We start from the raw sequence: 72,089 nt of genomic DNA on the forward strand, positions 1-72,089 counted from the left end.
TACAAAAATCGGCTGATTCTCAAGTCCCTTAGAGGAAATTGGGCGGTATTTGTGGTGACTTCCTGTCCCCTACTTCAGCCATCTCGAGGTAAGTTATAGCAGCTAACACAATGCACACCCTGTACTAACAGCCGCTCTGCCCCACTGTTTGGGGAGCAAGGGCAAGAAGAATGGCGCACATGCTGCACACAGATGCATTTTAAGAAGTATTTCTGACTCACAGCTGAATTCCTGCTTGCAGACCTGTAATCACAGAAGGCAGAGTGTATCATCTTTTCAGAGTGTCGCTGGTTTTCAGGTTATCGTGAATATGGCTTCCAGGTTGCCATCACACTTACCTGGTTCAGATGTCTGAATCCAACTTCTCAGTTTTCTTCATCTCCCTCTCTCTCATCTCCAAACCCCATCTTCTCTGCTGTATTCTAGGGAGGCTCCTCCGTATCTCAGTTCAGCGTCATCTTCATGTTGAATAACCTCTGGCAAGATTCTTCCATCATAAAATGCTAGCCAAAATATTTACTCTCCTGAATCTGGGCAGAAAGAAAAATGTAGAGAATTCATGTTTGAAGCATGCTGTGAACTTTGAATTGTTACACGAATGGGAAATAATTTTGCTGAAGGTTCTTCAGATAATGTCTCTACATTTTTCTTGCCTGCCTTACTACTCGCAGCCCTCTCTGGCACATAGACAATCAATAAAAGTTGGTTGCTGATGGTTGTCTGGTAAATGAGAGCCTGAATCTGGGAACCAATTCTCCAGGGAAATAGGAGAGGACTTGAAAGAGCACACACATTTTTTTTCTCATTAGGAAAGTAATTTGAGCTCAAATGATAAAAATTTAGAAAATGCATGAGAAGGAAATTTAAATAATACTTCATATTTACAACCTGTTAGCACTTGGTTGTGCTAAATGGAACACTTGACTTGAATTCAGTCCTTCTCGGCCCCTCCCTCCCTTTCCCTCTCTCTGACATACACATACACACACAGTCCTAATATTTGAAAGCTCAACGCTGTTCCTTTAAGTGCTGACTACAGTTTAGATCTAAAGATATTTTTTTTCTCAGTAGGCAAAGGGAGAGACGATGAGCTCTCTGTCAAATTTATTAGCTGATTAATTAACAGAAATCTTAGAAATGTCATGGAGGGTCTGGGAAGCCTCCTTCTCGCTTGGTTTTATCTTTAAGTTAATAAAAGTAAGAACAGCTAATATTTATTCAGTCCTTTTTATATGCCAGACATTGGTCCCAGCCCTTTATACGTATTAATTTATTTTGTCCACATGTCCCCGTGACTGGTGGACACTGCAGACATTTTGATTTCTGCATGGTGAGCAGATAACAGTCTCATATCTACAATTCTACAGCCCAAACAGTTCTGGAAATGAGAACGTTTTGGCCAAGTTCAGTGAAATCTTGCTCCCATGTGACATGAAGCTCTTTGTGATCTTTATTCGAGTACTTATGGATGGCTAACTTTCATTCCTCCCCTATAATTACCATGGCTAACTATTGGATGTTATCTCAGAATCTTCTAAGGTGTTCTGTAGTAGGCAGCACACACATCCACCTTACATATAATTTAAGAAATTTTCCATCAGCTAGATCTCTATGATTTCAAGGCCAGCCCGGCTTACAGATCAAATTCTAGGCCAACCAGGGTTACAGCGTGAGCCCTATGCCCCAACAAAGAAACTTTGTACCGTAAAATACATTCTAATCCAAAGTTTTCAGGCCTTTGATTTTGTGTATTTATTGTTACATCTGCATGAATAAACTAGTTCCTAGATTACCATTTATTTTTGTTTTTATGTGCACAGATGCTTTGAATGCATGTATGTCTGTATATTATATGTGTGTGCTTGGTGCTCCTAGAGGCCAGGAGAGACCTTCATATTCCCTGAGACTATAGGTATAGATGGTTGTGAGCCACCATGTGTGTGCTGGGAATCAAACCTGGGTCTTCCAGAAAGGCAGATACTTCTCTTAACTGCCAAACATTTTCTTCATCCTCTCTCTCTCTCTCTCTCTCTCTCTCTCTCTCTCTCTCTCTCTCTCTCTTTCTCTCTCTCTCCATATATATATATATATATATATGTGTGTGTGTGTGTGTGTGTTCTGAGAATATATATATATATATATATATATATATATATATATATATATTCTGAGATATGGTCCCACTATGTCACCTTGACTGGTCTGGAGTTTGCTCTACAGAGCTGACTGGCCTCAGACTCACAGAGATCTGCCTGCCTCTGCCTCTAGAGTGCTGGAAGTAAAGGTGAGGGCTGCCATGCCTGGCCCCTTTATCAGTCTTCCATTCAAGTCTCATCCAAAAAATGTGTGTATCCAATGTGGGATGTCCTCCTGTATATGTGTTGCTTTTGCTGTTAATGAATAAAGCTGCTTTGGCCTATAGCAGGGTAGAATATAGAAGACTGAAAGAGATATATATAGAGAGAGTAGGCAGAATCAAGGAGACGCCATGTAGCTGCCAATGGAGACAGATTCCCTGGAACTTTACCGGTAAACCATGAGCCTTGTAGTAAAATACAAAATAATAGGAATGAGTTAATTTTAGATGTAAGAGTTAGCTAGAAATATGTATAAGCTAATTGGCCAAGCAGTGTTGTAATTAATATAGTTTCTGTGTGACTATTTTGGTTTTTGGTGGCCAGGAAATGAATGCACAGCCTCCGTCTATATGTATCCCTCTCTCCATACTAGCATTGAAAGTTCTGCATAGATTTTACAGTGAAGATGAATGAGATTTGTGGTGTCGTATGACTTGCTCCAGGTCCTGCCCTAGAATGCTACCGATTTATAATTCCGTGAAAGCTGCTGCTGCTAATCTCACTTTTTCCTGGGTGTTCTCTTGGCTGACCTGAGATGACCTGGAGAGTCAACACAACTTAAAGGCAAGCACAGAGTTACATTTTCACCTCTGCCAGCATAGCTTCTCAGGCTGGTTGTGCAAAAATGATTCTTTCTCCTTCTAATTCCTCAGAGACCAAAACTAGGTAAACTCAGAGAAGGAGATCTTAGAGATCGTAAACTGATCTACATACTACATCTTCCTAGCCAAGTTACTGGGCTCAACCGAAACTTCTATCAGCCACGGAGAGATTAAGGCATGGATTCTGCAGCTACCAAGCCATCTTGTTGGAAAAGAAAAATGGTAAGAATGAAAGGGGTACCAAAACATGAGACCAGAGATCAGAGGCCAAGCTCTCACTTTTCAGCCTTAGAGAAGTCAGTATGGTTCTGAAATGTGTGTAGATGTCCTACATTGTCACATATATATCACATAAACCCAGAAGTTGCAAACGATGAAGCCTAGAAACACAGAGGCAATACCACCACATTAGACATGTAATTGAATAGGGCTCCAGACTTACCTCACTCTTGGATAGCTTAATTTTGTAAATACAGAGAAACAGTGCAGTTGACAGACGATCGTTCCAGTGCTAAGCCCAGAAGGTAAAAGAAGAAATAGTCTTGCCCCTCTGCAGCTGCATCGCTATCACTGGTCCCCTGCCCCATATACAGAGTAAGGTAGAGATAAGACTTTTTATTAGTCTTTTCCCTCTCAGTCAACAATCCTGGATGCTTCAAATCAGCAATAGCACACAGTCACACCAGAACAGCCTACTCCCAGTTAAAGACGCGGTCACACTTTAACTTCTCTTCCTAAAGTTGGATTCTGATTTTGTTATGCTAAGGAAACCTGGTTGAAAGAAGTCAGCATCATAGAGTTAAAACAGTGAGGAAGATGCACGGAGTTGCTGAGACTTGAACCCTGGGCCTTGGGCACAGAGGACAGTACCCTACGGCTGAGTGATGACCCATGATGAGACTACTCTGGTCCTGTTGACCTTCAGATCCCTAGTGGCAGAAAGAGCTTGGGACTCTCCCACCCATCCTGGAAGGATATCCTACAGTGCTTACACTGTCTCCTTGGCTTGCTGCCCTCAGACATGGCAGAGATGAGGAGCACTGAAAAAGTTTTGGATAGCACCATCCAACTCTTAGCAAAACATCTCCTACTCTTCTCAGTATTAGGTTCCATAGCTGCATAGTCTGCTTCCCACTTTTGACTGTGCCTTCTCAGAGCAGGAATGTATCCAGTGCCTTAAAAATTAGATCTGAATGGGCAGAAAGTAAGGCAGGTAAGTGAATCACAACAGAGAGAGTGGGAGCGGGCAGGGGGAGAGAAAAAAGTCTCTTCTTTTAAGAAACCCCTTTGAGTCAGCAGGGGCAATTTGGCCTCAGGCCAGGTACAGCTGTGCACCTTGTGAGGCTTCTCCATTCCTTCATGGTGAGGCTTGGACAGTGACTCGTGTGTCCCCACAGTCTTTAGTGCTATTCTGTGGACTATCAGAAGCTCTAATGGCTATCAACTCCTTGTCCTGCCCAAGGACAGTCATGAGGACCAGAGGTCAGCTTCATGAAACGAAGGGAGAATGAAGAGGAAGTTTTCTTTACTTCTCTTATGGATTCTACAACCACAACCTATTTCTCTCCCAACAATACACACACTGAACTCCAGCCCGATGCTTACCTGTAACTCTCTTTGATTCAGGCTGACTGCACCTTGCAGGCCAGAGCTGCTTCTTTGTCTCACTTCCCAGCACTAAGGTTGGCATCCCGCTCCTGACTTAGAGTAGCTGCTGAATGTCTAAGCAACTTAATCATTCAAGGGACACAATTGGGAACTAAAGGTGCATTGTCAGATTTACATATTGTGGAGGCCATGTTTACCAAGTGCTGATGGAGTTCTTTGTACATTTTTATGTATCAGGGATGCTCTCTCCCCAAACTAAATATGAGATAGCTACTTGTTTTGGGCAATGTGGACCACAGGAATATATAGAACTCCTCTTGCCCTCCAGAAGTCAGAGCTTCTCATTTTTGGCTGCACATGTAATCTCCTGAGACTTTCAAATGTCACCTCTGGCACTCACTTCAAATTAATTGAATCTAAATCTGAGCCTGAGGGTTAAGGACAGGCATTTTTTTTTTAAAGCATCCAGGTGAGACTTTTGTGCAATGTTGACTGAGCGGCACCATCTAAGTGACAGTTAAACAATAAAGTTCTTTGAGACCCTGCCCCATCACACTCAGTCCCGTGGGTCTCGATTTATTCTTCTGAAATGTCTGAGTCATTATAGACACCTCTGCAGTTTGATGATGACTCCATGAAATGATCCATACAAAGACTAAGCCTGGGCACGCCAATGCTTGCTGGTAGTCATAGAAGCCTCACTATTTTATTTCTATTTGACTTCACTGCCTTCGAATGCTTGGGTATTGAAAGTAAGCGATTTACTTGGTTAAACTATACATATTTCACCTAGAACGTGACAAGGCTTGTAAAAGATCATGCAAAAATGAGTCATGCCCAGAACCTCTGTAAAGGAAACCATATGGTCCATGTCACCTGCTCTGTGTTTAGCTCTTTATATGCTCTTCCATACAGGACTCTCGTTCAACCCACAGAAGGATCATCATTACTAAAGTTTAGAGACAAAGAAGCCGATCTATTGGGAGCTCACCAAGGCCAGCTGGACTGCTACTGAAAAAAACATGGGATAAAACCGGACTCTCTGAATGTGGTGGACAATGAGAGCTGACGAGAGGCCAAGGAGAATGGCACGGGAACTTTCATCTGACGATGGATCGAGAGAGAGACAGAGACCCAATTTGGAGCAACCGTCTGAGCTCTTAAGGTCCAAATGAGGAGCAGAAGGAGGGAGAACATGAGCAAGGAAATCAGGACCACGAGGCGTGCACCCACCCACTGTGACAATGGAACTGATCTATTGGGAGCTCTCCAAGGCCAGCTGGACTGGGACTGAATAAGCATGGGTTGAAACTGGACTCTCTGAACAAGGCGGACAATGAAGGCTGATGAGAAGCCAAGGACAATGGCACTAGGTTTCGATCCTAATACATGAACTGGCTTTGTGGGAGCGTAGCCTGTTTGGATGCTCACCTTCCTGGACCTAGATAGAAGTGGGAGGACCTTGGTCTTCCTGTAGAGCAGGGAATTTGGACTGCTCTTCAGTATCGAGAGGGAGGAGGAGTGGACTGGGGGGAAGAGAAGAGGAGTGGGGATAGGGGGAGGGGAGCGGGGGGAAGGGGCAATATGTGGGAGGAGGGGGAGGGAAATGGGAAACGGGGAGCAGTTGGAAATTTTAATTAAAAAAGAATAAAAAAAAATGAAAAAAAAAAAGAGACAAAGAAGCTGGGATTCAGAGTGGTCATCTCCAGCCTTTCCGCTCTCATGTGTGACAAGCTGAATTTGAACTCAGGTGCCCCTGTTTCTGTGTTTGTTCTCCTACTATTCTATCATCAGGGACTACTAGCTGCTTGTGCTAGATGTGACCTCTTCCACCCCCATGAATTGTTCTAGTTTGCTTGCTTTCTGTTGCTGTGATTAACAGCCCTTGGGGAAGAAAGGGTTTATTTCATCTTGTAGGTCAAGGCAGGAATTCAAGACTGGAGCTTGAAGCAGAGATCAGGAACCCAAAGCAGGATCTTGAAGCATGGATTCCAGATGAACACTGCTCCCAGGCTCACTCTGAATTATGTTTCGCATACATCCCAAGCCTACCTGTCTAGGGATGGTATATCATTCACCATAGATCGAGCCCGTCTACATCAATTAATAATGAAGAAAATGCCTGTAGACAGGCCTGCAGGCCAATCTGATGGAAGAAGTCCCTCAATTGAAATTCTCTTTCCCTAGGTATGTGCCAAGTTGACAACCAAAATTAGCCATGATGTGAACTTTCCAGGGAAGCAGAAGGAATGAATTGTGTCAAGTGCTGAACAATCTGCAAAGACTTTTTGAAGGAAGTGAAAGCCCATTTGGGTCTTAGAGTAGAAAAAGAATTTCTCATCAAAGAGAGGTTAAGGGGTAAGAACATTCTTGGCAGGAGAAGCCAACACAGACAAAATCAAAAGGGCAGTGACGCAGTGAGATGAATCGTGATGTCTGTGCCTTCTCCACTCAGCTTCTTCAGCTTCACTCTTCAGCTCCTGCGTTCACCTTTTTACAGAGCCATCTTTCCTCTGAAGGAGCGCTCCTGTTGGGACTGGAATATCATATTAGTAACATTCTCCCCTCCAAAATCTTTTAAATCAACAACTAAAATTTCTCATTGATACTGGCTGCTGGTCTATTGGTGTCTGTGTGAGTTCTACATGTCAATCAAATGTCAAACTTGCAACAGGGAGCACCAACATGGACAAGGGCTCTCTTTCCCTTCATTTTAAACAATGCAGGTGTGTGTGTGTGTGTGTGTGTACATGCAAACAGACACGAGAAAGAGCCTGAAGAATTAAGATGGGTCCAGCTCAAATACTACCTAGGAGGCTCAGTTCATTTTTCTTTGCTAACCAGACTCCAAGTCCCATCTGCTCCATGCAAGGCCAATGCCAATTTCTCTGTCATCATCCATGTTTGTGGCTGAGCTGTCTTCAGTGGCAGAAAATGAATACTCTCTGTAGATCTCAGCTCTGGGGTGGTCACTTCCAGTCTGCTTGCAAAGTGTGATTGTGCTACCTTACAGCCAAGTAGAATATATATATATATATATATATATATATATATATATATATATAGCTGTGTTAGTATCATTTGCATGGGAAAACCATAGGAGGGCAAAGAAGAACTGCCTTTGGAGGAAACCTGTTCCAGTACCCAAGGTTTGTTTGCTCCTGGTGAGAGCAGCAGCCAAAGAAATAATATGAACTATGTTTTTCCCCTGGTGTTCCGCTCGGCTTATGGTCTTATCTTTCAGGTCTCCAGTTCCATAGGAGCAACAACAACAAAAAATGTGTGTGCTACCCGTGCTGCCCCAGAGGTCAGATCAAACTTCTGATTGGAGTCTAAGGTTAATAATGGGTTCATTACTTGGTAACCTATGCAGGCAGACTTGCAATCAAATTATGAGATATTCTACAAAACCCAGGCCAAGAAGTAGTACTATAATCTCATGTAGCCCGTCACTTGGATTCCAAGAAGGAGAAACCCCAAGCTCCAGACTGATATCTGAAAAGGCTTCAGGGATAGTGGGGAATGGTACTGAGTGCATAGACTCAATGTCAAATTTTGTGTTTTGAAGGAAAAGGATGCTCTTATAATGTGGGCTCCTAGGCTTGTTGTTGGAGGAGAGCGGATGGAAATGTGGCTTCTCCTCTCTGGGTGCAAGCCTCCAGCTTCATTTTGAAGGGCCCAGATGGGATACATAGGCGCCTATCTCTTCCTAGGCAATGGGCAGGTACAAAACATGGTTCAAAACACCATTAATGTTGATACGTTTTATAAGCTTCTACAGTAACCACTCTTTCCGATGCTCAGTAGGTTCCATGATTAGCAGCTATTGCCCTCTCCTTTGCTGTCTGAACTATCTTGGGCAAAGAGGTAGTCCATCTAATAGCCAGCTTGACCAACATCATGGTCACCTACACTAGCACACTAGCTGTCTCCAACATTCCTCGGACAACTATGTAAAAGATTGCAGCTGATTGCCTTGCCTGAGGTTGCACCTTCAGGAGCCAGGACTGTTTGACATTATCTCAGATGTTTTACAATCAGAAGACTTGATGAACCATTTTCTCTTTGGCTGGGGGCAGGGAGCAGCTCCTCTGGTGGAAGGTCTTCTGTGACTGGTGGCAACACTTCCATTGTTCTAAGACATAAGCCTTAATGAATAAGACTCTTCCAAAATGAATAGCTGTCATTGACTAAACAAATAATACTGATTCTTGGGCTACATGAGCAGGTCCCTCGGGAGGCACTCTACTGTGCTGCCTCACCTGATGTGACAACATAAGGTCCAATAATGACCTTCTCTTGAGTAGTCAGTCATTCCTGGTACGTGGATGCGGGAAACTGATCTCCTGTGTGTTTCGTGTTTAGGCACTGTGCAAATATAGCACCCATCATTATTTGGTAACCAGTACTGTTTCTGTGACCTAATTCCATGTCCCTAAACAATCCAGGGCCTCCAACTTCTGACTGCAAGAGTGTCTTCAACTGCTGGATAGCCGAATAAGTCATGTAGCCTCTGGAAATCCCTTCAGCTGTGCCTCAGTTTATGAGACTGAACACTAAGCTTTCTAATAGCCCCTTTGGAGAATGGTACCCAGGTCCCAAGCAATGCAACATGGCAAACACTGCTTGACAGATGGAAGTGGCAGCTTGAAGTTCCCCATCAGTAGCACCCATAGGTCTGGAAACACTATTATTTTAGACTTTTGTTTAGTCTTCTCAGAGACCCCATTTACCTGCAAGATCCTGTTCCATAAAGTCCCTGCCGCAATGCTCACCATGAAGGCAGATGTCTGTGTTTCTGGTTTTGGTTGATACCAGTCCCTGAATGGCCTTTTAGGTGTAGTGGCTTAGAAATGCTTTCTTAACAAAAACAAGTACTCCATGCTATTTGACCAGGGGCCACTGGCCAATAAATGTGTACAATGTCATAGTGGCTGGGAAAAAGGGAAAAAGGGAAGCAAAAGTAGTTATGACAAGAAGTCAGGCCCTGGTCAGCTAAGTTCCAGAGGACTGTCAAATCTCAGGAGCAAGAATCCTAGGCCCGAGGCCAAGCACTGTAATATAGTCCCTGTTAAGGGCTAAGAGTCCTAATATATGATGCCTTCATGGGGACGATGACGTGTTTAAAGGCCCAAGGTCCTGATATCCAAGTCCCTACCTACCATCTCCCAGAGCTGACAGACATAGGGAAATGAAGACTAGCGGAGACCAGTGTGAAAGAACTTCTTATTCATCCCCAACTTCTATGCAGGTGGAAGGAAAGAGTCATCATCGAGCTTGGAGGATGAACCATAGAAGCCCAACTTTGTAATACAGGGTTAAGAAGCCTAGATCAGAAAGCAAAAAGTTGTGGACATTGTCACAGAAGAGATGAAAGTGGACTTTCTAGCTTGTTTACAATGATTTGGTAGGGGGGAGGTAGATGATTTTCCCAATATAAAAGTAGATCCTAAATTCTCTCTGTAGTCTAATAGCCATCCCAAGACCTAGGATCCAAAATCCCGGCACCGAGTGTATCAGATTCCTCAATTCTGTAGCGATGTGCTCTTGACTAGTCATTTGTCTTCCTCAAACTGTTCCCTCATCTGTGAAATGGAACAAATAGTGAAAGGCACAATGTGCAGGGAACAAATACATTATATATAAGCTAATAATCATTTCCCAATTCTCTAAATCCAAACTATCTGTTACAGTCTTACCCCATCTACTACCTGATGCTCTTATTTTAATCTTGGCCACAGTGAGACTTTGAGAGTCTTAAAAGCACGTTGATACAAATTCAACAGAACTTGCAGTAAGGACAGAATGAGAGAAGGACGGAGGGAAAAGGATGGAGAAGCCGAGAACAATTTCTAGGTTTCGTCCTTGAGCAAGATTGTGATTAATGCCATTGATTGAGCTGGGGAATGAACTTGAGAACAGAATTAGTAATTCTGCTTCAGGAATCTTGAGATTTCTGTAAGAAATCCATGAGAAGGGCTAGTGAGATGGTCCAGCAGGTAAAGATGCTAGCTAGCCACCAAGCCTGATGACCGGAGTTTCATCCCCAAGACCCACATAGTGGACAGAAAGAATTGATTCCTACAAGATGTTTTCTGACCTCCAAATGCATGTTATAACACAACATCCCCACACACTAATTAAATATAATAAGCAATCAAAAATAAAAAAAGTCACCAGGCAGTGGTGACAAATACCTTTCATCCCAGCACTCAAGAGGCAGAGGCAGGTGAATCTCTTGAGTTCTAGGCCATCCTGATCTATAGAGTGAGTTCCAGGACGGCCAAGGCTACACAGAGAAATCTCATCTTGAAAAAAATCCCAGAATAATTAATCATTTAGTTAATACATTAATAAATAAAAATAAAAAGTCTAAGAGAAGACAGGGATCATTTTTAAGGATGTATAAAGCCTGTAAGAGAAGTATCATGGCTGCCCCTAATTGTCACCCTTTGGGCAATAGTAATCCCACATCTCCAAAGGTTTAGGACTAAGCTTGCTGGATATCTGTTGAGCCAATGTCTCTGTTGAGCCCAAACATTTACAAGGGAAGTCATGTAAAAAAGGCATAACTAGAGTGTGTGCTGGAAAAGGCACACAGAAACTTGGCTACTGGTCCAGTCACACTCCCCTATCCCCACCTCAAAAAAAAAAAAAAAAAAAAAAAAAAAAAAGCCATAGGGCATGTGCCGTAAAAGAAAAAAGGGCTCAGTTAGCTCTGGGGCCAACTCTGATGTGTCCCCAAGGAAAACTGAGCCTCTTTTCTTAGACAAGTCCTTTGGCCTTCTAGCTTCTTCCCCCCTGGATATTCTGGTTGGCAAAATATGACATGAAATAAAATAATAGAGGAGATTTTTTTATTTCTGCCATAGTCTAGATATTAATATCTATTAAAATTAATGAAAAATTAATATATATTAAAAATTCTAAGGAAGTAGTCAAATATCAGATTTAAAAAAACAAAACAGTAGTTTCCCTTTCTATGAAAAGGTACTAATTAGTAGCACATATTAAAGAAAAATACTCAATTCATCATGAGCCAAAACACATTCCTAAAATAATCTACATGGGAAATGGGTTGGAAGAAAATAAAGAAAAGCTGCAAAACTCTAATGAGAAATATGAGTTAAGATGTGAATACATGAAGAGGCAGATTGTGTTCCTATTTGAGAATTACCCTAGGTATTTTAAGGCTGCCAGTTCTTCCAAATTAGCAGATAGGACTAAGAGAATGTCAATCAAAATTATAATGGAGTATATTCTCAGAACTTGGTGAAGTCATTCAGAAGCTTATCTTGAAGACTGTGCATGTGAGAATAATCAGTCAGTGGGTAAAGAAGGGTGAGAGGTAGAAGTAGAATCTTTAGTCCCATCTACCTCAGATTGGTCAGGAGGAGATAAAATCCTCTCTACTCCAAGGACACAGCCCTCTCTTAAGGTCCTCACCGGTACCCACCTACTCTTACAGAAGCCCAGGGCTACTTCTGGAGCTTCTATCTTATTGTGTCCCCATGCTCTCCATTATATTGGACACCTTCATTCCAGCAATTAACTCCTATTAATGTTTTTTTTAACAATTGTTTTTACTAACTGGTTGATTATTTTACTAGAACATTTACCATTTATTTCATATTTGTCTTCCTACTGTTTAGAACAGTATTTAACACAGTAAAATTACGTCACTATTTTTTGTGAGCAAATAAATATGTATTATGGAGAGCCTAGTATCCTTTTATTCAGGATTTCAATCATTCGATATTTATTATGCACCAACTAGTGTTTTGATAGATGCCAGATAAATCAAACCCCACCCCACTGACAAGGGTTGTTAAGTATAACACAGATTTTTTTACCTAGTTCTTCTGAGTATAACACATTCTTTCCTCTAAACACCTTAATTCCTGAATGACCACTTCAAACAACCTGATACCTCTGGAGGCAAGATGCTCACTACTCATATCTTGGACAATATTCATGTCTTGGATGTGATGTAACTTAAGAGAGACACTCAAAATTTTCTTTTTTCTTCTTCCTTTCTTCCTTCTTTTCTTCTCTCTCTCTCTCTCTTCTTTTTTTTTTTTGAGAGGGCCACACATGTTTGCATTTTTGAAATGATTAAAAATATTCTAAGATTTCTTTGTGACTAGAAATCTGGGGTTACATCCCTATCAACTTCAGGCTTCTGTTTTGATATAAGGATGAAGAAGCTGTTGGCATTTATTGCAGCTCATTCAAAGGCAGTCAATTTTAAAGTCATAATGGATAGTTATTGATTGATGTTCATTTTCAAAATCATTCTGAAATCCTAGCCCTTCGCCGTCTACCTGCAAACTCAGAATGCTGTTGAATGAACCTCAATTAACTGAAAAAGTAGCTTTGCTGTCTCTGCTTTGTGTTCTCCTCACTGCTGAACTGGTAATTCACAGACGTCTGGAATTGTAATTCTTTAGACAACACACTCCTTGAACAAAATAACAAATGCAACTAATTGTTCATATTTATGTATCAGACGCTGTATTGAGTTCTGAGATTTCAAATTAAAGAAGACTAGAATAGCTCTGTCTCCACAGTCTTCATTGCAACAGCCAAAGTGGCTGCCTGAACTCGTGGAATCACAGGCCTTACTTGTTAATCTCTTTGGTTTTTTATTTTTTCATCAACATGGCCAATACATGAATGGATTATTTTCTGCCTCCATGACCCGACTTCCTGGCAGACCCCTCATCTATATCCTCCCAACCACACTAATCTCCTAGCCCTTTGCTTCAGCTCTATATGTAACTATGCACTTTATCTGTGGGTGTCTTCTCCACATTCCTATACAACTTGTTTTCTTCTATCTTACTTTAAATTTCTCCTTGGTTTTTTCCTAACAAACATTTTAAATACAACCCCAACAGTCAGATTCTAACCTTTATTCTTATTTAACTTTATCCAGTGCTGGTAATGGGATAAAATTATGCTCCATATGTTTTGTCTTTCTCAACTCCCCTGTAGTGGAAATTTGATGAGTTTATTTGACTTGTCCATAACTATATCTTCAATGCTAAGTAAGTTAGGTGCTCAATAAATATTTTGAAATACATGGATGAATGAACAAATGAATTCTTGATCCTTGTTTCTGGGGAGCTTCTGATATGGAAAGATACACAGGTAATTATCTCATTTGAAATTAATAACTGTGTTAGGTGGACATCACTATTCTCAAGAAATTAAGAAATAGATTCAGGATGCATCAGCAATAAAATTGTTAAACCCATAATTCTTTCCATAATTTAAATTCTTAATTCTTCCACTCATGGTAAATGTAGCCATTTCTTCTGAATAAAAGATTAATCTTTCAAATAGCATAGTGCAGAATTTACTTTTCCTCATATAAATTTTCCATCTATTTGATTGGCACATAAATTTTAGCAGTTGCTCATACATACACATTTTATATCATATAGCAGATGCAACCTTGTACACACAAAACATAAAAAATCATCATGTCTTAGGGAAACATATCGAGAGTCATCCTATAACTTGAGATGGTAAAAGTTTACAAGCACCCTGAAGATTCTTAGTAGGAGGGATTGGTATGGTCAACCCTGACATGATCATTGCAATGGTTTCCAATTTATAATTTGGTAGAACATGCATAGTGTAAAATTAAATGCAGGAATTGTGCTTCTGGGCTATATAAGTATTACTTATGTCAAACTAAGACTTACACAGAACTCAACTACTTATAGTTTCAAGAAAAAGTATAAAAACCCCACCTGTTTAGGGTCTCAGAAAGAAGTAAAGGCACCGAGGTAAACAAAAGACATGTGTTACTACTTCTTCCTCTTAGAGGATTTTCTAGTTTGCACTGAGCTATAATAGAAGAATAAACATGAAAGTATCAATGGATAGAAGGAATAAAATTGAAGTCCAGGGCGAACAATGCAGCTAGTAATTTAAGACTGAGTCTAGTAAACTAGAACACAGAAAGTGCACCAAACATTTGAGCACAATTTCTTCTGGAGCCATTGTCAGTGACAAAGTCGAAGTTCAAAATAGTTTGTGAAGGACTAGAAAGCTAAGCAGAGATTGGCTCCCAAGATGAATAAAATGAAAGCTAAATTTCAAAGGAGAATGGCTTCTGAAAACCAACAGTCCCAAATTCTCTTACTCTCTGGTGGGGCTGAGATAATCTCTCCACAACTCAGAGAAGAAAGGCTGGTCATTTCTGGGGGAAAATGAAACCATCAATTGCCTCTCCATTTTTTTCAAATGAACTCCTCAACATTTGGTCTAAAATTTCTACATGTATCAGTAAGCAGTGTTAAACTATTGAAATAAAAATTCCAGGAAAAGTAAAAAGAAAATGATTCAACGATAGGTGTTACCAAATGCAGATGTTAAGACTAGTATGATTACCACATTCAGATAATAGATTCAAATAAGAAGAATTAAATGCAAATTCAAAGACTGAAAATTAAATAAGATTATTTTAATAAAATGCATAATACAATAGAAGAGAGATGAGTAAACAAACACAAAGATTAAAGAAAACACAGGAAATACCACAAAATAGGGAATATTGGAAAAAATTAATACACATGCAAATGCTATCCCAACAGAGAGAATAGAGAAAATGAGAAACAACATTTGAAGATATGTTATCTGAGAAATTTCCCAATTTCATCGGTGACAAGGCGTCAACAATTCAAAGGGGCTTATTCTCCTGAATCAATATAAACACAAAAATATACTCAGTTATATCTAAGAAACAGTTAGAAATCGAGGACAAACACAGCATGGAAAGCAAGCAGATGGGGCATATTATCCTCAGAGGGGAACATAAGTTACAGCTGACTCCTTAATTGAAAGATGAAAGCCAGAAGACATTGGGACAGGCATATTCCAAGGGCGGAAAGGTCATTACCAAGCCTAAGTGCCGTGACCACTAAAATTCTCCCTCAAATTCTGGGTAAAATAAAGGCACTTTTGGGTTAAGAAAAGAATAAAACTAGTTGGCAGAACTCACTGTCAGTCCAACAGAGCTGAAAGAAAAACCTCAGAACTCCTGAAGAGAAATTGTTCAGGATGGAGGTGGAAGGCTGAAAGAAACACCACAGAGCTCCTGAAGCAACAGAGAGGCTAATTGTTCAAGATGGAGGTGGGTGTTCCGGGAAGGGCGAAGGGAAACATGAGCTAAAGATTCGATGAGAGAATCCAAAGGCAGCCAATGAAGCTTGATCTTCACCTGGTACAGGGACTGATAGAAGTTCATTAAAGGTGAATGATGCCAGCTGACTAGCAAAAATCATATAAGAAGAGAGTATATTTTCAAAGGGAATGGAAAGGAGAATAATTGTAAAGGAAAATATGGTGTTATAAAACAAAAAAGGAAGAGAATGAGAAACAAAAACGCAAAAGGAAGCCAGAAGATGATAGAAGTCATTTTAGCAGTAGTTACCCTAAATAGATGTGGAAATGATTTCAGTTTAAAGCTTAAGTTAACCAGAGGGAATAAAGAAAGCTAAATACGTCAAGTGCTGCTTATAAGAGCAAGGCCTGTATGTAAAGACTCAGGAAGCTGATGTAGCTATGATATAATAAAAGACCGCACTGAAAACTGCAAGTTTTAGCAGAATTGAGTAAGAAGCGCTGATTCCAGAAGGGTGATGAAGTGAAACACAATGGCTCTACCCCTAAGAGTATATGGCCAGAAGAGAGAAGTGTGTAACTAAGGAGAAGAAATGGAGACCCCCCCCCTGCAATTGTGAGGATTTTAATCACATACCTATGGTTAAATGATAAAACAAACAAGAACTAAGCTCAAGGGAATTTACACATGAATTCTTTTGATTAATTAAGAAAAGTAACAAGGAAGAATTCCAAAGAACAAAGATGAACTTGTTTGTGTGAAGTCAGGGTATTTCTTATACAAAACTCTGGCAATAATATTGTAATGAAATAAAACTATAGGCTATCTTCTCTCATAATAACACAAATAAATCCTGGACATAGAGACATGTGGTAGACGACCACACACTGATCTCTTTGTTAAGAGTCTCCCTATTTGTCGCCGTTTGGTGTGGCGATCCCAGGAAGCTAGTGAGACTAGTCAGAAGCTGAATTGTAAGAGTTTTACAATTACACCCCCTGTCTAAGCACCCCAATATGCACGAATAGTTAAAGTGAAAAGGAGCAGATTAGTTTCAGCAGAGAACTGCGTAAGAATTCTCATGCTGCTTAGGCTGGCACTGAGTAGAGAATCAGTTGAAGATGGGACTGGAGATTGTAGGTTAAGCGCACCTGCTGCTCTTGCAGAGGACCCTGGTTTCGTTCCCATCACTCACATTCTGGCTCACAACTGTCTGTAACTCCAGTTCCAGGGGACCTTATGACCTTGTCTGCCTTCCAAGGACACTGAACAGATGGGGTTCATATACATACTTGCAGGCAAAATGCCTATACACATAAAATACTAGTAAACAAATCTTCTTTAAATTAACATAATCTGTTGGTAAAAATACATGCTAGAACTGGAATGTTATTATTTTATGACTTTCCATTCCCAAAAGGCCATGTATGATATTCCACAGAAGGCTTCTAAACAAAACATATGGTTACCTTCCTTCTCTTTCTTTCTTCCTCCCTTCCTCCCTTGTCTTCCTCCGTGTGTGTGTGTGTGTGTGTGTGTGTGTGTGTACTCACGAAATCCAGGCTGTCACTCTCCACCTTGACAGGGTCTCTCACTAAATCTGTACCTAGGCTGGTGGCCAGCAAGTCCTGTTGGTCCCCTTGTCTCTGCCTCCCACACAGTTGCTGGTGCGGGTGCCAATGTAGCCACGTACCCAGCTTTTTCCGTGCGTGCTGGAGATTTAAATCTGTGTCCTCCATGTTTGTGCGGTGCATGCTCTTACCTGGTGAGCCGTCATCTCCCCGGTCTCTCAAACGCCTTAGCAACACCAAAATGGTAACCACAAAAATGTCCTGAGCAAGTCCCCCGGGTAAGTAATTTTGAGTGTGTTTACACATGGCATAGCTCGTGAATAATGTTCATGGGATAAACTATGAAAAAAAAAATCTCACAAGTGTGGCAGCAAAATAAGCAATATTCTAGATAGCAAAAATCTATTTGATTCTATTTATATAAAGTTCAAATTCTGGAAACCTTGATGATCGAAGTGAGAGCGGCACTTGATTGGAGGGGTCAGTAAACACCGTGGAATACGCGAGGAGGTTTCAGAGCACTGAAAAATTTTCCTTACATTTATTGAAGGTAGTTATGTGGTATTCTAAGTTAGAAATAAGATTATATGACTGAGCATATAACATTCGTCTACTTTTGTGTTTATTTCACTTCACTAAAAGCTTCCAAAGTAAAATGCAAGCAATGATTCTTACCACATGTATGCAAAGCACACACAGACAAAAAAGCTAGGTTGTGATCCTTTCTGGGTTCTGAGAGAGGGCATGATTTTTCCTTGGTTTCCACATCATTTGCTTTTTCCAGTTTCCCGTAATGATTGAACTTAAGTGTTAGGTGAAGGAAAGGGACCCGACAGTGGTTATTAATTCTGGATGTTTTTATCCAGTATAGGAATCTTTTCTATGCCTTGCAACAATGCAGTAAACCCTTATAAATTGAGTTCAACAGCGGAGATCATGGTGTACTACAGGGGATTAATGAGAAAGCATTGTATTGTTGAATAGAAACCAAACCAAGCAATCAAACAAACAAAAAACCCAAACACTGGGGACCGGGTTTTGCTACTGCTAACTTTCGATGATATCTGGCATTGCCATACTGGCAGCCACCTCAAAGATGTTTAAGGAAGGGCAGGTTTTATTCACTAATGCCTATTCTGCTACTGGGCACTGATGGGCACTGTTCATCTTGAGTCTAACACCGTGAGATCTAGTAGAGCTCGTGGATATGGACAGTCTCTAGTGCTGCCGTGGGCTTTCAAAGGGCTCCTCCAATCAGCAGCACATGCTGTTAGGACCTCAGCAGCAGCCACAAGAGAAAGTGCACAAAGAAAAGGCACAGTCTTCATTGTTGAGATGATGCTAAGGAGGTCCATGAAAAGCCAGATCCACATTTAACAATTGCTCTGCCTGCTGTGCCACCCTCGCCTTCCTCCAAGCATTTTGAGACCTGTTTCTACTCACTTCAACCTGATTTCATCTAGCAAACATCATTGGACAATATTAAGTATGTTAATAATTTTGCTTCAGACTGCAGATACAAACAAAACTATGGTGTTATTACATCTCCAGTATAGTCACAGTGTATAGACAGAGAGACGGCACACCCACCTCCATGGCTGTTAGTCGGGTGGGTGTTTTGAGAATCAACGCATCCTGTTAAGATACAACTCAATGATGTAATAAATGTCCATTAGCTTCTTCCTTCTGTCTTTTCCTTACTGCTGATTTGTCCTAGGCTATGTGCTTTAAGCCACTACTCTTCTGTGTACTAACTGGCAAAATGGGAAAGCAAGATCTGACTGCTGCTCTAGGGATCTGTAAGTTATGCTACAATAACAAAACCCCTGATACTTGAGTGGATTTACTTTGCAAGAACTCAATGTTCTAGTTACTTTGTTTAGTAGGTTTTGCAGTGAACTACTAGAAGCATTCATTGTGCTCTACTTGGGTGAGCTTGGCAAGGACAACTGGTCTCCTCCGGTCAGCATCCCTGGAGCCAAATCCATGGCTGAGGCCAGCATCATGTGGAGGCTGCCTCATGCATGTGTCTGGTGGTTTTTACTTCCTGAAATTTCAGGATCTCAGCTGGGAATGTGGTGAGAACAGAATCAAGTCTCTTTTCATGGATCTCCTTGGCTTCTTCTCAACAAGCACTTCAGGGGCCATAGGAAACTACTCAAGATGGGCAGACAGAGCTGTATCGGGTTTTACAACTTAGATAAGAAGTCATACAGTGTCACCTCAGCCGCAATGACTATCTCAGATTCAAGGGGAGGAGGCATAGAAGGTACCCCCTTCTTCCCCCATTACTCCTCAGTGGAGGAGAACACTGAAGACACCGTAGTGTTGTGGCTATCATTAGGACAATCTGTCACAGGTTTTAATCAACAGAAGTTTAATTTTTGTTCTCACCACAAGGCTGCTTGGAATCATCGTGTGGCTATCATAGCCTGTGGGGATCTGTTCTGATGGTGGCTTCATCTCAACAAACATCATTAAAGCCAATAAACAAGATATTAGGGTCCAGTGCATCTCAGAAGGCTTCCACCCCAAGGTGACAAGTTATACTGCGTTATAAGCTTTTATATAGTAAAAGTGTTACAAGACTGAGCCTTCAGGTAAAGAATGGCAGCCTTGTCCCCAGAAGAAAGAACCCTGCAGTTGATGAGCAGTCCTCGTAACTGGCATATCAACCACCCGACTTTTCTTTGAGGATTAAGTAACATGAAGAACTTAAGGTTTTTAATAGAATCATAAATGACTGGACATATTCAACACAGTTCAGACATTGTGATTATATCATTTATAAAAATGATCTGACAGTTTTGTAAGCATTCTAGGCCTTTCTAGACCCCCAGATGAATTCTTGGATTCCTTCCTTCTGCAGAGGTTGAAACCGGAAATGTAAGACTAAAAATTGCTAGATTCCGTGGGCAGTGGTGGTGTGCATCTCTAGTCCCACCACTTAGGAGGCAGAGACAGGTGTATCTCAGTGAGTTCAAAGCCAACCTGATTTAGAGAGTGAGTTCCAGGTCAGCCTGAGCTACACATATAGAAACCTGTATTGAAAACAAACAAAAAACAAAAAGAATTGCCAGATTTCTCACGCTCAAGTACCAACTACAAGCCTTGTCCTATCAATGAGACTCAAAAAATAACTGCACCATGGGAAGTGAGTCTTAACATAAAAACCTGGGGAAAATAGGAATTGTTTTGGTATTAATTCTTTATTTTCCATCACTTCCGTTGTCTTAGTGCAGTTATTGGGAGGCAGTTGGATATCAAACATTGGCAATTTAAAGAAATCACCCTGACAGCCTTAACAGGAAGCAGACTTAGCCTTGGAGGAGAGAGTAAGAAACTTCAAAAGGTTCTCACACGCAAAGAATGATGAGCCCATGAACATCTATCTCCAGGAATGTCATCTTGTCTTTCTTCCTACAGAGTGGCCTTTCTGCTCCAGCGGCCTCTTTTCCCTGGCTCTCCTCTGCTCTACTTTGACGTCCTGGTGACACCCTGGAAAGCCTGCCTGCCCTAAAGCTCCGAGGGTCTTAACACATTACCTAAGGTTTCTGGGCAGACTCTCTCATCTGGGAAAATGCAAGTGAAGCCATCTACAAGACTGTGCAGAAAGACATGTAAATCTTGGAACCTGGATCTGTCAGAGGAGACAGTGAAACGCTGCCTCCTGTCTTCTGGGCCCCCAGCTCCCAGAGTTTCAATAATAAGACCACACTCCTGCTGTCCCTGTGTTTGCTCTCTGCCTCTTCTCTCCCCTCTCCTGACATTCGTTGTTAAGATTTGGAAAGGTGCACAGGGATCCAGATCATTCATCTTACATTTTTATGTAAAGGAGCCAAGATTCAAGCTAGTTATTATGTTCATAACTATTCAAAACTTTAAACTATCTCTCCTTACATGAGGCAAATTTCTCTTCCTGTTTTAACACTTAGTTTTCTTCGAAATAACTTACAACAAATAAAAAATGTTATTATAACTTTGAAAAAATTGTAGACTTTATCAGTAAATTCTTTTTGTTGAGGGGACAATTTTATCATATAGTAAAATATTCAATCTCTGCTAAGACGTTTCAGTCAACCTTCCCCCTTCTAAACAAGTTGGCATTTGCCCAATTTTTTCTTTTACTAATACTTTCAGAATTTATTAAAATAAAATTTATTTTCAGTATTTTCTTTGCTAAGCCACAATTTCTATACTAAAAAATTTTATAAAATAAGACAGATTTTATAGTTTTTCCTTATTGATGGGTTAGATTTATCAAAGAATTCTCCATGTTGTTTTCAAAGACTCCAGGGCTTCTGTTTTTAAGTCCTTAGCACAGGTTCTAAAGTTAGTGTTTTCTTTTATCTTTATCTATCTGTGACCATTTTCAGTTTTTTGAATTAAAGAACAGCTTTGAGGTTTTTTTATTATTATTATTATTATTATTATTTTTAAGGAAAAAAAATCCACTTCGTACTTGGTGTTTCTTTCTAACGATGGCTTTGGCTGCCCTTCTCCAGTCATTGTTTGGGTTTCTAAAATGTCAAAATGGTTTCTACTTTGTTAAACGCATCATGGCCTCAATAATAACTTAAAGCAATGATAGTTCAATTTCAATCTTAACGGATTTTTTTTAACACTTACACTTGAGCAAGCGTTTCTAGTTGTTTGGTATTGTGGACAGAAATGTGGCTTGTGCGATAGTTGCAGTTGGAGTCTGTATTCTTTTCTCCTGTGTTTAGGTCCCATCTAGTGATCATATTTTCTTGTTCCCTTAAGTATTCATTGCCTTTTGATATGTGAAATGCTTTGGAAGTGTGTAACTAAGTAAATATGTATCACCTTTAATATTTATACTATTTAAATGATCAGCAACCCTTTCTTCTCAATTGCAGATTTTTTTTAATTTTAAAAACGAATAGTTGAAGGTATCTTAATATGGGCCAGTGAGAGGGCTCAGTGGATAAAGGTGCTTGCTGCTAAGCCTGATGACCTGAGTTGGATCCACATGGTGGAAAAAGAGACTGATGTCTCCAGGTTCTTATCTGACCTCAACCCCCACTAAACAGATAAATAAATAAATACATGAATGCAAAAAAAGAAGGTAGACATTCCCATTTGTCTTCTTCCTTGTTTGATCTTGTGAGCAGAGCTTTGGATCATCTGTGTGAAATTGCTGTTGTCTTTCTACATTTGTTCTCATTTCTCCTGCTAGCTTCACTGCACCCTTTGCTTTGTCTTCATTCTGGTGCATTCAGTTTGTTCCTTAGTTTTGAAAATTTCAGAGATGCATACACTAAAAAAAGTGCATACCTACCCTCTGCTCCCCTTTTGGGACTCCCTAACCTATACACTTCCAACTTCGTTCTCTCTCTCTCTCTCTCTCTCTCTCTCTCTCTCTCTCTCTCTCTCTCCTCTCTCACTCTCTTTTTCCTTTGATATTCCACTAAGCCCAGTCACCTACAGGAGTGGCATGGTGCCATCCATTGGAGCTCCCCCACATGCCGGATTCTCTGACTTTAATTGCGACAGCCTACCCGATTTATACACAATGTACAATTGAAATGTCTTTATCTCTTTGACAGCCAGATTTTGGTCTTACTGCTCTTTATGTTTCTTCGAGGCATATTTTATACCTCCTAAAGTTGGACTTTGTGTTATTTGTTTTGCATTTTCTATTATTTTACTTAAAAGCACTAATTGAATTGCTTCCTGTGTGGTAGATGTATTAAGCTCTGGGCACTCAAATGAGAGGACAAGCATCTTGAGTCTCTGATGGGGTGAAGCAACAGAATAGCAGGGAAAATAGAGATTAATCAGATAATTGCATGAATTAAGTCATGATTGTACATTGATAAATACTCTAAAAGAAGGTTGAACAATGCAAGCCTATGACAAAGAAAAAGGAAGGAGGAAAGTGGGGAGAAAGAGACGGAGAGGAAAGAGAGAGAGAGAGAAGAGAGAGAGAGAGAGAGAGAGAGAGAGAGAGAGAGAGAGAGAGAGAATGTCCTGGAAAATTCCCTAAGAAATTAAATATGATCTGAAATATGAAGAATAAATTGATTAATGTTGAGCTTGGTGCTGGGTGCTGGAGGTGGGGCAATTCTTGCAGAGGGACCAGTAGATGAAATGACTGATGGTAGGCAGAAGCTTTTTAGAATCTTTAATATAGACCAGCATCATTAAAAAAGAAAAGAGAAAAAGCAAAACACTATAGCAATAGTTAAGAGAGCTGAGAAGACCCGAATGTGAAATGGAGATAACTGGGCTCCGATCAACACTGGCCAACTCCTGTCTCTTTAATTTCCAAAGTTAGAAATGAAAGTAGAGAGTTCTGAGTTCCCCACAGCAAAGCAGTCGAGAGGAAGAATCAAGTCAGAGCTTCCTTCCCACTTCCCACTTCTCAGTCTTAAAATACAATTTGGGCATTGGCACACCAGACTGTGTTTATTATTCGTTTGTGTACCGCATATCTCCCATGTCAAGAATTTTAATTGGCATTCGCATTCAGACTTAAAACAATGATTTCCACAGTCTATCTAGATGAGACTCTGACTCTTTTCATGTCTACCTGTCTTCTTGCTTTTCACTAACTGCCCTTTGCTGCATGTCCCCAAGATGCACACGCCTTCAACCAGCTTCTCCAGGAAGTGTGCTTGAGACCTTGCTTGTATCCCGGGATCTCTCTGAATGGGACTCACTTCTGCTAAGCCTCAGTGTGTTTGGCTACACCATTTGACCCACAGCTGCCTTTTGTATACCCTGTGTAAACTGGATTCTTTATCTTTTGATGTTGAGAATTACCCAGAAGTCTTTGGGGGCTACTCTGTATTCCTCCATGACTTCATTTGTTCTGCTTTGTGTGAAGTTTTGATGCTAATAAAACTCTACTCAAATGTTTAAGTGTTTCCAGAAAGTGTTAAAGACATAGTTGGGTTTCCTGTGTGTTTGTGTGTGTCTGTCTGTCTGTCTGTTCTAGTAAATGCTGTCTTGAGGTGATAAGAGAGCCCTGAGAGTTTGCATGTGTTCATCTTGATTTGTTCTTTAGATATCAGCCAACATTGAAATTAAGAGTACCCAGCATGGAGCTGGAACAACTGGACTTAAGCCAAGCACCATTCTTTCTAGCTCCAAGAGAATGACAGTTTTGCTTGTTAAAGAAAGTACAGCTCTGGAAATACAATAAATTCGCTGTGCCTTGGCTTCTTTTCTGTGCAATGGGGCTCACACAGTGTCTACTACATGGGGGAACCTGTGAGGGCTGCACAGTCACACAGACACAGTATTGCGAGGAAGCTTAGCCCATCCCTGGGGCCCTCCCACTTCACTTTCTCTCCTTTTGTTGTTATTTTCTTTTACTTTTAGTTTTCTAGTTTTGATGGTTTCGGTCTCCGTAAAGTTTCCTCTGAGCGTTGGCTATTGAGTATGCCATCATTGCTCTGACTGCATGGAAGTGGAGAATCTGCCTTTATCCTTACCCGTGCATTTCTCTTCATAACCTCACTTCTTCTTTCCTTGACTCCTAGGACAGAACCTCTTCCCCAGCCTCACCCACATCTGCAGCTTCCTTCCTTCACTGCGGCCCCTGTCCTTTCTGCCTTAAGAACTGAGCAGTGACGCCCCACTCTTTACCTTGTTGCCATGTTTGGGGCACTGCTTCCACTAGATGCACATCTGAGATGACTCGTGGGGCCTCTTTTCACTGGCCTTTTGTTTTGGTCTTCTCTCTAGAGGCAGACTTTCCTTTCAGCCTTTCTGCAGTTCATATTTTCTCAGTGCTATTGTGCAAATTTTTCAGGACAGCCTTCTTCCCTTCTGCTAGAGCTCACTAGGTCTCTGTTGCTGTTGTTGGATTCTCCATTGATTGCTTCCAAGAGGAGTGCTCCAGACTCAACCGGTGGTGACTCTATGTTACCACGGACTGTGTGAATTTCCTATCTCCTTACAATCCACCCTTCCTCTGAATAGCTGTAGTCAGAGGTTAAATTAAGGCTTCCAGACTTACTGAGTAGAAATGCAGGATGCCCAGTTCAGTATGAATTTTATAAAAACAATTTTTTTTAGTACAAGTTATTGCAACGCATTTACGCTAAAAATTGAACCAGGATTTCTTTCCACCTGTCTCCTCCTTCTCTTCTTCTTTTTCTTCTTTTTCTTCTTCTTTTTCTTCTTCTTTTTCTTCTTCTTCTTCTTCTTCTTCTTCTTCTTCTTCTTCTTCTTCTTCTTCTTCTTCTTCTTCTTCTTTTCTTCTCTCTCTCTCTCTCTCTCTCTCTCTCTCTATATATATATATATATATATATATATATATATATATATATCTATCTATCTATCTCAGGACATTTCTCTGTGTACCAGTCCTAGCTGTCTAGTAACTAACTCTTGTAGAACAACAGGCTGGCCTTAAACTCACAGAGATCCACCTGCCTCCACCTCTCTAGTGCTGGGATTAAAGGCTGTGCACGACCACCACCCACTCCTCTCTACTCTTGATTGGGCTGGTGTACATCAAGCCAGTCAATGACTCAGCTCAGCAGGCTTTCTTCCGGTTAGCATCTATTGAGTGGGATCCTTTCTTTTCTCTGATACCCAGCTCTGCACCATACCAGTGTTTGGTGTTCAGGATGTCCTGTTCATCCTCTTTCATCTTGTCCACACAGGTGAGGGGGACTGTATCCTAGGACAGTAATCACCATTGCCTTTCCCCTTCTTACTTTCTCTATACCACCATGAGATACCAAGCTTCCAAAAGTTTGGAGTACAACAAAATAAATATGTGTTGGTTGGTGTGTTTCAGACATCAAGCTCAGTGCTCTGTATGGATTAACCCTAAGTTATCTTCCTGGCTACTCTCTGAGGAAGGCACTAAAAATACCTCATTTTGCAGACAGTGCAAACAAGGATTGGGAAAATCAATAACTTGATCATATGAAAGAATGCGAATATGGCGTTCACTTTGCTGGACACAAGTGTTTAACCTCTATGTGACCTCACCTTTATACCCTTGAGGCAAGGGGCAGCTTCTTCAGTGGACACTGTGTCTATCTTCTCCCAGGTCATCCACAGGACAATATTTTTAAAAATTTAATCCAGATGCAAAAGCTTTTCAATGAAAAAATTTCTATTAGATTCTAAACATAGACTTTCTGTCAATTCAGTTTCCATCATAATTAATTAATTAACTCTGCAGTACTGTGTAGCCAGCCTTCATATATTATATTCTTGAGAGTTTTTAGTAGAAATTTGGGACAGCCTGTGTTAGCACAAGCTGCTTTCCACTGTAGACGGAGTCTTCTCCATCCCAAAGCCACTCTCAAATAATCACTCAGAAACTTAATTTAAATTACAAATGCTTGGCAGATAGCTCGGGCTTGTTACTAGCTAACCCCTGCATTTAAATTAACCAATTCCTATTAATCTATGTATTGCCACGTGGCTCATGGCTTTTCCTGTTCTCTGACATGTCTTGCTTCCTGGCAACTGGCTGTCATCTCTCCTGACTCTGCCCTTCTCCTTCCCGCCATTCTGTTTGGCTTTCACCCCTAACTTTCTGTCCACTACCAAAGTGTCAGCTTTTGGATAACAAATGAGAGTAATATACCCTCATAGTATAGAAAAGGATTGTTCCACAGCAATCCACTTTTTCAGAGGGTTCAATTTATTTATTTATTTATTTATTTATTTATTTATTTATTTGGTTTTTCAAGACAGGGTTTCCCTGTAGCTTTGGAGCCTATTCTGGAACTGCTCTTGTAGTCCAGGCTGGTCTTGAACTCACAGAGATCTGCCTGCCTCTGCCTCCCAAGTGCTGGGAATAAAGGTGTGTGCGATTACCACCCGGTTTTATTTATTTTTTTACCCTCATGGATCTTAGATGTCAAGTGGTCCTTGCTAAGCTTTCCCCAAAAGCCGTTGTGAAGCCTCTGTGCTGTGAGCTGCCCCAGTGTTCCTACACCCTGCTCTTCATCCAATCCGCTTTCATGCTTTCGGGCTGCTTCTTGCTCCCAGGCTGCTTCTTGCTCCCAGTTAAGGCTGAGGTCACTCTGTTTGATTCCCTTCCCTTTGAGATGATGTTGCCAAAGAAATGTACACATAACTGCAACACTCCGGATGCTTTATCCTGAAGGTTTTCAAAAGACACAAGGAACATTCTGACACTCACAAGCCTGGGTCAGCTTGTACTTTTTGAAAAGAACACCCTCAGCTTCCTCCTTCTGGTGATTGGTTCTCGGGATAATATCCCCCGGATCCCACTTGCTTGTCTCTCACTGCGCTGGATTTTGGACTCTAAATGAATTTTCAGTTTAACACCATTCGGACATCCTGCACGATCTAATTTCTCCCATTTGTTTTTATTTCTTTTTAGAAAATGGAGTTGACTTGCAATTGCTATTTTTCAGCCTGAGCCTCATCCCACTAAGTCACTCCAATGCTCGAACACCTTACTCGACAATTCTGTGCTTTGTTTTTTCACTGAGCCTGTCCTGCCGGTTGGTTTATACATACAGGGTGAGGGTAGCGAGACTTGCAGGCAAGTCCCCACAATACTTCACCCGGTGCTGATCTTTCTCTCAGTCGTGATATTCCTCAAATCATCTGCATTTGCAGTTTTATCTGGGATTTCCTTCCCTCTCCCTAAAACTCGGCAGCTGGAATTCTCTTGCCAAGCACATTCTTTCCTGTCCTTGTGAAATTCCTCCAGGCCCATAGGAATCTTCCTTCAGCCCACTCCTTCAGAGTGGTGTGCTCCTTTACAACTTGGAAAACAAACTGCTGGATAAGCTCCTTGGTGCTCTGAGGTGAGATCATAGGCAAAGTTCTCCTGTTACTCGTGACCTTGATCTTACCCCGAAACACTTGCCACCAGCCTCTAAGTGAAGGAGCCCCCTGTACACAGCAGTTTGCTTTGGAATAAAGAAGGAAGCAGCTGCCTTACACCACTGAAACCAGACTGAAAAAAAGCAAGACCCAAAAACAAGGAGAACTGCATTCTAACGTGACCTGTACCTCTGGACTCCTCAACAAAACCAACGGTTTCATCTTTTGTCTTCGACACCGTTACTGTATAATTTTTGTTAAACTTAGATAAAATTTCTTATTGTGTGTTCATATTCCCACGAAGACTTTTTATGAAATTTTAAAACAAGTTCGCCTCAAATTCAATAAATAAGTGTGACTTAAACATCTGTATTTGTCTTGCACGTTTACCAGAGACTTAACTTTTCCATATTTCATTGTCTTGATGGAAGCAACTGTTTTTCCTTGGTGTTTGTTTTCCGAGAAGCTTTTATAGACATCAAATTACACCAACATTGGTGTTTGTTAAAAGTATTCCCAATTTACCTTTATGATTCTGTTGAATAATTTTATCCCATTACTCACAATGCTCAGCGTCACTGTCTCAGGACTGTCTAGGTCCCATAACCCAGCTGTTAGTTTCGTACGAGAGAGAAGTGTGGCATGAATTTAAACATAGCTGCTAAGTTTTATTTCTCTTTTGACTAGAGAGCTGGGAAAGATTCTCTGACAACCCTGTGCCAGGACAAAGTATTCTAAATGTGACTATATAGGGGAGGTGAACATCTGCACACAGAGACCACGGGAGTGGAAACTCATACATCTGAAAGAGTAATTTTTCTATCTATCTATCTATCTATCTATCTATCTATCTATCTATCTATCATCTATCTATCTACCTACCTATTTATCTATCTATCTATCTATGTTAACAAACAACTGCACATTTAATATATAATATATACATACATATATATGTCAGCATACAAACGCAAATAACCCTTAGAGAGGATTAACTGTTTGGGTAACTGTTTAATGTTTTAAAAACTATATATAAATCTCTCTTTCTCATTTGTAGATCTAGCCCCAACTTTACCAGTGTTCATGTCATCTCTCACAGAAAAATTAGTTCTTACTTTCATTCATTTATTTAGTCATGAGGTCACTCATATGCATGATGTACTGGGGAAACAAGCGTAAGAAAAGAAGGGTTTTCTTATCAAGAATCTCCAGGAAAATTTCAAAAGAGCCCTAATAAGTTCTAGGAAGCGTCCTACAGTGAGATGGGGCCATCGTAAGAGTTCCCTTGTTAGAATGTCACTTCCAACCCTTCCTTCATGATATTAAAGTCTCCTAAATGCCCTGTTCTGTTCATGCGGTACCTTCTTCTCACTGCTGGGGCTTGGCCACTTCTGCTGTGTACTGATACAGTCCTCTCTATCCAGGGCCACAGCCCAGGTCTGCACTTCCAGCCTCATCCTGCCCAACAAACCAAAACTATGGTGGCTTGCTTCATCGGTACTGTTTCATTATTCTCAGGTCTCTCCTACTTGTTTTCTCTCAGAATCCCAGAAAATCTGGAACCCTCTCAGCAGATGGGGCTTCTCACCTCTGTCTGCAGATGACAGGTTGGCACAGTCATCCCTAATGAATTTATTCATAAATGTTCTACACCACCGGCAAGTGTGAACACCCTGTTATGTCTTTCATCTCTTCTCTGCTGCAGGGAGTTTCCCGTTCATTTCTTCTTTCTTCAAGACAGGTCCTGCTGAGAGGGCCTCCCTTTTAAACCATGTATGGCCACATTTTAAGGAAGGTCATCTATCATATGAAGATCTTCAAAACACATGAAGGAACCAACGAGGCTCAAGAGTGGAAGATGTAGCAGGGATGATCCCTTGTAAAGAAAAGTCTCGACAGCAAGATTTTTAAAAACTACCTTGCTGTTCTCTGTCAATTATTTTCCATTTAACAGATAGTCATCAGAAATATGGCCTCTCAGAAAACATGGTATTTTGTTACATTGGTAAGAAAATTATATGTACCTTCATATTTTTCTATTTCAGTTCTTTTCTGTCCATTGATCCTCTTTATTTCATAGGCTCATGGTTTATTTGTTTGTTTTTTGAAAACAGCTTCTATGTCATTCAGTAAGAGACCTCATTAGGTCCTTGAGATTTCATCTGTGACGTCTCCACTTGGCCATCCAGATTCTGCTTTGTGTTTTTCAGGAGAGGGGTTCTCTTTATCTCCCTGGTCAACCTCCTTATCCTTTAAAGCTATGGGCCTTAGAATGTTTATTGTCTCCATCCTGGAAATTGTTATCTCGCCGTTCTAGTTTGCTGTCTGTTGCTCTACTAAAACCTTGACCAACTCCAACTGAGAAATGGAAGGGTTTATTTGGAGTAAACTGCTACATCACAGTGTGCCCTGGAGAGAAGTCACAGCAGGAACCTGGAGACAGAAGCTGAAGTCGATGTCATAGAGGTGCGCTGCTAACTGGTTTCCTCTGTACAGCTTACTCAGCCTGTTTCCTTACACAAGTCAATACCACCCACAGTGGGGTAGGCCCACCCACGTCGATTATTAATTCAGAAAATGTTGCTCAGACTTGTCTACAACCAATCCCATGGCAGCAGTTTCTCAAGTGAAGTTCGTTCAAACTCTGGTTTGAGTCAAGTTAACCAAAACTAACCAGAAGTTTTGGTGAGGGCCAAGGACCAGCTTGTCCTTGGTCTCCTAACTCAAGCTTTCCACATGGTGCCACACAATTTGATTCTTAATTGACATTACATTCCTTCCACAATCATGATTTGTGCTAGACCGTTTTTTCTGACTTCATTGACCATATTAGAACATGACTGAAACAAGTTAAAAATCAAAATACACATAAGTTAACTTGTCTAATGTAGTCAGGAAATGACAGAAATAAATCATAGCAAGATAAATTCATAGAATTATTATTTAAATATTGTCATCATTATTCCAGACCTCCTGCAAAGATTTCTATGGAATAGATAGAATATTCTATAGAACGATAGAAAAGATAGAAAAATGAAAGAATAGAGGTGAACGAGGCTCACTCTTTGCTCCTTAAGAAGTTCAGTCCAGAGTAGTAGTTAGTAGTAATCCTCCCAAGGTCAGATGGCTTAGTTTTTACTCCTGTTGGATTATTTGTTCTCTGTGCAGTCTTGGAACAGTCTCTGGACCTTCTATCTGTCGTTTCCAAATGAGAACAATGAGGATTAAATGAGACAATCCAGAAAGAGTTCCTTGAAGGAAGAGTTGGTGGAGGCCTGTGAGAAAGAGATCAGTGTCAAACATCGGGTAAAACCTAACTATGCCCTAGCAGCACAGGAAAGTTGCCCGACCAACACCCGCAGCAGGGATATCAGGTCACGCAAAATTACGTCCTTATGGAAGCCCATCAAATGCTCACAGAACCATGAAGTACGTAGAACACTTGGAGCCACCTGTAGATTGTCACCTAGGAGCTTGTAGGAACCCTAAAACTGAAAACCTTGAAAGCCAGGCAAGGGAGATAAACTTCGTCCTATTGGACATGAGGACCAATAAAGGAGTCCATGCGAAATGTTATCTGCCATTTAAGATCATTCTACAAGAAGGTACCTGGAGAGAACCAAGCCTGGAGAGATGGCAGATTCCTCAGTGTTTGGACTAGGTGTGTGCTTGGAGGGCCAATAGACAGGGCTCAATCATGATTCAACCAGAATTCCACAACTGTGCAACGCAGAAGAAAGCACATAATTAGAAGCCCTGTGTTTTACAATTTGATGCTATTTCAGCATTGCTTTCCTGGAAGCAACCAGGGGCTTTCAATGAATCCAGCTACACATAAAGGGGAAAATGTATTAAAACAAATGAGAAAAAAAAAAAAAGGGTCAGACCTAAGACAACAGCATAAGAGACAAAGAAAAGAAGCAAGACTCAAGGAGACTAGCATCGAGTGGAACTATTACCATATTGTAAACGGGGGCCTGTGGTACTGTCAAGTGTATCTTCCCACCGGGGCATAACAGCACGGCATGGCTGTCATCAACAAATTTACCCCTAGTTCCATCTGCAGTTTTCTAATATTCTGGTTACTAGCTGAGCAACATGGTCCCAAGGCTTCACTTGTGCATTTTCTTTCACTTCCTTACCAAGCATTACTAAGCTTTACAATCGACTGAGAATTGTGCTGGGTTTTGCTTATAATCAAATAAATACTATGCATTCCTTGTTCTTAAGATGTTTACAGCCCAGCAGGATGAACAGATACTGGGAAAGAAAAGCAGAGAAATCTCATCGTCTAGCACATTTCAAAAGGGTATGACTGTCATATTTAATATTCCAGGAACGTATCTTAAATATTTTCACATTTAATTTATATGTATTGTTAGATTTTTAAATCTTAATTTTTATGTGTATGAGTGTTTGGCCTGCAGATGTGTCTGTGCTCTGTGTGCATGCCTGGTATTTGTGGAGGTGAGAAGGGGGCACTGGATCCCCCTGTTACTGGAGTTATGGATGGTTGTGAGTCACCATGCAGGTGCTGGGAATCAAACCCAGGTTCTCTTGCAAGGGCAAGGGCAAGAGCCGCTGAGCCTCATCAAGGGATACATTTTAGAGCTCACTGTTTTCTTTCCCTCTGCTCATTCCTCTTCACACTGAGGGTCTTCAGCAGCTCTCTCCATCTCCTTACATTTCCCCGGGTAAGTTCCTGAAGATCCACGGCTTTGTACGGCCTCAGTTTATTTTGAAATCTCCAGACTTAACTTCCAAGCCCTGATTCTTTATGAACCAGTGGTTCCCATGACGCAACCAATCACCTAATATCACTGCTGTAACACTTGGGGACTGTCTTAACCATGACATGTCCAAAGCTTAATTTCAGAAGTAGAAACTTTTCTTTTCCCAAGTGTTTTTCTTCTGGTGTTATCCTTGTAATCAAATGAGATCATCTATGCAGTTAGACAGAGCCCTCAGGGCTATCCTTGACATCTTCTCCATGGTTTCTGAAACCCTTTCTCAATTTTCCTCCTTTTTACTGGTCCCCAATTACCTAAGCCACCAACGCTTCTCATCAGAACCTCTGCGATACCTTCCAAGATTTCTTCTCCAAAGTTATGAGTGTTTACTTCACAGTACTTTTCTACACTGAGCACGTTTTTAACACACACACACACACACACACACAATCATCCATTCTGTCTTTAAGATCCACCAACACTTTTTTTTTCTTTTAGAATATGCTAGTATGTAGGAGGAACATCTTCAGGTTGTGATGGACTCTGGAGTTCTAGAGCAATAGCATCTGGACTTCAAGCAGAGGGACTGAATGCCCGGGGAGCGTCAAAGGATAGAGGAATGAGTGCTATCTAGGACAGGGAGCTCCAGATGTGGTGATAAAGGTTAGTGTTAGCTGGCTAACGTTCATCGTTTTGTGCCACTCGAGCTCCCTCAGTGTAACCAAACTGAATCATACATAGGCCCGACTGGAAGGAGAATTGTGTAATCCATCAACTTCTTAAACACCTTTCCATCCACCATCCACCCACTCTTTCCACCCAAGGTGGAAGCAACAGAAAGTCATACCCAGCCCTGTGCCTGACACTGAGCTAGACACAGGAGACAGAAGGCCAAGCAAGACCAAGGGCCCAAGCCCATGGAGTCTGCCATTCAGCGGAGGAATAACACAAACAGGTATTTATAACCCGATATTCTAAAGATGAAACCGAATTCCAGAACTGTTCAGGAAGTTGGGGTGGTCAATCTGATGTTTTAGATTAACTACACTTGAGGGTACACGATGCATCAACTGGCACAGGGAAGATCTGATGCTAGGTGGGACTTTGCTGTCCACTCCATATGCCCCTAGACGTAATTTCAGTGTGTGCTTCTGTCTACATACACAGAGTCATAGATCCTGAGATTTGAGTAGAGGCTTTAGAGAGACTCTGTCTACCCCCGATTTTAATCTAGAATTCCCCTGCCAAGTGCTAGCCAAGTGGACCCTGTATACACACACATACAAACTTGCCCATTATTGTCCTGCACAGCAGACAGCTCGCTGGGCATGCAGACACTGGCAATTGCCCGTGGTTTTATTTCCCCAGGTACCTAGTGTAACACAGCCACCGCCTGACAGATCTAATCACAGACAGGGTCTCTTTCGCAGTCACCCCAGAGTAAAAGCTCAGCGTGTTCCCAAGGAAATGACTGAAACATACAAATCAATTGCCCTTTTCTTCTCTTTTTTTTTTGACCCCATTTTGAATGCAAGTGTGAGGTTTGATAACAGCACCAGGAAAGGAGGTGGATTTCACACGTCCGGGGACTCATCAAAAGGAAAAAAGACTACACAAGGATGGAAGCATTCAGCCTTGCGCCAGCCTCAAAGATTACCACAGCCACTCCCGAGAATAGCCAGGAACCCAATCAAGCTCAGAAATGTCAATGTCAGAGCGGCAGAAACACCCAACACCCACTCCGCACTGCCTTCAGCTGGGGCTTTGCATCCCCACCTTCATTCCTGCTGCTCCTGGCCCGTGCTGCTAATATCAATTTCAGGGCAACTGTTTCTGCTTTTCCTCTACCTGAACATTGTACACCACCAGGACCAGACATGGAGCTTCAGGATCTTTCCAGGCCAGCCCAAGTATCATCCCATTTATGAAGCTTGCTTGGATGATCTCTGACATTTCCACACGGATGCAAGTACACTTTTCACAAAACTCTTATCGACGTGTGTCCCATACCTTAGCCCATTTATGCTTGTATCATAACTTGTCTGCTCCATTGGGAGATTCTGGAGGCAAAGGCCAGTCTTTATACATCTTGCAGCATGGTCTAAGGCTTCGTATCCATAAAACCTGGCTTAAAGTTGGCTAATTAAGTAGGTGGAATGGAACTAGAACTCACAGATATAAGTGACCCACTTTTCGGCCTTTAGGGACAATATCTAATCATGAAAAGAATTTGCTCAAGACCTATTTGTTTCAGAAAGAGGCTGGCAATAAAGGCATTGTGTGGGAAGGGGATGGGGTTCCTGTTTGCTTGCTAAGAAGTACATTATTCTTCCCAGTGGGTTGATCCCAAAGGCCTGTCTTCTCCGAGTGCTGGTGAAGCAGCTTGGTGCAGAGGCTAGGGAAAGGGTATGTCTTAGTAGCAGATGGAACTTTTTGGCATTCTGAGTCTTCCATTCATAGCCATGCGGCCATGAGAAATCTACTTCATCCCTCTGCAAAGTCGGTAACAGTCTCTACCACAGGGGAATGCCACGAAGGACAGAGACAGAAATGCCTTAGACAACCCCTTCTATCTTGCTTAGAATTACATTCCTACCGCATACGTAGATGCTTATTTTTATAAAGCACGCTGTTTTCTATTTTTTGAATTCCTTATTGGCTGGAAATGAGAGCCTAGGCTTGTATGTTCATTTCTGGTTTCTTGTTGGGGCTATAGCTCAGCGGTAAAATGCTTACTTCACAAACACGAGCCCTATTTTTCATTTCCAGAACCACACACAAAAAAGAATGAACTAAATCTTTCCTCTGACTTCACATGAGTATGGGTACAGACTCCTCAGTCAGGTCTTTTCCAACGAGATCAGGTACATTCAGGGTAGTAGGGCCATAGCAAATCAGGCCTGTTCAAATAGAAACCCACTGATTGTGATTGGTTCCATATTAAGTCAAATGGACCCAGGCTATAGAATTCTCTCCCATGACAGATCAAAACCCCAAATGGCAAAGTTCCTTCATCTTCTTCCTCCACGTTCTCACTCTTTCTCTCCTGAGCAATGGCTCAAATCAGCTGGATTCCAAGCTTCTTGCTTGTCCCACTTCTTTCCCTCTTCTCTGCAGTAGAATGGAACGTCTAGAGTGTATGTGAGGCCTCTCGCCACTCTGTGCTTCTTTAGTGGTTCCTCTTTGTTTATGGAATACCCTTTCAGACTCTTCTAGAGTCATACAAAGACAGAAGCAGGTAGTATGCACAGCTGTGAGCTGTTGTAGCAGAACTGGGAGGAGTCATTTGGGTCTCACTTCTCTGGCAGTACAGGCTGCACTCATTACCAGTCATTCAGCCTTCAACTTCTCCGTTATCATACACAAATGATACCACATAAACTCTCTCTCTCTCTCTCTCTCTCTCTCTCTCTCTCTCTCTGTCTCTCTGTCGCTCTCTCTCTCTCTCTCTCTCTTCCTCCTTCCCTCCCCTCCCTCCCCTCCCTCTCTCTCTCCATTTGCTCCTTCCCCTTGTCCTCTCTGTGTTCTTCTTGGTAGAAGAGGATTCGGCGTATCTAGAGATATAAAACCCAACACACAATGAGTGTTCTTATTGGGATATCTTAACGGTCTTGTTTTGAAACATTTTTCTGATGCTAATAAACAGGAGCCACTTTCATTCAGAGTTATAGGCTCCACTTTCATTGCTGACTTGGATGATGAAAGAATACAGGCGTACTCTGATGGTATAAAAGTAAATAGAGGTTTTAAAACTCAGATTTCCCATAACTAGCCCTCAGCATTCAGTTCTCAAACATTACATTATACAATAAAAAGTTCAGATTTGTTCTTCATTTGTGCATATGTTAGGAATACTTCTATGATGTCTCTGACCATATACCTCTCTGAATGTACCTGATATTGTTTGCAATGTTTCTAGGAAACCAAGATTTGGGGGCCACATTCTAGTCATTGAGACAGCAATGAAATTCTTCACATCATCCCAGTTCCCAAACTTTGTTATACGTTTCTTCACTGACAAAAGAAATGGTTAGGCTTTATTAAGGAGCTGCGAGGCTGGAGAGATGGGTCAGTCTCCCCAGTACCTGTTACAAGGCATGAGGGCCTGCCTTTGAATTCCCCAGCACCCACATAAAAACAACAACAACTGGCCAGCACCTATAACGCCAGAACTGGGGACACAGAGAGATGGATCCTAAGGGTTAGCTGGCTAGCTAGTCTAGCTGAACCTGCAGACTCCAGGAAAAGGGAGGGGCCCTGTGTCAAAGAGTAAGGTGGGGAGAGATAGCAGTTGCCTGACCTTGACTTCTGTTTTCCATACACGTGTACACAGACACGACAGGCACACACACATGCACAAAAATACACACATGAAAGTCACTTAGCTAATTTTCCTAGCTAAACCAACATACATTTTGAATAGCAAAGTAAGTTCTCAAAGGCAGTTTGCTTTTTCCTGAAAGATGAATATTCATGCCATTCTTTATCAAATATGATTGATGGTTTTCTATATCATTGAACAGACTGAAATTTAGAGGACACATTTCTTTGGAGTGGAACATGCCTTGAGAATAATACAAAAGTGACTGACATAGTCAAAGGTTTGATAGTGGCCGCAGTTTGAGACATTTTTCATATCTAAGGACACAATCCATACCACATGTTCCACAAATATAGGCTTCTTTTAAAGTTTACAATATCATTGTGGAAATGTTTCTATCATATCTCTATTTGGCAAACAAATCTTTTAACCCAAATTCTCTAAAGATGCTCTAGGAAGGGAAAAGTGAGCACTACCTTTTATGTATTTAGACACCAAAAGTTCAAATTAATGCCAAATTTTTGAAATTTTCTGAGTACATTTCTGAGTACATTAAGACATTGTGTGTCAGTGTCATTCAATAAAGTATGTATTTTCATCATGACGGCCTCTTCTTGACTTCAGCTACATTTAGTCATCTCTCAATTTCTTTACTGTTCATATATTTCACCTTTAAGATGGTCTTGATACAGCTGGGCAGTAGTGGCGCACACATTTAATCCCAGCACTCAGGAGGCAGAGGCAAGCGGATCTCTGTGAGTTTGAGGATAGCCTGGTCTACAAGACCCAGTTCTAGCACAGACTCCAAGGGTACAGAGAAACCCTATCTAAAAAAAAAAAAACAAAAAACAAAAACAAAAAAAAAACAAAACAAAACAAAAAAAAACAGAAAAACAAATAACTATAACAACAGCAAAGATGGTCTTGATTTTGATTGCAAACAAAATGTTAAGGCTATTGTGTTTACTTCCTTGATTTGTTTTTAAAGAAAAAAGTCATATTGGTCCCAACCATATTGTGTTTCTGGGTTTACAAACTCAGGGATTTGTTACTACAAAATTTTTGGAATATATCAAATGAATGTTGACAGTATGCATTTGTACATTTATGATTGAATGTGTCCTCACCCAAGATGCAGCAGTATTGAGGACCCTTGTAAGCAAAGCATTGCACAATGATGCAGTTTATATGCTAAGAAACCTTTATGCATATGCTTATGCTTAACATAAGTCTGAAATACGGAGCTGGCCCTTTGGCTGAGACTGGTTAGTGTTTCCTTTTCCTCTGAAGTGTGTATGAGTAATTTTGGAGTAAGGACATGGCTTTCTCTGTGGCCAATGACTTAAGTTTATTTCTAAATTGTGCTTATTTTAGAGATTTTTTTTTGCCTCTTCTAACTTTATGTTTAACCTTTTCCCTATTTAACTACGGAAAAAAATTCCAAACCAATAGCATTGTACTTTAAAATAAAAATATTAAGTCCCCAAGTAACACCAATATCCAGGAGAGACGCTCATACTTTTTTATTACCAAGGAGTTCATGGCTGAGAAATAAAATTGAATCCATTTTGCTTTGTAAATCTCATGCCAATAAATGGGATATCTGACCAAATACAATTTTTAGAACCAAGTTACTACTTTTGTGCCATCAAAATAACTTTTGACAGTCAAATTTGCACTTCCAACATGATAGCTGTCATGTCCACCGACCTTTCTTCACATGTCCTTGGCAATGACTGCCACCCCAGCCTGAGACTTTACATCGCTGTGTGCCCTCCACTCTTCCTGCCTTTGCCTCCGACCCCTTTTGTTGTTCATTCTTGGCTTCCTCCTTTGCTTTCTGGCCTCAGCTGTTGGGGTGTTTTGTCATTGTAGCAAACCCATGGGGGAGTGTCAGAGCGTATGGTCCACTCAGACATCCTGCCTGAGTGAGAGTCTGAGGCATGCTGCAACCATGGCCTGTACAAACTGTTTAACATCTTAGTCTTTGTTCTCTTAGCTATAAAATTCAGATAATAATCATATATCTTAGGGGTTACCACTATGATTCCCACACCCCTAGTGCCCCAGGCTTGATGGACAGAAGGTATTTCTTCCAGTACTTGAGCTATAACAGTCCGATTATTCCACTATTCTAGACATTACAGGCAACTCTGTATTGCTGGGACTTTTGTCTTTCTTTGTCTTTCCTGCATGCAAGACACATGTGTTCATAGTCTGCAAATTCTTCATCGTGGCCTAGAAACAAGAAGGGGAGGCAGAGAGAAGGGTGGTGTCCTTTTTGGGTAATACTAGATCCGGGCTTGAGAGTTTCTTTGGAATGAAATGGGGGTCAATTGATTTTATTGTTTTCCTAGAGGTGTGCAGGCCTTGATAATACTGAACCGCCCACACTCATGCTATGTCTCTTGGAGAATGACTCACTCTTGTCTGGAATCTGTGATCTTGGTTGTTCTTCTGTGATCTTGGTTGTTCTTCCTGACTCTGGGCTGGCGTACTCAGTTTCACCTTGCTCTCCCCAAGATCTAATGCCTCTTCCGATGGAGGATCCATGGCCTTCAGTTGCTTTGGGATGAGGTGGTTTTGTCAGGATTTTGGACTTGCAAGTACAAAAAATGCCCCTTTTCAGACAATTAAATTAGAATATGGTTCACTTTGATTTGAAAACACCATATAGCTGTATAAGAGACTTCCTAGGAAACCCAACTGTTGTCTGAGGAAAGGGGCAGAAATCTGAGGGAGTCCCCAGGTTAAACTTTAACGAAGTGTGAAACAGTGCCAAGCCTCTAAACTGTGTCTATTATTACATCTTGGGATCTTTGCATGGGCAGGTATCTCTGAGAAGTCCTGCATTTGGTGATGGGCTCAGGGGAGGGAGCTTGGAGCTTTCAGAGAGGTAGGAAGCCAATGTTTTAGACTCTGAAGATGCAAAGGACCCAGACTCTGAGAGCCTACTGGTTCCTGCACACCAAGGAGTCACACAGGGCAGTTTTCTAGTCTGAAAACCCCTCTTTCCATTTCATAGAAATCAAGGGATCTCACTTACTGTTCACAAAAAGACTTATATCTTAAACTGGGGCCTGATGAGGCCACAGAATCAGCCCATACATAAGCTTTGGTGGCCCTGCTTTGTGTTTTTTTCAATCAGGGACTTGGTGTTCAAATGGTTCACTATTTTTTTTTCTGGTGAAATTGGGAGAAGGTGGTAATTCCATGTTTGGTCATTTGGTCTCTGCAACACCCACACGTCTAACCACTACATACCCAGTCATCCATGTAACTTGCCCTAGTTTTCACAATTGTAAGGGAGGAGAGACAGAGAAAGTTCAACCAAAAGCTGAACAATCACAGAGAATGTCAAGGTAACAGATACTACATCACTAAGTCATTTTCTTAAATATCTTTAGGAGAATAAAGCCCCTGTGTCTCCCAGGCAGTGCTTGCTGCCTTGAGAGTAGGGAGTATTAGAAGCATCCCCTCATCCCACTCGTGGGAAGTACCGTTAACGTTAGACTTTTTCATCCTCCCAAAATAGATGAGAAAGAAGATGGTTGTCTCCCAGGTGATCTGGAGCTTCTGCATGTTTTATGAGATTATGTGAATGCTCCTACTTTCACTAGAAGCCTTGAAGCATCCGGCTGTTTGCTTTCCACAGCCTCTGGAGCAGGTGTCCTGGGAACCAGATGGCTGAGCTGAATAGATTGAGATGTTTACATGAAAAAGCTGACCACTGTCCCTGGGCACCACAGCCTCTGTCACTAGAGAGAGGAGCTTCTGAATGTTAAACTGGATGTGTTAGTACATTAGGCTGATACTCTGGGGTTCTAGAAACAGCTGATCTATATAGGAAATCAGGGACCTCCTCAGAGCCAGGGCACCATAAATAAGCAGAACATGCCAGTGAACTGAGCTAAATTTGAGTTTTCCTCCCTCTTGGGACTTTAGTACTTCAAAGACAAACAACAACAAAAATATCTTCAAAGTCTTTACAATGTTCCCAAAAGCCTCCTCAGATATACCTGTCTATCCATGGCTGAACTAGAAAATACATGGACTGAACTTCTTCAGAACAACTTTAAGAGTTGAGATCTCAATTTACGCAGCAAACCAAGCCTTAAATACTTCGCTTACCCTCTTTATGCCCCGCAGAATTACTTAGAGGCTTCAATGAGACAATGTATTTGTAAGCAGAGAGTCATTATAAAATTAACACGGAAGTGGAGTTATTGTTGCTCAAGTAATTTATGTGTGATGGATGTATGAACTGAAGACATTTTCAACAGAAACAGAGGTAGAAAAAAACCCACAAGATATAAATATAATCTCAGCAGTAAGGAATGTAGTAATATTGAGATAACTTTCTAAGTTTTTCAAAATAGGCACAAAGGCGATATAATGCTGTGGAATAGTAAAATGAGTTTAGAATTTAAAGTAAAAGTTAACATTGTGGTAGATAACCTGGTGAATTAGTCACTTCTTCATCATTATAACAAAACACCTGATGTAATCAACTTAAAAAACGCAAAGGTTTGTTTGGCTCCACCACCTTTTTCATCATGAATGATTAACAAAACATGAGAGAGAAAGTGGTAGAGAAAAACTATAAGACAGAGAAATAAAAGTTAAGAAGTGTCGGGGACCAGCCTCGACCAAACTACCTCTTACTAGAATAGGGGCATAGGGATTTAGAAATATTAATAAAGAATATGAAGAAGCGTGTGAAAATAATAAAAAGAAACCATAGAATAGTACCAGGAGGGCATTCCAGTGAATGCTGAAATTGTCTATGTTTAATTTTCCAGATGCTTTTATACCCCAAATACAAAAGGGGGAAGAAGGCAACAAAAGACTTCTTTAACATGATACAAAGGACAACTGGAACAGTTAATTGCTTTAACAGGTTGAGGCATCAAGTCATTGACATTCTGTTATTTAGGCAGTGAAGCCACTCTAGACCAAGTATCCCAAAAGCAGCCCTTCTCCAGTAACCTCCAAATACAGAAGAAGGAGCAGCAGTACACTCGCACATCCTGAGCATCTGTCAGGATGGAAAAAGGCTCACATTTTTGGGCCTCCACAAAGAAAGACCCAGGTTAATCCTTCCAAGGTTAATCCTCACTGACCGTTACTGAATTTTTATTTCTTCATTTGGTGTGTATAGGTGTACATGTGGCAAATCACATGTGTGGGAGACCAGGAGGACAACCTTTAGGAGTCAATTCTCTCCTTATCATGTGTGTCCCCAGGACTGGATCAGGCCATGAGGCCTTGTGCCAGCCACCTGGAATCACTGAATCATCTTGTCATCCCAAGATCAGTGATCTAAAGGTTTCTCAGTCTGGACTCCATCTCCTAAAGATTCTATGACCTCCCAGGAATACCATACTGGAGAACAGGCCTTTTAACACATGGGGCTTGGGGGCCATTCACAATCCTGATACTATCCACAGCAGCTAGCCAGGTCTCAAGTCAGCTGGGAAATGGTTTGCTGCCCCTCGTCACCATTGCTCTCACTGGGAACAAAAGGCATTGTCTCCATTTTCCTCTGCTCACTTGTTTTACTCTTCCCATGGTTAAGGTTTTATTAACAGGTTGGGGGTGGGGTGGCTCCTATAAGAGTCAGAACCAAAATGGACATATTATAGGTACTCAATGGAGCCTTGTTGATAGATGCAATGTAGATGTTACTCTTCACATGGCTACAACACTTCGTAGTAAACAGCACGTTATTATTATATGCCAATCAGTTTGTACTCATGAACACTCTTGATTAATGTTCGGCGCACTTTGACACGTAAGGCCAAACCAAGGCACAGCGTTAAGTGATAGAGTTTGCTTCTTTAATTTTGGACATGGGAAGGTCTAGGTATCTCTCAGGTATGTCCAGTGTGAAGTTTAGGGGGTCACATATGGACAAGGATAGCTATGACTGTGATCTAACATAAAATTGTAAACTTAGTTAAAGTATTGTGAGATTGTAGTGGAGGAGACTTGATGGTGAAGCTCTTGAGTGTGAACTTCATAGATGATAACATCGTGTTACAACATCAGTAGACTGGAAATGCCTAATCGGAAATGTAGAGGAGGCAGTTGGATCTGCAGTCTAGGGACAACACTGGGTTAGAACAGTATTTGGATGTTATACATATATGGATTGTATGCACATAAAAGCAATGCCTGAGAATGAGAGTTCGGGAACCCATGAGAATAAATCATCTAACACAGATGGCTAAGAGATACTAACAACTAATGGTGAGTAGAGAAAGAGAGGCCACAGGGAGACAGAAGAAACCCAAGGATCAGGAGGAAAAGCAAGATGGATGTTATCTTTTGGGAGTTATAGTAAAGTCAACAGGGCTAAATGCTTCTGAGAGGTCAAGTGAGAAAAGAACTAGAGAATTTCCTTGGCACTCCCAACGAGAAGACCATTGGCAGCAAAGAGGACATGAGCCAAACACCAACAGAGGTAAAGGACAAGGATCATGAACTCTGATGGTTTTTAAAAGGAATTTGTAAACGAGTGGGAGAAAAGACATGACTATATGCAAGATATTGAATGATTGCTTGCTAAAAAATAAAAGGTGGGAGAAACTTGACTCATTTGAAGCTGTGAGGATCCAGGAGAGAAGAAAGGATGAGAAGATTCCCAAGGGAGTACATGCTGATGATACAAAGACCCATGGATCAGAAAGAATGAGTCTTATATTTTGGGGAAACACAGTACCCACTTAACAGGGGCAATGGAGAAAACAACAGCTGTGGATGCTGGTAACCTTACCTTGTATGCACTTAAGACATATTCACCTTCTTTTTTTCTATGTGTGTGAGACACAGGACATCTCTTAAATGCAAGGATGCTTGTGGCTCAAGAGAGTGAAGATGGCTTAGTTCATGAAAATGCTCACTTATGGTACCATGTTTGTTGTCCTAGACCTCCTTGTCCTATAGCTCGCTCTCACAATATCTCATGCATTAACTCAGTGATTGTCATCTATGTATAAGTCCAAGGTGAGTTCACTGGAGGGACAGAGTCAAAAAGCATAGTAGGCATAGTATGACTGTGGCAGCAGACAGAAGTCAGTTTTACCAGACCATTACTGAGCCAGACCTACTGCCTTTGTTTCTGACATTAGCATATTAACAAAGTGAGCCCCATAGCTACATCCTGAATAATTCAACCAGACATAGACAGATTTTATGATAAACAATACTGCAGTCTTCCTTACTTCACTTCTTCAGAAACCACATCATTATTTTACACTTTTTCTGGCACAACACATTTTAGCCCTCTGGAATGGAATGCCAACTGCATCAAATGTCCATCTATTTCTTCTGTGTTAAGAGTATTTAACAAAGTCATGGCTACCTTGGGAAAGAATATGGTCATAAAAATAAGTTTGGGGGTCACTGCAATGTGACGCTTGTCATTTCCTGGTTAGTCTTTGAAGAGAAGAAATATGTGACTTTCCTTGTATTTCAGTCTTCTAGGAGAATAAGGTCTTGGTGGTTGGGAGCCCTTTGGGCTATAGCTAGATGCAGAGCATGGAGAAATTCCACAGAAAGAGCCTGAATCTACTTATTAAGATTTTACGCATTAACCCCAAGACTTAGAAACAGCTGAACGTCTATCTAGATTTGGCTGTAAGCTTAGCCTGGGGATCAGGGGACAGTAAAAGCCAAGGACCTACTGGGAAGTCTACCATACAATTTAGGACCATGGTGGTCACCATCCTTTAGCCCTCCAAGTTGGGAATATTATACTTACACGGGGAAAGAGAGGAATTGTGACTTCGTGCCAACCTTATGGAAAGCATACTGTTCTCCCATCTTACATTCTGGGAAAAAGTGGAAGAAGATGCTAGAGAAGGCAGCTGTGGAGCAGCAGGGCTATGGTGAACATCTGCAAACCACTCCACTCCCACCCTTTGCTCTCATCACAAGGTTTCTCACTCCAGCGAAGGCCTCAGGCTGCAAGGAGCTCAGCCATTTTCATCAGCCCCTCTTTCAGAAGAAGTGAGAACTCGGTCTTTCCTTCCAGACCACAACATCCTGTGGCCATGTGCCCATGCACACTGCAGCCTTTAGCTCCTACACTCCTGGTGGTGACAGGGCTGAGGAGAGCATGGCGGAGGACAGAAATGCCCCTAGGCTGAGAACCCTATACAATGGAACCAGGTGCAATAAATTCCTGCAAAGGTTCAGCCCCTCTACACACACACACACACACACACACACACATCTGGAATGCTACATAACCCTTGCCTTTCCAGCCCCCTCTGAAAAGAGGACTTCCTGGAGTACTTTAATGACTCACTATTATAAATAATATCTCTCTTCTTTCTTGGGGGGAAAAAGGCAAAGTTTCTGCAAAACCTGCAGATTTACTTCAAATCACAATTTCATCAAAAACACTAGAAACACACACACACACACTTTCATAGCCTGAGGTAGGAAAGGGTTGTGAGATTTATGTCTTTCCTTGAACACACTGATTTATAACAGTGGATAATGTACATTCATTTCATCCATATTTATACCTGAATTGATGCAGAGTCTGGTATCCATTACTTTAATCTATGTAACTTGATCATCAGAAATCTGAACCATAATTTTAACACATATTACAAAGAGTTTCTTTTGGGCTTAAAGGAAAATGATGGCAAAGAAGAGAAGCCATTAAGACGCAGCTGCAGACACTTACTCCCTCTGCAGCTCGTGTGTGGGGGCCCCCTCCTTGTTTCCCATCGGTACCTTTCTGGACAAATCGAATCCCTTCATAGCCCCTCATTCTAACTATGGAGCCTGAGGAGGGGAGCCTGAGAGAAGACCTGAAAGAAAGAGAGGGAGAGACGTGGGGGAGGGGCATGACGGATGATGGGCAGGGTAATTCTGGGGAACTCATGTAAATAAATCTCTGTATCCCCTCCAGGCCAGAGCTCACATGGAGGCGGTAGTAATGGGCCACTAGTAGCCTCTAGTCACTTAGTAGAAGTGAAAAAATGCAGGGTCTGATCAAAGGCTCCCTCTGACAGACAGTGGAAATGAAAGCCAGACACCGGCTCTCAAACTGCGCTGCTGGCACTCAGCACATGGTTCCCGTCCAACTTCTGAGCTCCAAACGTCGGCTCAAAATTCCAAACGCCTGTCCTGGACCTAAGCCAGGTGGTGGATTTTCAAGAGATCTGGGACTCAGGAATATATTAGGTGGGAGATGAGGAATACAAGACCCGAGAGCTCACTATAGAAGCTCCAAGTTAGGGAACTCCCATCGAAGCGTTCCTAAAGCCCTGTCAAAGCCAAGAGGGTGGAGTTTTCTATCTGTTTTGTTTCCTGGGATGGCTGGGGATGACAGTTAGTAGATCGCTGGTGAATTTTACTGAATGAAGGACACCTCTCTATTACACACTCTTTCAGAGCTATGAACTGTGGTGTGAGTAGATTTTGCACAGTAGCTGAGAATAAAGTCAATGGGGTTTGACAAAGTAGGGTGTGTTGTCAAATAAAAATCAGATGCAGCTAAGTTCATTAAAGTCTTCCTATTCTTGTAGCTTTCAAATTCTATTCCATTTTTGTGACATGCACACACACTATCATGTCTTGTGTTTTAGAAACAGTCTGAGATTTAAAAATAAACAAACAAACAAAAAAACCTATGTCATTCAATGTTCACAGCAATTTGGATACAACCAAAGCTCACTCCATCACAGATGTGAATACTAAACCAGAACTTGTAGGTTCTGTCTTGTGCTACCTAAGAGGCTTTGACCTCTTCTGCCTGCTACTTCCCCATCTCCTGTGCTTTCCTAAACATGATTGTCACAGGGCTGTGGTCCTGACAAGATCAAAGGGCAGAGCCAGCCAAGGGGACATTTTAAGAGTGTCTGGTGATAGCTCACCTGGTCCCAATTAACACCCATGAAGAGATCCCAGCTCCATAAATTGCTAGGGCTGCCAGGTACTTCTCTCCAGAGACCCTGAAGGATAGACTTAGATTTGATTTTCCAGGCAAGCAAATTGCAGCTGTCTGATCCTTGAAATCAGATAGAATGATCCTTTGGTTTCATATTTTTCTGATGAAACTGATTTGTGAGAAAGGAAATCCAGTTCTAAAAAGAGGATTGAGAGAGCTTCTGTTTCTTTGCTATTTTATACATTTTATTACAGTAATGCATTAAATACATGGATGCACATAATATGCACTTATATAAGTAATGTATGCTAATATAACAAAGAATAACTATAATTTAAAATTAATACATATTTGTAACTGAATATTTTTTTAAATTCTTTTCTCATATATTACATCCCAATTCCAGTTTCTGCCTCCTCCCCCCGCCCCCTCCTCCAGCATCTCCCCGTCACTCCGCTCACCCAGATCCACTCCCCTACCTCTGTCTTCCCTCAGAAAAAAGCAGGCTTCCAAGGGACATCAACCAAACTTGGCATAACATGCTGCAATAAGACCAGGAGCATGCCATCAGGTCAGGCTAGATGAAGCAACCCAGTAGGAGGAAAAGGATACCATAAGCAGGCCAATGACCTTCCCAGCTCCCGCCGTCAGGAATCCCACAAGAACATCAAGCTATGCCTCCATCCCCCATAACACATAACATACATACAGAGGACCTGCGTCAGACTCCTACTGGCTCCTTGATCTCTTAGAATGACAGTGATGTTTAAATTACGTGATTTTATTACAGATTATTTACATTATTAATATTACATGATTAGACTTCCAGCAATAATTTGTGGAGCTGGATGTCTCGAGAAACTCTAGGCAGGAAGGGGACACGGAGCCTTTTCATACACCAAGTTCTGTCAAGACGTACAGAAGACCTGGAGGGTAGTGAGTCCTGCCACATCAAGAGCACCGCTGTTGTTGGCAGAAAAGACCCTAAGAGTCAGGGAAGTGTCATCTCACTAAAGATTCATGTTACAGAAGTAGACATGCTCAGATGTGATTCGCATCTGAGCTGTTGCCCAGCTCGCAACTATGCCCTGTCTTCACCACGGCCATTACCAGGTTTCTGTAAGTCCAGTTGCCCCTGAAGGGGAAGGACATTTGAATCTGAGCCGCTGAAGCGGATTTCTATGCTTGCGAGCATTGAATCACTTTTCGAAGATATTTGAATTTTACTTCCTTTGAACCTTTTCGATTTTCTGAAAACTGTCCACCCTCGGCTTGTTTCGGACACTGTGAGAGGCATTGCAGCTAGGGAGTAGTTGTCACCTCACTGCCATTGGATTGATAAACTGATGTTAAGCAGGCCTACGTCATAGCCCAGATCAAACAGGAGGCTTGGCATCCCCCATGTGTTAACGCTCTGGTCCAAACTCCAGCTTAGAACCTCTGCTTTGTACAACCATGCTGCCCCTAACTTGCTGAAACTGAAAAGAGACCAGAATGTGTTAATTTTCTCTGAATTTATTTTATGGGACTTGCGGGGCGCTAATGAAAGAGCAGGTTCCATTGCACCTGCACGTCGTGTCCCTAAGTAAGCTGGGAATGAGGGTGACAGGAAACCAGGAAGGGCAGCTCCTGCCCTCAAGGGATTAATGACAGAGCTGAAAAGTGTCAAAGAAAATAAGTTATTTTGTTTGGCCCAAGGGTGCCCTGTCACTCTTAAGTGCCCATGAAGCCAACCAGGTCTCTTATGTCTTTTTATCTCCAAAGGCTTAACCCAGTATCTAGTGGCCAGTAGGTCAGAGATCCTGCTCCCAACTGTGCCCACCACTACTACCCTCTGCTGGGCACCATAAAAAAACTGTTCAACTTCTGACTGAACCAAAGTCCCATGCAATTCACTATCTTCTATGCTCCAATCATTTGTTACCCAAGTTAGTCTTCCATTCCATTTGTTGACTTTGGACTTGGCTCATATTACTTGGCACAAATAACATTTATTGATTGATTACAGGCAAGAAGGCATGGTGTATACACATTACACTTGTTTTTCCCTAATCCTCAGCACAACCATGAACTGGAAAATGGAGACTTCGGGGCTCTTTGGGTAACATGGGAGTGTAGGATCATGATAAGGTTAAGAAAGTCACTTGCAGTCATGTTAGCTGGGAGGTACAGAGACTTTATTAGCAGAAGAGCAGGATCGATGTACCTATATTTAAAAACAAAAACTAGAAAATAACCCTGCCTTCCTCAATAAGCCAGTGACCTGACATAAATTGGGGGGTGAACTGGGTCAGGGTCTGGACCTGGGCAGTTCTCAACCTCACTGGGAGAGACTTCTTTTTACAGAGGACAGCAGTGAACCCAGAGACTCAAAACTGACTAAAGAGCTAGGAAGAAGAGGTAGATGTCCAGCCCTAAACAGGGCATCTTGTTCAAACCCTCACACCCTGCCACGGCTCAGAGAACACCATGAAAGAGGAGACAGAAAGAATGTAAGAGCAGGAGGATGAGAAGCAGTGCTAGGGAAGTTCTGTCTTCTGATACTCGTGAGTTCATGCTGACTGTGGGTAGGATAGACCTATGCCAAATCAAGCTTGTCAAAATCCCCATGGGCATGGGGAAGAAGCTCTCTCGGCACCACCGCATCTGGGGTACTATTAGCAGGTGACAGCTCCTGGGAAAGGGGGGTCATTCTCCTCTGCAGTGTGGCTACTGGTAGGCTCCCCATGATCCAGTGGACAGTTCCATCCCTATGCACATATCGTCAGCACTAACTGACTTTAGTGAGTTATTGAAGAAGAGTGAAGACAGGAAGTTAGGAGTGGAGTTGTGGGTGCATGTGGGGGCGGGGGGATTGCAGGGGGAAATAGCAAATATGATTACATTTTATTGTTTTATATATATAAAATTCTCTAAGAATCAAAAGTGGCGGATCTTGTTTTGAAACATGCTTTCTAATCCATGACACAGAAAAACACACAATCAGGAAATAGATGTCTATTTTTATGTTACCAGAAGACTTTTAAAACATCTACCCATCAATTTCCCCATGCTCATGCATACCAAAATAACTTCCTTTACACACATCTATGTGTTGGACTATTTACACAGAAGGCTTCACTTACATATGGCTGCTCATTCAATGGAAGGGTATATGTCTATATACACACATATATGCTTATAGTTTATAAACTTAAATATATGTATGCATTTAATACACAGGTGAACTAAATTGAGCTCCAGTCTTGAAATGATAGAAGTGAGATTCAAAGCCATCTTCCTCATTTCCGAACACCAGGGGTTATCCACTAAGGAATGAGCCATTTCTCAACTTTGACCACACAGTGACACAACATGTAAACCCCTGAGAATTTGTAAAGGTCTGACTCCCAAGTCCCTTACCCAGGGATTCTGACAAGGTTGGCCTGGTGTATGCTCTGGCATGCAGACCTTCACAAGAGTCCCATCAGATTCTAACACACACCGTGGCTGGAGAGCACTGATTCAAACTATCCCCTCATACATCTGTTTCTCGCTGTGCCTGTGCCAACCTTTCACCCATTTAGAACTTGGTTCTGTAGCTCAGAAGTCCCAAATGGGTTTCTTCTGGTCAAAATAAACATTTCCCCAGGGTTGTGTTCCTTTCCAGGGGTTCTAGAGAGGACCCCAGTTCTTGTTTCTTCATCTTCAAGAGCAGCAGTTCTCAACCTCAAGACCCTTTGGTGGTCACATATCAGATATCCTGCATATCAACACATTATGTTACAATTCTTAACAGTAGCAAAATTACAGTTACAAAGTAGCAATAAAATTACTTTGTGGTTGTGGTCACCATAACCTGAGGAACTGTCTCAAAGGGTCACAGCATTAAGAAGGTTGGGAACCATCACAATAGTTTCCTACATTCTCCTTGCTTGTGATCCCTCCCGCCATCTTCAAAGCCAACAGCAGCAGGTGGAGTTCCTGGGGGACACCCTCAGATCTTTCCTCTGCCCACTTTCCACCTGTAAGGACTCCACCTGCATGGTCTACAGGCTGCTCTTCCCATTTGAATGGAACATAACACCATATTTTCATTTACTGCCCAGTTCCCTTTTGCTATATAATTAGCAGGTTCGCAGGCTCTAGGGATTCGAACATAGATATATTTAGGGTCCATAATCCCGCTTACTCCAAGCAGAATTTTAAATTGAAAAATTAAGCCATAGGAGTTCCCTTTCCTAGCACCTTCTCGGTGTGGATAAAACCAGAGACTCGAATGCTCTCTTCCGCGAGTCGAGACAGAGCCATGGAATAAAAACAGCCCCCTTAAGCTCTCCTCTTGACTCTCTCTGACTAGTAAGAAGTGACCTGAGAGCTTGTCATTCGCGAGGCTTCTCACAGCTGCTGTCACAGCTCTGGAAACAGAGCCCAGGTGACCAGCTCTCCCAGTCCGTCCCAGGTTGAAGTGATATGTGAGCCGCCATATGTTCTGGTAGCTTCCGCCTGACACCGAGCAGGTGTACGGCATCCGGGCCAAGCATCGGAAGGAAAGAACATTCACAGAAGGGGGAAGTACCGCTTTCAGTTTGCCAGAGGAAGGCCCAGGAGATAACAGAGGGCTATTGCATTTGCCTCTTTCTGCCCCCATACCAGTCCTTTCTCAAGAAGTTGGTTCTGGTTTTCATTCTGAAAAATCCAAGGAAATGCTTTGAACATGATGCTTGTGGTGGCTCACAAATAATTCCCCAAGGTCCATAACATTCAGAATCCATCAATTATCAACATACAGAAGCTTCCGAATATTTATAATGACAGCCCTATCATTATGTGAGGCTGTTATGACGGAAAGGGGAGGAAAGTCATGTAACCTCAGTCAAGGTGTGCGTCTGGGTGCATGTGTTTCCCATGCGGTAATTTAGGACTCACATACCAAGTTTACAAGGTGCTGTCAAGTCTAAATGAAAATTTCCTAGTCCTAAAGAGCATGGTGCTTATATGTCTTGCGTATTCTTATATCTAAATATCTTCAAATGACTTTTCAAATTAAATGTATCCCTTACGGTGGCAGGTGAGGGGTGAAGAAAAGGAAAATTATGGGAGGGACCCTCCTTGAACAGCCAGTGAGCTCACAGTGGCTCAGAAAAATTCATCTCAATCAACGCTATTGCCTCAGCTTCCATAAAAATGAATGACTGGGGCACATAAAATATGCCATCAACTTTTACCAAAAAATAAGCAGTTTAGACCATTTATTTCCATGAAGCAGTGCTGTGCACCATCCATCAAGCCTGTGCATTTTCGGTGTGACCGACTTCATCAGCAGCCTAAGTTCAAATAATGTGTGCCCTCCCCATCATGCAGTTGAGTGATACAGTCAGTATTCTCCCAGGAACCCAGCAGAAGGACAATCCATGGCCTGTCAGGAAGCAGCAGAGAAAGACCCACTGGGCTTTCTCATGCAGCTGATGCACTGTGCGGAGAGGTGCCAGAGGGGCTGGAAGACCCCTGATTGGAAGGTTCAAGTGTGTTCCATCTGTTACCGCCCCAGCCATTTCATTAATGCCGGGAAAAGGCAAGCAGAGGCGCAGCTGGGGAAAAGGAGTCTGCTTGACAGGCTCAGAGCTAGAATCGCCATTCTTCTGACAGGGCCGGGTGTTCACAGGGACCTTGCAACAGTCCATGCACCTTCAACTTCAGGTCGATACATAGTTACTCTCTTGTATGACATGGAGACGCTTGTCAACTCAGTGGATCAGATGTGTTTGCTGTGCCGCGGATCTTCCACATCCTCACTGTGGACCCAAGAGAGCATCCGTCATACTAAGGGTATTCCTTATTTGGAAAATGGAAATTCAGCAGTCCTGAATGCCAGAGTTATAGTAAGGTGCACCTATGAGCCTTCGGCAAGTAAACTATCTCGTTTCTTCTTTCCTCAACTCTCTTTGTGTTGCATATGGTTGAAGGCTAGTACAGAGAAAAACAATAGCACCAAGCACCATGCTTCTGATGACCACAAAATGAAAAATTCATGTAAACGAGACTTAGACTGGAACCTCGGATGGATTCAATCTGCATGTTTTTTAATAGTGCAGAGGCAGATTGCCTAGATTGGAATTCTAGTGCAGTCTAATCTTGAAGGAGTAATTGAGACTCTCAGAGCCTTGGTTACATGAGAGTGATTGTACGGGTTTTGCCTGGCTGTTTTGAGGATGCAGCAAGTTAATGGCTGTGAAGCACCTAGTGTTTGTGTGAATATTTTGGTGGTATTGCCCTCATCTCATCCCTTGTTCCGAGCTCCTGTTTGGCCAGTTCATGCATTTCTGTGGGCTGTTTGCAGTAAGGAAATGAAAGAATTTCAACCTGGTGATTGAGATTTGAGGATCTGCCTCTTGGGGAAGTAGAAATGACTCAAAACTTGGTACAAAGATGAATCTATGCAGGGCTCTCTTCCATTTTTTGTGAATCTAAAGTGGACTCCCTAAGTTGCAAAAAGGAGATCATTGAAGAAAAAAGCAGACCTAATAGACATAGTTGGCAGGTACCTAGAAAAATGCTCCCCATACATGTGCCAATAGCACTGAGCTTTTATGTACTGAGGGTCGGGTATGAAAAAAATGTGTGCATCCCAGGTTTATTTGGGGAATAGAAAAGCAAAAGAAATGTGCGCTTGGTCCAAAGTTGAGACTGGGAAGGGCAAAGCAAAAAGAAGCCATGATGCTGTTGTAAATCCAGGTAGTCATAAAACATCTACCCCTGAGGCTGCCCCAGACAGAATAATTCCAAATAAACACCTACAAGAAAATCAGACCCAAAGAGTTCTTAAGGACTGGAAAAAGTCAGCTGATTCTTTGAGATGGACTGAAAGGCAAGGGTGACAGGGAAGCATGGGCATTCCAACAGACACTGGCCTAGAGAGATAGCACTGAGTACCAGATGCCCCCGAATCCTAGCTCACAAGGATACAGTAACTCCTCTAAACATGGACATGCCTCAGAGAGAAGGAGGTGCAATCCTCTAGGACCAAGATTCCACAAGCCTCCATTGTTCAGAATGTTGAAAAAAGAACCTAATAGGATCTCAAAGAAGTTATGGAACCCTTTCTCTTCTACTCTGGTGTTCTAGACAGACGGAGACCTAAAGGATTTGAGAAAGTATAGCTTTAACTGGCAACTGGATAAACTATTTGCTTTTAACTTAAGATAATTCTCTTAAATTATGTAAAGCCTTCTCATAACCACCTACCTACATGTGGAATTCAGTAATTTTGCCTATTGAAACACATTTTTTAAAACTTGTACTAGGTACCAATTTATAATATGTTATTTATTATGCACTTATTCACTAAATTTCTATCTTCGCCAGTCATTTAGGCAACACACTTCTAGTCTATCAAATCTCTATAGTTCCAATCCCCCAAAAGAGATTACTTTTAACTAAATCCTGGACATTATACTATGTCATTAGTTCAATATGTAGCCTTAAAATTAGAATTATTTCAAAGAATATGTCCAAAACATTACATACTATAAAATGTATAGCCATACCTAGTGACATCAACTATTCGATCTAGTTAGCGTCCAATATTCCTGACCGTCTCAGAAATCGGTTTGTCTTTTCAAGAGAGGATCCAAGTCATTTTCATACAAAGCATTTTTTTCTGATATTCTTGCCTTTTTTTCCCCATTTACAACTTTCTTCTCTCATTTGCCCCACAACAGCTAAGTTGTTGAAGAAAGCATCATTTAGTGCTCCCCTGTAGAGATTCTCACAGTTGGATTTTGCTAGTTCCAACTCTATGATAATATGTACTGTGTCTTCTGCCCCCTCAAACTAACAGTTACCTCCAGGATCTTAGCCTGACATATGCTGATGTCCGTTTTGGAAGGAGGTGGGAGGTCCTTGGACTCCCCACAGGGCAGGGAACGATTGCTCTTAGGGCTGATGAGAGAGGGGGAGTTGATTGGGGGACGGGGAGGGATATGGGGGGCGGTGGCGGGGAAGAGACAGAAATCTTTAATAAATAAGTTAATTAATAAAAAATAAAATTAAAATAAAATAAAATAAAAGATGAGCCAGGCATGGTAGTACAAGTCTTTAATCCCAGTACTCAGGAGACAGGCAAGAGTATCCCTATGAGTTTGAGGCTAGGCTGCTCTTCTATGGTAGTTTTCAATGAGAATGTGCCCCATGGGCTTAGATGCTTGAAAACTTGGTCCCAGTTGGTGTTGCTGTTTGGGTGGGTTTAGGAGATAGGAACTTGCTGGAAGAATGTGCCAGCAGGGGCAGATTTGAGGCTTTAAAAGTCACAAGCCTCTTGCAGTTTGCTTTCTCTGCTTCCTTCTTGTACTTTAACAAGTGGGTTTTCAGCCTGCTCTCTTTGCTCCTTGCCATGAACTTGTAACCCTCTGGAACTACAAGCCCAAATAAACTCTCCTATAAGTTTCTTTGATCATGGTGTTTTATCACAGCAATAGAAAAGAAATTAATAATCTACATATCAAGTTCCTGAGCTACATACTCAGGCATTGTTGTTTTGTTTTGTTTTTAAGAAAGGATAAAAGATGGCATTTCATTATTTCAACAAAAGTTTCTCTGTACGCACAGTATTTTTTCTCTGTGATGTCACTAGCCATTAATTATAATTACCTAGATCAACTTATTAAGGTTGTAAAAATGGGCTACTAATGCCTTCCTCTTTCTCCTGCTGTTTGGATGGTGTTTACACGCTGAAACTTTCCCCATGAACTACCTGGTTTCTCTGTAGAGGAAACTGTGTGAAATACCTGGTTCTTTCTGTTATACACCAGTTTTGAGAAAAGTATTTTACCAAATGTTTAGACTTGGAGTTTTTATTTTCCAGGATGCTTCAAAGGTAACCAATGACTTTTTCCTGTTAAAATATCATTATCATACCATTGGTGTCTTAAATACTTTTGTATATTTTGTGCATGTATTTATTATTTTTAAAATATTCAAATGGCCTTATCTAGGTTCATTATGAATCTAAATACTTCGGTTGTTTCTGATAGCCTTAGCAGGGTTTTTTTTCTTTTTCTTTTTTTTACAGTTTTCTAAGTTTTTTGGATGATAAAAATATTTCCAGATCATGCTGGATATTTTCAAATTTTCACAGGCCTGGAACCAGTTGATTCTTCAAGCAGTCCTGGCTTTTCTAGGAGAGAAATCTAAAGAGAATCATTTGGTGCTGGTAGCGCTTCTTGTTACTGAGTTGCTTATTTCTGTCTTTCCAGTGTGCCAACTTATATATCATGAATACATACTGATAATTCCAGCTCAAGTTGCAAATTATAGAAGCTTTAGTTAGCTTACTTGATTTTGCATCTTTATATGCCATGCTAAATTTTGGGACTTAATGGATGGCACATGTATTACGATAATACTTTATTGCATTATACCATACTAAATATAAAAACATGTATTACATGCATAGTAACTTCAAAATAATGTCAGTATTATTAGTCACAATATTACCTAAAATAGAATTTAATTTTTCTTTAGTTTTTCTCCATTGAGTATAGAGCACTAAGAATGCCCAGATGCTTTGCTTTGCTTTAAACTGCTTAAAAATATTTAACTAACAAATTGATAACAAGTTTCATAAAAAATGTTTTAGATTTGTATGTTTAAGTTGATCCCGAATTTCCTGAGAAACCGCCACACTGATTTCTAAAGTGGTTGCACAAGTTTGCATTCCCACCAGCAATGGATGAGTGTACCCCTTTCTCCACAACCTCTCCAGCAAAGGCTATCACTGGTGTTTTTGATTTTAGCCATTCTGACAGGTGTAAGATGATATCTCAAAGTTGTTTTGATTTGCATTTCCCTGATCGTTAAGGAGGTTGAGCATGACCTTAATTGTCTTTTGGCCATTTGAACTTCTTCTGTTGAAAATTCTCTGTTCAGTTCAGTGCCCCATTTTTTAATTGGGTTAGTTAGCATTTTAAAGTCTAGTTTCTTGAGTTCTTTATATATTTTGGAGATCAGACCTTTGTCTGTTGCAGGGTTAGTGAAGATCTTCTCTCAGTCAGTAGGTTGCCTTTTTGTCTTAGTGACAGTGTCCTTTGCTTTACAGAAGCTTCTCAGTTTCAGTAGGTCCCATTTATTCAATGTTGGAGTGAGCATTTCTAGAGACAAGGAACCTAGAAAGGGCCTTGAGGGGAAGGGCTAAGCAGTAGGGAACAGCAGAACACATCATATGAAGTAGGAGGGAGTACTGTAGACTGAAAGGTTTAAATGGGGATGGGGCAGGGTATAAGGAAAAGCAGGAGTTGGGAGGGCTAATTCAAACTAAGACAGTGAAAAAGTTCTATGGACTTTGTAGGTTAATTTCAAAGTTAAATTAAAACAAAATATAAACTTTTAAAAAGACCTTGAACAGAAGTACCCTGTATGGGTGGATAATTGTACTCCCAGAAGCCATGGGTTATTAAATGAAAATCCTAGTGTTTGGGATGGGATACTATTGAGGGATAATGCTTTTGTACACTGTAAAGATTTGTCACTCGTATTGGTTTAATAAAACATTGATTGGCCAGTAGCCAGGCAAGAAGTATAGGTAGGGATACCAGACTAAGAGAATTCTAGGAAGAAGAACAGCAGTGAGTCAATCACCAATCAGATGCAGAGGAAACAAGATGAGAATGCTTAACAGAGAAAACTTACCAAGCCACATGGCTAACACAGACATGAAATATGGGTTAACGTAAAATATAGGAGTTAATAAGAAGCCTGAGCTAATAGGCCAACCAGTTTATAATTAATGTAAGCCTCTGTATGTTTCTTTTTTTCCATTTTTATTTTTTTATTTTTTTAAATATTTATTTCTTTTTTTATTAAAAAAAATTCCGCCTCCTCCCGCCTGCCTCCCATTTCCCTCCCCCTCCTCCCACTCCTCTGGGGGGAGGGGGAGAGGACTGGGGGGAGGGGGAGAGGAGCCTCTGTGTGTTTCTTTGGGACTGAACAGCTGTAGGACGGGGTGGAACAGAAACCTCTGTCAACACAATGTTGCTCTTAGCCTTGGTCAGAGATGCTTCTTTTTACATTGGGTGGTGGTGAATACAGAGACACAAGAGGCCACAATGATGAAAATAAGTGACTATTACATGCTCAGTCCTAAAAGAAACATTTAAATCACCTTCCTCCAGGACTATCAAGGAAAAAGAGGCAGAGCAAACCCAAGAGCTGAAAGATGAGGAGCGGTGCAGACAAACACTGTCTTTTGGGCATGATTTGGTTGTTGCAGGCATTAATTCACAGCAGCTGTAGCTACTAACACAAGATGAGAAGAAAACCTGGCCTTCCTACAACCCATCTCAAGACTCTACCCCTCCCTAAGGAGTTAGAGGCAGTGAATGTTTCATAGGGTAAAGGGATTCCTCAATGATGCAGGCATTGGTAAGGTACTCTTGTTTACAATGCTCTACTCATGCAAGCAACTGTAGTAAATGCAATGGATCACAAGAATAACTGTAGAATAAGATAAAGGACAGGAGGAATTTGTTGAAAAGATCAGTACAAGTGGAAAGGGAATAAGAGAAGATACAGGGATGATACTCCAGATACGGTATGCTCACCGAAGATGAGGTCTCCATGGCTGTGTTCTTCCTGTCTTTAGGGCTGCCACTCCCTGACTGGCTCATTTGGGCAAGTCCTACTGTGAGCCTTCTTGGTTTCCCTCAACTTGGCCTATTCCACTGTAAATAGCCTATTCCTTAAACTCACTTCAATTACCCAGTTTGAATGATGCCATCTGCTTCCTGCTGGGAGCCTGACTGATAAAGTTTCCAATCAAGAAAATAATAATGAGATTGTTAGTTGAAGAGGCACGTTTTCCCTCAATTCATTCATGCTAAAATCTTAAACTTATGTAAATTTAAATTATTGGAAAGTAAAGTAGCTAGACTGGTAAATTGCCCTCAAACACAAGTCACTCGATGAATTTTGCTTTAACTTCTGTGCCCTCAGCTTTTAAGTAGGGATCAATACAGGAAGTGTCATATGTGATCTCCATTTCTGGATCTTCAATAAATGCTCTGTTGAAAGCAGCATCCATTAGCATGGCCAATGCTGCCAACAGGGTGGCATAGAAAAAGCTCAAGATTTGAAGTGAAGCAGAACAGGCTGGGATTCCTCTGCAATTGACTGGTCACAAGTTATGTCTTTTAGCTCCAATCCATTCCTCTGCAAAAAAGAACAAACATATTTATAGATTTTTTTTAGTAGCAATGCAAAAAGTGAGTTTTTCAACTAAAGAGCACCATAAATATTCATGAGTGCTATGAGTATATTAAGTTTGTTTAAAAATTTAGCACAGGTAAAAGGTTTTCTGTACTAAAGAACTGCTGTGCTTTCTTTATATTGAAGAAAATGAGAATATGACTCATTGTGAGTATTTCTTGCTTTAATTTATGAGAAATGTACAATTAGCTGTAACATGTTACTACTAAGACTATTTCATTGCTGCTGTTGGTATATACATTTTTACCTACAGTACATAATTTCTATTTCAAAGATATTATTGTGCATGCGTGTATACATACATTTTATTTAAAGCAAATACACATGATTTTTGGAGAAAAAAAGAGTTTTAAACAAACAAATACAACAATAAACTCTAAGGGGAAAAACAGAAATAACAGTACATTCTAGATGAAGATTCGTTGTTCAGAAGCTGTTTCCTTCTATTCTATACTGAGCAGTGTTTGTAGTGATGGTTCCAGCCTCCAGTATTTACAATGCATTATTTGAGAATCAGCAAGATTCACATATGCTTACCCATAAAAAAGAAAACAATGTTTTTTTGTTACGTAGATACAGATGTTCTATGTATATAAATCTAGATGTAGCTCTAGATATACATTTTTATGGTTTGTTGGCACAAGAATAATAGGGAAATGTGGAGGGGTGGAAGAGGAAGGGAAAGAAGAATGGAAGGGTTGGGTGACAGGAGATTATTGACTTCCTGGGGTTCGGTGACAAGTCAACATCATTTCATGCTCCTCTAATGGAAAAATTAGATACTGTCTCCTATGTCTGCCCAGCATACACTGTCTCCTATGTCTGCCCAGCATACACTGTCTCCTATGTCTGCCCAGCATTGGTCTTTTATTGGTTCCAGTTCACTGTGTGTCTCTGTTCATGGATACGCTATTTTACCTCTAGCCAAAGCAGAGTTCAGCTTCATTGCTCTGGGCCAATCTCTACGTCTTTCAGAAGACCATTGTTTTTCTATAAGTCAAATGTAAGTACTGTGAAACTGTCTCCTAGAAACACCAAGACTTGAGTTAACAACAAAACCAGATCTCCTCAATTACAATGAAGTAAAAATCTTGCACTATGTAACTATCACTTTAATGTAGGCCAAAATGTTTCTAACTAGAGAAAAAGTATAAGTGTGTCTAATGTCATAAAGAACAATTGAACAATCTGGGACAATTACAGCATGGTAGATTAAACACGCTCTTAGGCTAAACAAAGATCTTGTTTGTGCATGGTCAAGTTTGGCTTACCAGGGAAGGGCTCACTGTCCTGTCTGAGCCATCCTTTGGAAAGACACCTGCAGTAATATCATGCTACAGAAAGCAGCAGTCCATTAGAGGCTCTGTCAATCAAGTGACTGATTCCTGCAGATATGGCTGGTAAATAAAAAGGCCATTTCTGGTTTCAAACTGGAAGTCATACGCAACCTCTTCCAAGCCCTGGAGTTTTGAGAAAATGAGAAGCTAACTTAATCTACCCCCATGCTAAAGGAAGTGTTTGCTTCTCAAAACCATACTGTAGGGATTTCTTTGTCCAAGCAGAAATCAGTTCTCAGGAATATCTGAAAACCATTCTAGATCCCTTCACCACTCCATCTGGGGATGGTTTGGAGAATCTTAGTAGGGAAACATGGTACTAGTGCAATATTTGAAAGAAAAACAAATCTCGATTTCTTTTCATGTATGATGTGGTTCTCTCTCTCTCTCTCTCTCTCTCTCTCTCTCTCTCTCTCTGTGTGTGTGTGTGTTGCAGACACATTCCTCCATTGTTTCACACCTTATTCTTTGAAACAAGATCTCCCACTGAACCTGTCCCTTGTACCTCTCTGGTCCCACCCTACCCAGTCCCCTGACCAGGTGTTACAGGCATGTGCTGCTTAACATGCCTTTTCCGTGGGTGCTGGAGAACTGAACTCAGGTTCAGATGTTTGTGCAGCAAGCACTTTACTGACTAAACATCTCAGGCACAAACTCTTAATTTCTAAAGACATTATGATATCACACCCCTACCCACATTTCTGATTTCTGATCCACTGAAATTTCTCCTTGAGCATGACTCTTGAAAACTTTCATAGACCATGGAAACTAAAGAATCAAAGAATCTGCCCATGAACACAGCCATACCAATCACGTAAATTCAGCCCTTAACCTTAGACTTCTTTTACTAAAACTATGCAGTTGTCTGTGCTCATCTCTCTGTACATTCATCATTCTAGCTTATTGTTGAGATCTTTTCAAAGCGTGTTATGGATATCACTTCTTCCTAAATACTTCAGCATGCATAGCGTGGAGAGTCTGGTGTTTAAGTGATATGTATTTTCTTTGACTGTAAAATTTACATAGAATAAAATGCACAAATCCTAACTGTCCTTTTCTTGCTTTTTGACAATATGTGCATTTGAACTCAAGTGTATACTAAGATATAGCACGTTACCATCACCACTAGCCACGCCTGTTTTCACTCTGCAGTCGCTAGCTTCCCTTAATACTCTGGAGGTAATCCCCGCTCTGTTTCCCAACACCAACAAAATCTGTTTGTTCTTGAATGGCCTATGGAATCAGGCAGTAATTTTTTCCCACTAAATATGGTGTTCTGGAAATTGATGCAAATATAAATCTGCAATTCTTCCCACTTTATTCTTGACTAAGTATTGCATTATATGAACATACAAATCTGCTTATCAGTTTCCATGAATAAGGTTGTTGTAAATATTCCTCTACAAATTGCTTTTCTCTTCAGAAAATTGAGTGGCTGGGTCTTAAGGTGGGTGTGTGTACTTTTAGTTTAATGAGAAAATGCAAGGTCATTTTTCTCCAACAGTTTTATTATTTCACTTCCATAAACATTGTATAGGGATTCCACCCATCCACATCTTCCTTAATTGTTACCAGTCATTGTGGTTGAAGTCATTGCCGTGTGGGTACATGATACCTCCCTGCTGTTTTAAATTGTATTGCTCGGTTAATTAGGAATATTGGAAAATTGCTTGTTTGCTTATTGCTCATATAAATATATATGAGCAACACACACACACATATATATATATATGCACAAGTATGTGTGTATAATATCTATTGCTCATATGTTTTTATTAGGTATTTTGTATTCCATAGAGTTTCTTATATATTCTGGATTCTTTTCTTTGTCAGATACTTGTTCTACAAACATTTTCCCCTGCCCATCGTATGATAGGTCCCTCCTGGAATGATTAATAATGACAGTCAACTTGACATGCTCTATATTCACCTAGGCAGACCTAAAGGGATTGTCTAGATTAGGTTACTGAGGGTAGAAATACCCACCTGTACTGTGGGTAATACCACTCCATGGGCATGGTGATGGGAAGAATGAAAACAGAATAAGAAAGTGAGCTGAGAATTAGCATTTAATTCTCTCTGCTTCTGGACTACAGACGCAGTGTGACCAGCTGTCTTAAGAAATGTGACCAGTTTCCCGTCTGACCTCCCTAGCCTGATGGGTTGCACCCTGGACTGTGAGTGGAAACCACACTCTACTCCCTTAAGTTGAGGGTGTCAGATATTTGGTCAGAGCAATAAGAAAGTAACTTGCATACTTTGCACAATTTTGTAGTATATTTTGCTCAGTGTGACTAGATCTAAATTCTTCTTGAAGACATTTAACATTAAATATGATTGTAATGATTTTTCTGTGTGTGTTTTAACAAATAAAGTTTGCCTGAAGATCAGAGTGCGGAGTTAAGCCACTAGTGGTGGCTCACACCTTAATCACAGGACTCAGGAGACAGAGAGGGAGGGATCTCTGTTAGTTCAAGGCCACCCTGAGCTATAGGAGATTGAATCTGTCTAAAAGAGAAATGGAGTTCACACAAAGATGATTCCAGCACTTAGGAAACCACACCTTTAATTCCAGCACTAGGGAGTTGGAGACAGGAGTGATATGGCTGGGCAGAGAAGGGAATATAAGGTGGGAGGAGACAGGAGTTCAGTGTAGTCTGAAGAGGCACTTTGGAGATGCAGTCTCAAGCAGTCAATCAGAGGACACAGTCTGAGGACAGGATCACCTTTTAGGTCTGAGGATTTGGTAGAGGTAAAAGGTCTCTCTAGTGACTGACTGCTCTGCTTCTCTGATCTCCTGGTTTTCACCCCCTAATATCTGACTCAGATATTATTAAGAACAATTAGAATTTGTGCTACGTATGATAATGCCTGTAGGCTTGGCAGCCTTTACCATTACAGGACATTATTTCTTTTTTCCAATTTGAGGCAAGAGGGTTTTTTTTCTCTTTAATCATTAACGGGTAATGGATTTTAATTTTTGTTTACAATCATTATAAAGATTGTGTTGTCTTTCATTATGTAAATGCGAGGAATTATACTACTTGTGTTTCAGTGTTAAAGCCAGCCAACCATAAATCTCCAGGCTAATCTTCAGTTGATATAGGGTGTTACATATTTTTTACACCTTATAGGACTAAATGTATTGATATTTTATAAAGTAGTTTTTGTTCAATGCCCATGAGAATAACTGCTGCCAACTTTTAAAGTTAAAGTTAGTCACAAAAAAGTCATAAATGTTTTCTTCTCTACTTTAAGTTCAATTTTTATAGAAATAGGCAAGTGCGGCTATTTTATTTTTCTGTAAGTTTTCTTTTTTAAGGGAATAACCCACTTCCCTTCAGTCAAATATATTAGCACAACATTGTTGCTATTATACTCTCTTCTTATCCGCTTAGTGTCTCTCCAGCATACTTTGATCTTTCTTTGTTACTAATGTTAGTAGTTTAACTTTTATTTTCTTTATCAGTCTAACTACAGGCTATTAATTTTTATATTCTTCCAAACAATAAATTTTCCCTTCATTAATTTAACATATTGTTTGCTTCCTAATCCATTGATTTCTACTCTCTTCCTTTCTAGTTTCTTTGAACATTCATTACTTGCATACGACATTAGATTTGGTTTACTGACATTGACATGTGAAGTTAGAAACCTCGCCTGCATACTGCCTTTGGCCCACATCACAACTTTTACTATACTGTGTTTTTCATTGTCATTCAAATAAAAATATTTCTGAATCAACTTTGCGATTCCACCCTTAATTTATAGATTATTTACTAGTGCATGGAGAGGTTTCGATTCTTTGGATTTTCTTAGTATAAGTGAATCATGATACATCAGCTAAGCTAGACTTGATTACAGTTCTCAGAATTTCCTTCCTTGTATATTTTTTTTTGACCTGGTAGGCAAGGAACATTCTTGAGGTGATGAGGAGGCTGTAATGAAAGCAACCCCTGTTTTGCAGCTTGCATGGAGGCTGCTGATGTGCTGATGGACTTCATTGGCCTGAAGCAATGGCTGGACCTGCAATGGCTCTATCATTCTGGATTCTCCTTCAGCTTTTCTAACTCATAGGTCAGTGTGTGCATTTAGTTCAGTGATAAAATATCAGTTTGGGGACTAAGTATCTAGGTCAATGGTAAAGCACACGCTTAGCATTCATGGTGTCCTGGACATACCCACCAATTTAATACAATGAAGTTTTGGCTTCTATAAGACAATGTCATCACTAGATCAGAGGTACCAAGAATAGATACAGGGACTCATTTGTCAGCATATAGGGCTTCAGCTTGCTTGTGGTCCTCCCGAAATGAGACCTCAAGGGCCAACATCAGTCACAGAGACAACAACCTTACAAAAATATTTGGGTAACCCCCACAATCATCTAAGCTGTTTGTTTCTGAGATACAGTTAAGTATATGCCTATATAAGTACATGTGTGTGCACTTATGTTTATATATACATATGTATGCATATATTTGTATGTGTGTATCTACTATTTGAACCTTGAAAAATAACACATGTATACACCATTGCTAATAATTTTACATTGAATTTCATTATTATGAGGCAATAAATTTATATGGTATTCTTTTAAAATTTATCAAAACATTTGACAGTTTGATATTTGATTATTTTTTGTGACTGTACCATTAACTATAGAAAGATCATATCTTATCAATCAAATATTCAGTATTCTCTTTCATAAAAATTAAATAGGTCAAAATATTTGGTAGCACTATTCAGATCATTTATATCTTCATTGTATTTTTTATTGTATTGTTTTTCAGTTAGTTTCCCATTTAATAGTGTGGAAATTGGCAACTATGTAGACTTGTATATTCTACACCAAATTATCTTAAATTTTGCTTTGATATTTTGAAATTTTGTTACTTGAAAAACACGTATAGATAATATTTATGCCTGTTAGCTACCTAATAGTAATATATATGACTGAAAGGGGGCGAGAAAGCTGAACGGCTTACAGTCCCATCTTTCTCCTGTAGCTGATCCCGAATGCTATAGACTTTGGTTCCATTGGGACAGTGATAATTGTGCAGGCCTGTGGTGGCTTGCTCCTTGTGCTAACTTGATTGGTGTGCAGCACTCAGATATTCAGATAAACATTTCTATTATTCACTGCTTTTTGCTTTGCAAACTGTGGGGTTATACAGCCTTATGTTGTGTAACTGAATGTGGAGGTCACCAAAATTCGATAGCAACGAAAGATTTCTGGTTGCACAACTGCCAACAATTAAGTCAAAATCAATTGTGTGATGAATCGGAGATGTTTCTGGGAATGTGGTGCTCACCTGTGCTGCATCCCATCGCTCCACTTAGGCCGTGATTCCAGACACACATGCGCACTTCACGCTTTGTATGGCATCATGCCGTGCTGTGCCTACAAGTCTCAAAAATGCCTCAGCTAAGATTCCAGACTATGGTATGCTATGAAACGCGGTGCTCTCACTGCACACAGTTTTCTGCTCTTTATAGAAATGCAGTGACTTAAATAGAAGAAACAAATATTTTTTCAATATGCGTGTTCAATATGTAAGTATCAAATCAGCATTTCTTTGAGCTTTATTGTGTCGGTTTGATCTTTAGAACTGTCATTTGAGTAGTCAACTTGTGTTTCATAAAAAAAAAAATTTAAGTGAATTTTGGCTGGAGATTGGGAAGGAATTTCTAACAATTTTAGAAACATCCCTAAAACACAAGTCTGTCATTTTGTACTAGTATTTATGTGGAATGGCGTTATATACATTGATTATAAAATCAAAACACTGAAAAACTCTGAAAACCACTAAAGATATTGTGTGTTTCACAGTATTAAACATTCTTCCAATATTTAATTCTTTATGCAAAAACAAATATGCACATATCTCACCAGTATGCAAATTTGCCTTCATCTTTAATAAATATATGTATACCAAAAAATTAACTTAAAATAAATTTTGTTATGAGTTGGTAGTCATGAATGTTTGGTTTGTCTAGCTATTTTATGTAGCTACATACGCAGCATTGTGTAAAAACTTCTCAGACATATCAAAAGGGCTGTGAATGGGGAAAGTTTAAGAATTGCTCACCTAGTTGGTGTTGTAATAATGCTTTCTAGATGTTCTGAAAATCAGCTGATGCTGGGTAAAGGAGATTATTATTAATAATCTGGTGGGCCTCATCCAATCAGGTCAAAGGAATTTAAAGCAAGACAGAAGTTTCTCTAAATACTTCCTCCCTATAGATTGTCCCTTCAGGGTCCTATCCCTAACTCCCTTCTTCGCAAGCCTATTCTAGAAATTTGCCAACACCTTCACAGTCAGGGTTAGAAAGAGTATAGAGGAGGTTGCTATCTTCATCAGTTGTAGACCTTGGATGGGAACTTTCAGGGCAGGTTGCCTTAGAACTTGATATGATTTAGAGATTGGAAATGCATTTCCAGACAGAAATGATTGAAGTGAAATTTAAAACTAAAGACTAAACTATGGGACTGTGAAAATCCTATTGTGTTGAAGGAAAACATTAGAATGTGCCTGGAACAGCAGAGCAGGATTTAAAATGGCAAAGAGATGGGAACAGAATAGCAGAATAAAGTCTGATCACAAGTTCGCCTTGACGTCTCAATAAGAATCTTTAATTTGTCTCTGGGTTATCAGGAAATCCTAGAATTTTAAACAAGGTGGTATTAGAATAAAAACTGTACACATTGGTGATTTATATGATTTTGACATTCCCTCTGTATAAATAGCAAAGAGTTTGGAAGGACAACAAGCAGGGTTATCGGTGTGAGATCACTGTGCTCACCATGGTGTGCAAGCTTGCAGTTTGTCTGAATTTGTGACCTCTACATTCAGTCTCGAGCCCTTTGACCAATCTGATCTTCAGCTAAAGGCTGCATTCTCCATCTGTTAGAAATATATGGCAACAGGTTGATCCCAGAGCAGCTGAGAAGACTGGAAGAATGCTATTCAGGTGAAGTTCAAAACGCAAGCGGAGACAGCTAGAGTACAGAGGTCACAGCAGTAGGTCTGAGCAAAACAATTCCAGCATTTGGACAGGTCAAGGCATCAGAGATAATGATGTTGGAGACCAAGTCACACTAGCACAAACTCTGTTACTAAAATAAAGGCAGTTCACCCTCTGCCCTCCATCACAAGCTCAGCTCGACACGGTGAAAGCAGCATTCTGGGGTGTGCATCTGCAGTCAGAATGTCTAAGTTGTATTTTGCCTTTTATAAAGAAAGATGTGGAGCTCCCAGAGTTTCCCATCATCCTTGCATTGCTCATCATTCGGAACATTCTAGATGATATCCAAGGCCTGGTGGAAATTCTACCTGTAGATGAGTTAGGGTGAAGAAGAACACACACTCTTCTACATTGCAGGCAGTTTTATCACCCGAATGAGAGTTAGGGTGAAGGACACAGCAGGAAAAGTCTGCACATGGGCTACAGTGGGAGGAAAGAAAAGAACTTTATACAGGAAGGGATTAGGTCCAAGTATTGCTACCCAATGAAAGAAATAAAGGAGGTATTGACTTTTAGTTTAAGTATGAATGAAAATTTTCTTCGCTCTAAAAGCAATGTACTCTAACAGGGACTCAGAGCAGACCTGCCTTAGTAGGTCAGTAGCAATCATTGAAATACATTTATTTTAGGTAACAAGCCCACATAGAAATTAATAGATAAAACAGCCAAAAGCTAAGTGAAGTTTAAATGAAGACTGACACGGAGCTTGACTTCTGTGGCTGAATGGCAAGGGAGGAGATTACTAAGCACATGAAGGAAAGAAGGATGTTGAGGATGCCAGCAAGGAATTGGTGAACTTAAAGCCTCTGGGTCATCCCACGCTTCTCTGTCAGTATTTAGTCTCTTGGTTGAGTCATTGACCTTGAACAGATAACCCTGTACCAGTCACTAGCACACAGCACCAGAAGACGAACATTGCCAGGCTCAAGGGTCAGCACTCTGTGTCCCTGTTCCCTGTGATTGCAGCCAGCACACTTTCCGCCTTTCTGTGGTTACAAAACACAAAGCCCCATATTCGCCCCCAAAGCCCCTTATTCACCTCCCTTTCCTCCCATTTGCCTCCCCTTTCTGTGCAAATTCCCTGGGTCCTAGTTCCAGTTCCAATCTTACTCTTAGCCTGTGCTTCAAATGTTCCCAGTAAGATCTCTGGAACCGTTTATCATAAACAAACCCTCCTATGTCATAATACATATTAATTACATAATTTATATGTATATATATATTATATATATATTCTATTATATACTCCCCCAAGACAAGATTTTCTGCTTAACCTTCTCAAATGGAAGCTTCTCATTTTGTACATGGTTTCCTGTGTAGCGTCAGGAAGCAGGCTTAGTGTTCCCTTCGGTTTTCAATGCTGCCTCTCCATTGTTGTTCCCCTCTCCTCTCGTGAAGTCCCTTATTCCTACAGTGTCTATACTGACCATGGCTGTCACCAGCTGGATTCATAGTGACTCCTCTTCATATACCGGGTGTTCTAAACCCTCATCAGCTCCTATGTCATGAGCAGAGTGATGCTAATTTTCGTGATTCACTTCAAGCATTATCAGCTCCCATAGTTTTCACCCCAATCCACTGAAATTAGTTATTCCCTTTCATAGCCATTTCTTAGACCTTGTTATTACCGTATGGAATGCGACTCTAACATATTATGATTCTTTTCCTCACATGGGCTAACTTCTAGGACCCTCGACATCTTATATTCATCTTACCTTCAACCTTTTGTTACCTTGGCTCTTTGGTTTATCCCTGATCAATCAACTGTATTCTAATTTCTGATCCTTTTTTCTGCCCCAGTTGGCCCTATAATGGGTTATCAGACTACTCTCTCATGAGTTCACATGGTTCCTTTTCTCTCCTTCTTACCTCTCTCTTGATGTGAACTGAATTTCGCTATAGCATTTTCATCTATGTTTCTACTCCTGCACTTAAGTTGCATGGTGTGTGTTTTTTTCTTTCTACAAAGGCTGTGCAGATTGGCACAGTCACAAACACATGCTCTTCCAATTGCACCAACTTGACTGTCTCTTTCTCAGCTCTTGGTCACTTCCCTTTCCTACGTCTTTCTTCTGGATCCCCAAATCCAACCATCATGAGGAAAATTCCAGCATCTACTAGTTAGGTCTTGGCCAATATCCCCATCACTGCTACACTGATTCAAAAGTCTGTCTCCTGTGAGGAGTTGCAATGGTCTTCTCAAAACCCTCAGGTCTCTTCACTTCTGTTCTTTAAACTCTCCAGGGGATTCCTTCTCCTTTATAATAAAAGTCAACATTTCCCAGCAGTTTACAGTGAAGACCTACGATCTAGCTGATGTCGTTTGTCTCCTATTAGTCTCTCCCGATACTGTAGCCACTCAGCCTGCGGTCTTGTTATTCAACATTCCAGCCAGACTCCTACCTGAGGGTCACTGCATCCACTACAAATTTTTTCCTTCAATGGTTTCCCCTCAGAAATCAGACAGTTTCCATCCTTCACCTCTTTTACGGTTTACTCCAAAGTCCCTGCCTCAGTGAGACTCCTCCTCCCTTCTATGTCCCCACCAAGACTTCCCAGTCTTTATCTTTGCTGCATTTTTTTTCTCCATAGCCCTCCTCTCCATCTGGCATATGTATTTTACTTATTAAACATTGCTCCCATGAGAATGCTAATTATTACAAACGCAGGTTCTGTTTTGTTTCGGTACTCCTAATGCCCACAGCACCTAAAACGGAGAAGACACAAATCAAACACTTACTTAACGAATGTGTCCTCGGAGGATAAGACAGAATACAGCATTCGGTGCGCACCGTGTATGGCAAATGTTCAACAGACATCCACGCATGTCTTCATTCATGCTTTCTCACGATATCTTTTATAGCAATTGTTTGGGATCTCAGGTTTTTATGGGAAGATATGCAGATTCAAAGGAATTCATCTTAATTTATGGCAAAGAAAGGGTCGTTTATATCACTAAAGGCTGTTTCAGATATCCATGCATATGTCTAATAATAAAATATTTGATGCTTATATGTGCCTTCAAGACTTGTGGACATGGTAGTAGAGATAAGCTACAAATTCACATTTACAGATTTAATAGAACAGGGAGGAAACTGGTGAGCTTCCTCTGTTTGAAGACAAAAAATACCTAGCTAGCTCAGATTCAGCCGACATTTGACTAGCTGTGTTCCTTAGAGGCAGGAAATTGTAGGTTTTCATAGTTTTCTGTCTAGAACCTGGGGATATGATACTTCCCTTCTTGAACTATTTAAGATTATATATATATCCTAGAGTTCAGCTAATAGAAGTTAGCAATGCAAGTCAGTTTCCACTAACCAAAAATCTAGTCCTGTTTCTGCTTTAGCCATAAACAAATAAAGTGACATGGTCCCTTGGGCACCTCATGTGAGTAAGTGTGGGTGTGTGGGTGTGCATGTGCGTGTGTGTTTGTGTGTGTGTGTGCTTTCCTCTTTCTGAAGTAAAAGTATCTGCCACATGATGAGAGTTTATTTTGGGCCAAATGCTAATTCTCACTTGATGTGTGTAATAATTAGAGAAGGCGCATCTTTCTTTTAAACACAGAAACCAAGAGCCAGGCTGTTAAACTCTCATATCATCAGCAACTGGCTGAGCCCAAGCCTTGACACTGTGTACTGACCCATCTCCAATACATCATGGTAAGGGAGCCGGAACCATCTAGAAGATTTGCCTGGCTATTTTAAACATAGACTGGCACTTGGTCTCCTGGTTTATTTCCATGATAAGTAGAAATTTGGAAAGATGGGTCCTTGTCCTGATGGAGCCATGATCATTACACATGGTAGGAATGAAGAGACCTGAGTGATTCATCAGAAGTCAGGGTTGCTATTTCCCTGCTGTGCACTAAAACCATGGCTCCACAAGTCACAACAGAGTAATATCTGGGCATCAGCATATCCATCCAGTATAAAGCCTTATCCATCTAGTGTAAAGCATATCCATTCAGTGTAAAGGTCACATGGTCTGCGAACCAACCAAACATGACCTTCTATCACATCCTCTAGGCAAACTTACTGGTTCCTACCAAACCTGAAGACTAAACCTAAGAATATTGTGTATATTATCACATCCTTTATGAATCTGTTTAAACACAAAAGATTCTGTTTTAGTTCAGTTTTTTGGACAGATGGTTTACAGAGTACACCAGCTATTATGAACAATAAGCACTGCACTAGCATATACAAAGACAATTGGCTTCCAAAATGCTTTTCCCACCTCTTTATTCTCGCAGTGTGCAAAGGTGGATCTGATGGTCTTCCTTTCACACTTGAGTGTACCAGGGCTCAGAGAGGTTGTGCGTTTTACCCCAGAGCACACAGGACACTGTATGTTTGTTTCTGGTTGCATGCTTTGGGCCATGTGATCTATTGAGCTCAACACTTACATTTTTAAAAATAATTGTCAGAGTGATCTTCCAGCAGAGAG

The sequence above is a fragment of the Chionomys nivalis genome, chromosome 16 (genome assembly GCF_950005125.1).
Source record: "Chionomys nivalis chromosome 16, mChiNiv1.1, whole genome shotgun sequence".
In the NCBI taxonomy this organism is placed as follows: domain Eukaryota; kingdom Metazoa; phylum Chordata; class Mammalia; order Rodentia; family Cricetidae; genus Chionomys; species Chionomys nivalis.